We start from the raw sequence: 62,503 nt of genomic DNA, 5'->3' as shown, positions 1-62,503 counted from the left end.
TTTACATTTTCCGATCTTGAAAATCCAAGTGTTAAATAGAATTTCATCTTATTCGGTTATCTTTGACTATTTGCTTTCGGAAATAGTATAGTTTATCCTCTCTCGAATTATTTCATAGAATTATTTGAGTGTTTTATTGAACTTTCGAAAATTTCCTGACAACCAATCAGACAATAGTTGTAAGTAGTTTAACGACATCAAAATATATGTTATTTAATTAGGTAGCCGAAACATTTGTCTTTCAAAATAGTGGTCGCAATGATGCAATGTGAATAAAATTAACGGTTTCTAAAGGCTATCGAGACAGTGTGTCGTCTGTATAATGACTACACTTTTCTTGAAAAGAAATCATTTGCATGTGGACTGGTTGCACAATACGGATGATATACTATAGGATCCTGAGAGGCTATCTTTTTTGTAAGATTTACTATGTCGTGTTTTTGTTATATTGAAAATCTGATAAATGGATAGTTACACTGTGACTATATCTTCCTTGATATTATTTACAATAACGATTAATCTCATCTTTACATTGCAGTAAATAGCAAGATGCCATACAGAAATCAGTTGTTATTCTACAATACGTTGTACAGGTCGCTGTTCAATTCGCCCTACAATAAAAAAAATTTGAGATCCCTCTACCATTTCGAAAACATCTTACTGTAAGAGAATTTCATGTTACAAAATTGCTTTGATCAATCTCCTTTCGGTAACATCTTTTTGTACATTTATGAATGTCAGAGAATGTCATATTCTTGAAATCAACCTGCAAATAGAGTGAGAACATTTGAATACCTGGCCTGCGTCGTTATTGAGGACCGCACCAGGTGCATAATTTAAGAGCATAAAACAAAATATTGTCTTTGATTGGTACTTTCTGGCATAAAAAACTAAAATAGCATCTACTGGTATAAGAAACTTATTGGCATAACAAACTAAAACAGCATCTACTAGTATAAGAAACTTATTGGCCTAACAAACTAAAACAGCATCTACTAGTATAAGAAACTTATTGGCACAACAAACTAAAACAGCAACTTCTAGTATAAGAAACTTATTTTATAAGCGTTAATCCTCAACAAATCGGTATAAATGGTTTTAAATGAACGAAAATCTTATCTTCTTTATTGTTATCGTCCTTGCTCTCCACCTAGTTGGGATTCAATTAATGTTGATGATGAAACACAGTGGTAATACTATAATCAATTAGATTAAAGAAAATCGTATTAAAATATTGAAAATTTTAAAACACAAAAACACAAAAAGAGCACATAAAAATGGCAACTAACACTTGTAAGAATATGTAGACCACTAATCATTTTTTGAAATTTTGTCTGTATGCAATATTGTAATGTCATTGTATATTTTTGTGAAAGAAATAAATGTATTAAACCTCATGTTACCTTTTTTTTTTAAATGTTCTAAATTTTGAAATGTTATGGCTGGTGTTATTACAATCAGAATTTTTAACTTGATTAATCTTGATTGCATATATAGTGGTTTGGTTTAGTGTCGTGGTTTCATCGTAATCTATCAAGCTATTGTTGTAAGATAAGGAAAATTAGAAAACAAGGCACCCATAAAAATGCTGGAGGAAAGAGTGCTCCGAAATAACAAAACCATATACATGTACAAACCAGATTGTTAAATATGCGCATGTTTGCCGTGACGTCTCAAATTTCAATTACCGTACGTAATGTTTTCTTTGATACTTAGAATACTTTTACAGCAGGGATCAGATGTCACGTATATATAGATATTTATTCTAAATGCAGAAACTTGATTAAAAATAAACATTTCACGCCAAGCTTTTTACGGTAAAATTATCAATAATCAAACCAAATTTACGAATTGTTTGTAAAGCTTTCGTGTTGGCTTAATAAGCTTCTTGATAAGGGTTAATGTTATTATTTCGTCTGGATTTCTTCTTTTTCTTTTTCTGCATAGGCATTCTTTGTATATTAATTTACTTTAAGCATCGCACAAGATCGTATCTTCCTTTGCTTTCCCTGATAAATTTGCTGTCTATGAAATCTACTCCAAGTACAACCGACTTAGTACAGCATGTTTTAATATCAGCAAGTTTTAAAGTACTGTGAGCTTCCTTGATATGAATAATGTGTGGTATACGTCAACGAGACAGCAATCTAACGACACAAAGAACCAAGCGACGTCTAGAAGGGAACATATGTAGTCTTCAATAATAGATTGATGTCAATATGATATATTCAGTGTTTACAAAAAAAAAAATTATAAATTAAACAGAAACTATAAAAAAATCAGCAAATTCAAAAAAGTTTTCTAAACCAGTCACAGTATTTTACCCAAACATCCCGAAAGTACGATTAAAGAGACCTGTGAATGTAGTTGTTAATGATGATACCTTGTTAGAATATAAATGAATACTTTAAAAAAAATCCGTCGTTGTAAGCATCTTATCTACTAGCATAATGCTTCTAATATACAAAATGATATTATACTGTAATTCCCATCGTACATTTTATTGTAATCATGTCGTTATTTGAACTAAAACACTGAAAATGGTATACTTCAACTCGGGAAATTTATTACATCTTTCAACAACAAGAGTTGCATACGTACTATACTCACTAAATCAGTTAAAAGTGTTCTTTCTTCTGTTAATTTATTTATTTTTAAAAACAACTGGCCTCTCACAGATACTGTTGATTTCAATTAAATTTTATGTATGTATTATTCAAAATAAAACATTTGAGTAAGACCTAATTGTAAAATTGGGAACGATGTATAATTTATACTACTGATGATGAGAGAAATAAAGGGAGCAGAAAGGCTATGCTACACATACTGCTGAATACTGAGCAACAATATTAAAGCACTGCTGTTTATTTAATGTTTACAAAACTTAGAATTTTTCGGAATACTAAGGATTTTCTACCCAAGGAATAGATTATCTCAGCTGTATTTGGCAAAACTTTTAGGAATTTTGAGTCCTAAATGCTCTTCAACTTCGTTCTTTATTTGGCCTTTTCAACTTTTTTTTTCTAGCGTCACTGATGGGTCTTTTGTAGACGCGTCTGGCGTACACAATTGCAATACTGGTATTTATAATGAGTTTATTTACAACCACTGGGTCGATGCCACTGCTGGTGGAGTTTTTCTGTATGAGGGTATCACCAACCCAGAAGTCAGCTCTTCTGTGTTGACATGAATTATCATTGATATGGTCATTATTATAAATTAACTGTTTACAAAACTTAGAATTTTTCGAAAAACTAAGGTTTTTCTACCCCATGAATAGATTACTTCAGCTGTATTTGGCAAATATTTTAGGAATTTGGGTCTTCAATGCTCTCCAACTTCATACTTTATTTAGCCTTTTCATTTTTTTTTATTCGAGCGTCACTGGTGAGTCTTTTGTAGACAAAACGCGCGTCTGGAGTACAAAATTGCATTCCTGGTATCTATGATAAGTTTATTTGAACATGGGGCATATATCTCCCAGTTGAAACGATATTCCGAAGGTATTGAATGCAAGTGGTAAAGTTGATTGCAATACAGATTATGTGTCCATGCTTCTCTAACAATTATCTGACAACGCTCTGTTCTACTTTCTGTTTTAACTACGAAATACCTTTAGAGATCGCCTTGTGTTGTGATGATACACACCTTCAAAAATTTGAAAGCTAAAATTGGCTGATGTAACAATTACCAGAACAGAACGTAGAACGAAGTTTGTCATATCAAGAGTTGGTTGACCGATATGGCATATTTGTACAGATAGCCAGGGATATGTTCCAATTGTCGTAACAACAATTCCGTCTTCTTTTCCCCTATTGTGTCATCACCGAATTAGAATTATCATCGAATGTTTACTTACATGAGCAACACGACGGATGTCAAATATGGAGCAGGAACTGCTTACCATTCCGGAGAACCTTATATAAACCCAGTTTTTTGCTGGGGTTCTTGTTGCTCAGTTTTCTATTTTGTAGTTTGTAGACTGTTGTTTGTCTTTTCGTGGTGTTTTCCCCATTTTTTCTTTGCTATGACGTTGTCAGTTTTCATTCGATTTTGAGCTTAAGCCTTTGAATGTCCCCTTAAAATCTTCCGCCTATTTTTTATACAGTTAATATATTTATGATCTGAATATAATGATACAGGTACGAAACATAAGAAGATAAATGCATCAAAATACAACTACTATATACTTAAAGTATGCTTTACGGCGTAATGCTGGAATAATTAACAGATTTTATTTGTGTCTTCGTTAAACAGTTAACCTGAAGAACTGAAATCTTCGTATGAATAATTCAATGCAAAACATACTTTTCAGCTTTATCTGAATTAAAATACTAATTGGAAATTAGGACAAAAGACAGAATGTAACCTACGCATCAACAAAATAATCAATGTTTGCAAAGATGCAGGGATTGAGCTGTTATTCACTGGATTTGTTTTGTTTTTTTTTATCTCAAGAAGTTTTAAAGAATACCAGAGGAGAAAATTGTGATTTTACAATAATAACCTAACAAAGCTATTGTCAAATATCGAAGATTATTTTTCATACACTTGGTGGGATAAATTGTTTATCTGTTTGTCATTTTTTTAAGATCTTATATGAATTAGCTATATTAATTACTCACCGACCATTAGATTAGTGCTTCTGTTCCATTTTGTACTTTAAGATTATTGATAAGACAATGGTGTATACAGAACAAAATGAGCTATGGTAACGATACTTTATAAATTTCATGCGTTAAAAGCGCTTTTCTGGGTTTACCTTCATCAGGAACGCTCAAAGCCGAATATTGGAAAGCAAAGGATGTATAAGAAACGATACAGTTGAAGAGCTATATGACCAAAAAAGATAAATAATAGCCAAATGCATCTAGCCTGAAGGAGTTGAAACCTCAGTTTCTTGGTATTTTCTAAATTAATAAACGGACAATTTAAGAAAGGTCTGTTATAAGTTATGACAGTACTAAAGTATTCACAATACTGAGCTGATGATACAATCGGGGACTGATAGTCTATCAACCGCGGTATCAACCCAGTGATGTAAGAAATGAAAGAAAAAAAAAACACTTCCATGCGCCCGAAGCGCTTTTCTCCATTTACCTTCATCAGGAATACCCTCAGGGACCTGATAGTCCACCAGCAGTGGTATCGAGCCAGTGCTGTAAAAAATAAAGACAACGCTTTATAAATTGCATGCATCCAAAGCGCATTTAATTGTCAAATCTAGTAGCAGATGAGAACGGTAACAACGTTTGCTAAATTTTACCACAAATGTCACCTACTTGTTATTTGAATGATTAATATTGATTAGCATTTTAAAACCAATGCCATTATTATTCTTTTTCTTTGTGTTTACTTTACATCAAGTTTCCTCACTTATTTATTATTATATCTAAGACTTATTATGACGGTTCTATTTGATAGCTATAGATCGATATACCAGAATAAGAACTGATTGTCATTAAGTTTGCTCTTTCCATTCGTCTTTGAACTATTTTATATTCTGACATTGCAATTCAATTTTTATATACTTATCAAATACCAACGTTACTGTATTTGTCAAAAGATTCTAAAAATGTTAACCGAATACATAGTTTCTCTAGTAGCACACATTTTGAACTGCTTTCCAAAATCATGTAAAATTTATATATGCATAAAACACTGAAATAGAGACGAAAGCGATATGCACAGTGCACAGGCGCTTGGGCATGGACCCACTTTTTCTTTTCTATTTTTGTGTTTAAAATTTTTAGTAAGATATATTTAATATTTCAAATTATTTCCCTTATTCAACGTTTACTTTCTCTTATACAATACTACAATAACAGAAGTTTATACGGGTGCCGCTCTAGAAGACAGCACCACGTAAACTACCGTTATTGTAAGATTGTATGGATAAAAGCACACATCAAATAAGGGAAATTAGTTCTACGTTTACATCATACGTTGAACTGTTAATCTTGACCAATACTCAACGCTTCCGGTGGGCGCAAGAAAAAGAGTAATTTTATAAGATAAAACCAAAAATATATTAAGCAGGTATATAGGTATGACAGGAAATAAAGAAAAAATGATTAAAGAAAGGTGTACCCATTTGCTTTTCGTTCATCTGGCTTGAACCCATCCGGCTTCCGTGATGGTACCAGTGAAATAATCCCCGCCGGCACAGCTCCAGTCCATCATTTGACTTACTTGGCAAATGAGGGAGTAAACAGAATAGAAAGAGAGTGTTGAAAGCTCCCTCTTGAGGGATACCAATGAGGGAGCCTCAGCTACTGTTGCTTGTAAAGAGTTCCAAGCCGTCACTGTTCTTGGAAAAAGCTGTATTTGAAAGCATTAATCTTGGTTGAGTATTGTCGGAACTTCTTGGTATGTGATGATCTTGTTCTTGCTGGCATTAGTGTTAGGTAATTGTCACATTGTATATCCACAAGTTCATTAATCACTTTATAAAATAAGGTTAGTTGTAGTTTCACCCTTCTGTCTTACAATGATTCCCAGTCAAATTTTTCCAACATGCTACCCACACTACTGGTGTTCCTATAGCGATTTGTGGCGTAAAGGGCTGCACGACGCTGGACCATTTCAACCATTTCACCTGCTCTTTTTGGTAGGAGTTCCATACTGTTGCACAGTAGTCTAAGTTGGATCTGACCATTGCGACATATGCGTTTGTCTTCGTATCACTATAAGATGTTCTTAGGTTGCGTTTTAGAAATCCTAGTATACTGTTTGCTTTTTGGTTACGCTATCGATGTGTTGTTTCCAGGACAGGTCTGATTCTATGTCAACTTGGGGGATACCACTGACCACAGGAGCTTTCTCCGAAGATTCTCCCTCAACGTCGAATGAATTGTTAATAAAATTTACTAAAAATCGACAAAAATGTTATTAAAGAGAAAAAAAATTGTGTATGGCCTAAGCGCTTGTGGCCCTTAGGTTAGAAGAAGAAATTCCATAAAACTTATAGAGTAACAAGCTTCCAAAACAATTGAAGCCACACCCTTTTATTCAACAAATATAAACATATTCATATCCCTAGTTTTGAATTATTATGTACTATTCTGGTCAAGTATGCCAATGACAGACATCAAGTATTATGCAAACTGGGTCAGATACCAATAAGTAAATTATATGCTATTTTTCTGGAGTGTGATAAAATTTCTTTATTTTGCCCAATGTATGAATACACCCGTATTATTACAGCCTTTTGTCATCATAGGCTATTTCCTAGTATCGATAAACCTGAAAATCATAAACGGCATTTTCTTAAATTAAAATATATAAATAGAGGTATTGATTTTATTAACTTATCTAGTATATTCAATGACTCTACCATCCAAAGCCAAATACCTCCATATTTTGATAATATAGAACCACCTATTATTTCGTATTCTTATAAAAAAAACCAGCAGAAGTTTGATTTTTAATTATACGTCAGTTACATCAGACGTCAATATAGAAAATAATGTTCCTTCCACTTGATACTGTGAAACATCTAGTTTTAAATATGTTCCCTATGGTCATGTCCTTACAGGAGACCTCAACATCGTCGAAGACCGTGAGGTCATAACTTTTCTTAAGAAAGGACCGAAATATCGTTCTCCGTCTAAAATAGATTGGAAACAGTGCCGTCAGGTCATTAAAGACGCTCTGTCTGTCTACTGTAAAAATTAGTGTAAACGTGAAAAATCTGATTAAAAATCTCTAGACAGTTATTTGAATAAAATTATGAATACTGTTAATATTCGTATATCTCATTTTGAAAATAATTCTGAAATTAGTAATAGGGTCCATGATATTCCCATTTCTAGAATAAAAAATAAACTCCAAGTACTCGCAAAGCGGTTTGTGTTCGTACCGGCAGACAAAGCAGCAAATAATGTAGTGGTGGTGTGACGCATATACTTCACGGAAGTTCTCCAAAACGAAATTACAAATTCATCTACATTCAGGTCCGTACGCTCCACAGAGAGTCAAATTGTAAACAAGCATATCACTGCCACTACCCAGCTTAAAGCCTCTTCCGAACATTTGAAAGTCCCTACTATGTACTGGTTACCTAAATTGCACAAAAAACCATTTAAATTCCGTTTCATCTCCGCATCTAGTAAGTTTTCTACTACCAATCTATCAGTGCTTCTAACTACATTCCTTACTACTATCAAAGAACTTGTTATTAACTTTTGTAATAAAGCTTATGAAAATAATGGTATTAATTATTTTTGGAGTGTTAAAAATTCTTTAAATAAAATACATGCTTTTGGTGGTCCTTTTAATTCTGTTGACAGTTATGATTTTTCTACTCTCTATACTACACTTCCACACAATCTTATCAAGAAAAAGTTTTCATATTTAATTAAATGGTCTTTTGAAAAATTTCATTACAATTTTATTTGCTGTAACTCGTTTAAAGCCTTTTTCTGTAACGAAAAAGGAAAGTATGCTAGATACACTTACTGGAAATGTGATGATATGTTTGAAGCTTTAAATTTTCTCCTGGACAACATATATGTACGTTTCGGCGATAAAGTGTATCGACAGGTAGTAGGTATTCCTATGGGCACTAACTGCGCCCCTTTAACAGCAGGTTTATTCCTGTATTGCTATGAATCTCAGTTTATGACCAAACTCAGTAAAGACACGTCATTGTTATATTTGGTTGATACATTCAACAATACCTTCCGTTATCTAGATGATATTTTTTCGTTAAATAATCCAGAGTTCTCTAAACATACTACCGAAATTTACCCAAAAGAACTTACTTTAACTAAATCTAACATAAACAGCAGTAGTTGTCCTTTTCTAGATTTGGACATTTCAATCTCTAAAGGAAAACTGCATACTAAAATTTACGACAAAAGAGACGACTTTTCATTCCCTATTGTTAATTTTCCTTTTTTAGACGGCGATGTTCCTTTGGCTCCATCATACGGTGTTTATATATCCCAACTCGTTCGTTATGCCCGTGTGTGTAGTGATGTCATAGATTTTAACGAACGTAATCAATGCATCACTGGTAAATTATTAAGTCAAGGATTTAGTTACCACAAATTACGTAAAACTTTTACTAAATTCTTTCATAGATTCAAAGATTGGATTAGTAAATTTGGCTGTACCTGTAGAAAACTGATTAAAAACGGTAATTCACATCCTAAATTTTACGGTAATATTGTACTTAAAGCGCGGAAATCACTATGTGATCCATGTAAACTCATCGAACCTTTAAACAAACTTATTAGTAAAGGTTATCTTACCAATGTTGTAATTAGATCTTTGAATATAGTTTACATTGGCACTAATATCGATTTTGTCATCAGCAAATTAAAACATAACTAAATTTGTATTCTTTTCAAACGGGATGTATAAAGACACACCCACGTTCATTTTGATCTATAAAGAGGTTAACTCCTAACTATCCTACTGCCTGTTGATACATTTATTTTTTGCATTGCACAAGTCATGTCTTCTTTGACTGTCCATGACGTTAAAATACTAAATCCCTGGGATGTGTTTTAGTTGATTTTAGTCTCTGATGCATGGTTTTTTAATTATTAATTGTTTTAGGCTTTTAACTAGCTGTCAGTAACTGCGAGTACTCTCAAATCGTACTTTCTTGTTTATTTGAACTGTTGATACTAATTGTAATGCTTTTTTGTTATTTAATGTTATTCAGGGTTATATCTGGTCTATATACCAGCTTTGATAAGTGTTTGGTATTACTATAAATTTTCACTTCTTCGTACTATGAACATCAAAATTATTTATTTTGTAAAAATATTTTCTTTCTCTATTTGAACTGTACACGTATACCTAACAACATAATTAATTTCATTTACCTGTGTTTAAAGTAATTGCAAATGGCTTAAATTTTTGTTCAAGCATATTGTTTTTCTTCAATTGTTTAACATTTCACAGCGGTATAACATGTTACTTTTATTATTCTTCCCTTAGTTTATTTATTTTGTATTTACATTGTATCATATATCATATTTATTTGTTCAGTGTATGTTCACTGGTGTTTATATGTCTTTTGATTGAGTTAAGCCATTTCAATTGATATTTTATAGTGTGTCTTTCTATGTTGTGATGTTACACTATTGTTTCAGATAAGGGTGAAGGTTTGGTACCATTAAAACGTTTAAACCCGCTGCAATTGTTTGCACCTGTCCTGTCCGGAATCTGATGTTCAGTGGTTGTCGTTTATTAATGTGGTTCATAAGTGTTTCTCGTTTCTCGTTTTTTGTATAGATTAGACCGTTGGTTTTCCCGTTTGAATGATTTTACACTAGTAATTGTCGGGACCCATTGTAGCTTGCTAATCGGTGTGAGACAAGGCTCCGTGTTGAAGACCGTACTTTGGCCTATAATGGTTTACTTTTATAAATTTTGACTTGGATGGAGAGTTGTCTCATTGGCACTCATACCACATCTTCTTATATCTATTTAGTTGCACAAAAGTACAAGTATTCATGAATGCTGCAAAATAATTAAAATTTCGCCAAACCAATACATACTATTACTTGTCATCGTTGAACTTTCAACACGGAGTAATTGCGCACATGTAACATATACTGTCGTAATTTTCCGATATTCTAATATAACAATACAAATGTATAGACAACAACTATAGAGCACATTAATATATTTGTTAGATAACTTTGCAGGATAAAGTAAAATCACAAAAATACTGATCTCCGAGGAAAATTTAAAAAGGAAAGTCCCTAATCAAATGGCAAAATCAAAAGCTCAAACACATCAAACGAATGGATAACAACTGTCATATTTCTGAAATGATGCATAAATATGTCAAAAAATTGAAATGGGCCGTCTTAAACTTGCAGTGAGGTGAGAGTTTTTGCTCCGTATTGAAGGCCTCACTATGACTTTAAGATTAAGAACATCAATAAAAGCCATGTTCCTTTGCTTTTTGTGTGTTGTTTTTTGTGCATGTGCTGGTTTTGTGTCATGGATGGATACCTCATATCCTTTATTTTTCTATTGCATAGGTATTTCGATGAACAACCTGACCGAAAAAATGAAATGAAATATTACACACGAGTGGAGTTATCAAGAACAAATACCCCATTACATAGAGCGTTTCATTTACTAGTACTCTAATTTTAGTGGGATTAGTGTTGCTACCGACTGGTTAGTTTTCTGTGTAGTGTTTTCTTGACTGCTATAAGTTTCTTTGTCCGTTTTCTTTTGACAATGTTCTTACCTATTCACCTTTGACGAATATGATATTTCTTTCGAATTTCACACCATACAACTTTTTATTGCTTATTATTTCTATTTCTAATCGTCGTATACGGATATGTAAAGTCTGTGCTGAGTGAATGTGTTTATAGTCAACTAGAAACAAAACTAATTAAGGTCAACTGGGAACAAAATCTTTTTAGTTCCTATTGGAAATGACAATATATATTTTATTAAAAGTACACATGATAAATAATCGAACTTAAGTTCCAGTACTGGCATTTCAGTTCATCAGAGTACCATGTACCTTTAACATGCGATACAATTGTAAATTAATGGAAATGTTAGATAATCGTCAATGAAACAGTTATTTTATTACCTAATTATACCAAAAATTACATTTAGAGGTAATTATATAGTCTACAAAAACTAACATTATAGAATACCAAGATTTCCCATCACAATAACTTTCTAATTGGACAAAAATATCATAAACAATAACAACCACTGATGTAGAAGGCATGTGATGTAGATAGACTAGCTTTTTTAATTCTCATCCTCCCGTTCCTCTTTAAAAAAATTCTCAGGACTTAGAATAACAGAAGTTTCAGAGAAAAAACAAACAATTTAATTCTTGTCGTAAAAAGGACTCTTTTGTGTTATTTGTATTGCAGACGACAAAACGTATATCTAAATTAAAACAACGATAACTATCTACACGATTTTTGTTGTAAGATAGAACTGTTATTACTTAAGCTTGCTTTCCAACATGTTTGGAAAAATCAAAATACCATATCAAAGACATAATTACTGTTTTTCATTCACAATAAAATTAGTGGAGGAATTCCTAAAATCCCGGAAACAAGGTCTTTCATGTGACTATGATAATGATACTCATGGTAATAAACTAAGAACGTACTGCAAAGTTAAAATGAATTTTGAATTTTGAATTGTAAAAATAGTTTTATTAAAAACGAACTGACAATGCCAATGGCAAAAAAACAAGTGTCTACAAAACATAACATTGAAAACTATAAAGTCAGAGCAACACAAACCCCGCCGAAAAGGGTGGGTGACCTCATGTGACCGGAAAGGTTAGCATAACGTGACACCCATCGTGTTACTCCTACAAAATACGGTGATAAGATATATCAAGAGATTAGCATCACGTGTTAGCGGATTGGTAATTGACTTTTTTATCTAACCGTTCGTAAACCCTGAACCTTGACCGAATGTGAAATTTTGAAATTGAATTGAAACACGATTTTCTTGACAAAGGATTGACAAGACTGTTACCGGTATAAATAACACAGGCATTGAAAATTAAAAAACACAAAGAACAACACTAAAACAAGGCAAGACCAACACAAACGACTTTTAAACAAAACTAGGGGTGATTTCGTGTGCTCCGGAAGGGTAAGCAGATGCTGCTCCACATGTGGCACCCTTCGTTTTTCTCATGTAAGTACAAACCCGTTGATAAGTCTAATTCGGTAGGTCACATTCGCAAGGAAAAGAGGTTGGGATTGTGTTTACGACAATATTGAAAAGTTTAAATGTAGAGGTTTAAAAACTAATAGAAATATATTCTTTTGTAATTTAAGTGATTTAGTCCCATCTTTTATTGAGATATCTGAACAAGGGAAAAAAAAATTCATTTTGAAAAATAATGATATTAATATTTGTTCTGTTTGTGTAGCCGGAATAAATGATATGTGTGATACGAATAATAGTCATGTTGTTAATAACATTTCTGTGTTGTTAAAGCTGATTGTATATTATCATGTTGATATGATATGAATAACACATCCAAGCAATATAGAACTAAAATATCTTTCTCTTATCATTAAGAAACTGTATTATTGCATGTTTGTTTCTTGTATTTGTATTGGTCTTTTTGTAAATTTCAGCTGATATTCCTGTATTGGAATTTACAACAAAAACTTGTTTGGATTTATTTTATTTTGAAAATACTAAATACAGCTTTGTCTGCTGATATTATATATCCCCTATCGTTTATATGATATTTCGTACAATTTTACATCCTTCCGTAGCAACAATAGATTGGAGGCACAAAATTGTACATAGCCTTTAATATTTTGTAGTTTTAGACTGTGTAACATCGAAGTTTAGATCTGATCCCTATGTCCATGTATTTACAGGGGACCTCAACATCGTTCAAGACCGAGAGGTTATAAACTTTCTGAAAAAAGGACCAAAATATCGTCCACCGTCGAAAATAAATTGAAAAGGGTGTCGTCAGGTCATTAAAATTGCTGCTCTTTCTTCCTATTGTAAAAATTGGTGTAAACGGAAGATATCCAACATAAGGTCACTTGATTCTTTCCTATCTAAATAAATGTCTGAATATTGTGGATATTCGCATATCAAAATTTAAAAATAATTTAGAAATTGATAAAAGGGTAAGTAATAAATACGCCGATTACTAGGATTAAAACAAAATGCATGTGCTCGCAAAGGGCTTTGTTTTTGTAACAGCCGACAAAGCAGCCAACAATATGGTAGTGGTATGAGGTAAATACTACACGGAAGTCTTTAAAAATGAAATTATACATTCATCTACATTCAAGGCCGCGCGCTCTACAGAGAGTGAAATAGTAAATAATCATGTCATTACCACTGCTCACTTTAAGGCCTTCTCAGAAAATTTGAAAGTCCCTACTACGAATTGGCTTCCTAAACTGAATAAAAACCCGTTCAACTTCGATTCATCTCAGCTTCTAGTAAGTGATCTCTGACTAATCTTTCTGTGCTGTTAACTAATTCCATTTTTTCTATGAAGGTTGATTCACTGTATACCGCCATCTTGGATTGAACAATAGTAGTACACAATCAGTCTAGTTCTTTGCCTAAATCTGCAAATTTTGAGACAGATTTGCAATTTATGTGTAAGACTGTTTATTTGTATAAAAAAATAAGTGATTTATTGCATTATCCAGAATGTTTAAACAAATACCAAATATTTGTGTTTTTAGAATCAATTTTTCAACTTAGCAATTTAAGAGAAGATAACTCTTATAGTTAAAATTTTATATTGGAATGATAGTAAAATTTTTATTTTTTACATTTAGCAAGAAAACAAGTTCGGTGACACCATTTTTTCTTTTTAATTTCTTAAAGTATATTATAAAACCTATCTTCTCATATTTTATTTCAAAATTCTGTCTCATTCACAAAAATGTGTTTAATCACGAACAATCTATGCAACTCTTGGCAATTTTGCACGTCTTGTAGCTTGAAAAATAGCATGGTGACCAATACTTTTTATTATATTTTTGAAAAAGCATAGTAAAATCTTCATTTTGGCAAAGTATAAGAAAATTCTATCTGAGGAAATATATACCGATGATACACCTTAAAGACCTTGATATTAATTTTTCTAATAAGTATATGAAAATAGTGTAATTAACTATTTTTGGAGTGTCAAAAATTCTTTCGGTGTTTTGGATAAATCACGTGTATTTAATTGTCTGTTCAATTCGGTTGGCATTGATATTTTGACTCTATACACTACAATATAACACAATCTTATCAAACAGAAAATCTCTTATTTAACTCACTGATCCCTTGAAAAATCTGGTTGTTGATTTTGCTGCAACTCATATAAAGCTTTCGTCTGTAATGGAAAAAAGGAAATATGCTAGATATACTTACTGAAACTGTGATGAAATTATGAAAGCTGTTAATTTTGTTCTTGACAAACTCTATGTACGTTTCGGCAATTAAGTTTATGACTGGTTGTAGGTATTCCTATGTGCACCAATTGCGCCCCTTTAATAGCAGACTTGTTCTTGTACTGTTATGAATCACAGTTTATGGCAAAACTCAGTAAACTCCCGTATAAATTGCATTTAATTGATAGATTCAACAACACTTATCGTTATCTTAATAATATTTTTCGTTAAATAATCAAGAATTTTCTAATTATACTGCCGAAATTTACCTAAAGGAACTCACTTTAGATAAATCAAATGTAAACGGTAATAACTGTCCTTTCCTAGATTTTAGAAACGTACATAAATATTATCAAGGAGAAAATTAACAGCTTCAATCATCTCATCACACCTCCAGTAAGTATATCTAGCATATTTACCTTTCTCGTTATAGAAGAAGGCTTTAAATGAGTTGCAGCAAATATATTTGCATTCAGATTTACCAAACGTCCATTTAATTAAATGGGAAAATGTTTGTTTGATAAGATTGTGTGGAAGTGCAGTGTTAAGAGTTGAAAAGTCAAAACTGTCAACAGAATCAAAAGGACCATCAAAGGCACGTAATTTATCTATTTATAACATCCAAAGAATTTTTGACACTCCAAAAATAGTTAATTCCACTATTTTCATATGTTTTATTACAAAAGTTAATGATAAGTTCTTTGATAGTAGTTAAGGAACTAGTTAAAAGCACTGAAATATTAGTTGTAGAACACTTACTAGAGGCCCAGATGAAACGAGATGTACAGTTATGAGAACTCATTATCCTACATCCTGTCGATACTGTTTACTTATATGTTGGCATTGCACAAGGTCATGCGTTTCTCAGACTCTTTATGACATCTTTACACTAAATCCATATGATATGTTCTGATTGATACTTTAGTATTGAAGAACACGATTTATGTATTAGTTGTAATTGGCTTTGACCTAGCTTTCAGTAACTGTTAGTACTCTTATCTCGGTGCTTTGTGTCTTTGTTTTTATGTTAGAGGTTTTGTGCCTCGTACCGATCTTTTGAGTTAAGCTAATTGCAAAAGATTTTTACAGTTTATTCTTATGTTGTGCTGTTACACCACTGTCCCAGGTTAGGATGAGGTTTGAGCGCTCATAAACATGCTTTACCACACCACGTGCTTTTTGTGCCTGTTCTAAGTCAAGAGCCTGTAGTATAGTGGTTGTTGTCGGTTCATGTCTGTCATATTTGTTTTTTCGTAAATTGTTTTGTTATAAATAATAGATATAAGAAGATGTGGTATGAGTGCCAATGAGACAACTCTCCATCCAAGTCAAAATTATATTAAAAGTAAACCATTATAGGTCAAAGTACGGTCTTCAACACGGAGTCTTGGCTCACACCGAACAGCAAGCTATAAAGGGCCCCAAAAATTACTAGTGTAAAACCATTCAAACGAGAAAACCAACGGTCCAATCTATATAAAAAACGAGAAACGAGAAACACTTATAAACCAAATCAACAAACGACAACTACTGTTCTCGTTTGAATTGTTTTACATTTTTCATGTCGGTGCATTTTATAGCAGACTATACAGTATAGGTTTTTACATTGTTGAAGGCCTTGTGGTGACCTATAATTGACTACTATTACTTCATTTTAACTTTGGCGAATAGTTGTCTCGTTGGCAATCATACCACATCTCCTCGTTTTTATATTAAATATATAACCGCTTTTATAAGATATCTTTTAAGTTAAATCATATAGATAGGAAATTTTTAATAAGGCACAATAGCGACAAAAATTGTCTGTCAGTTTTGTTAAGTATTTGTTTGATTTATAATTTCCTGCAACGGTAGTGTCATTATAAAGTACTGAAATCAAATTAACTTACCAACAATTCGCACAAGAACTTATCAGGATGGGTTATAAATGACGATCCCATGTGTATCAATTCCGGCTAGAAAATATCGCAAATGAGATTTTAAACGCAATATTGAATTTTTTTATTTCTATTACACTTTTAGAATTTCTATAGGGTTCATGTGTGAATTGTTAAGCGCTCTATTACGAGGTAGAAAATGTCTCGCTTATTAGGCAAAGAAATAAATCTTTGAAATATTTGTGCCAAATGTATTGTGTAATTCTTCTGTATACAGAAACATTATCAAGAATAATTGGTTTATGATAACTACATTTATGAAATAACTGTCTTGTGTATAGTAAAATGACAAACGGTAGATGTTTAACAAGATTTCCACCACATTATTGAACGATAAATATTCCAAGAAGAGGCAGAAAAAAACAATTTAGGAGTTTACGATCAGTTAACTCTGATATATTACTGCGTCAGAAAAAAAAGGGCATGGTATCAATGTTATATGTTACTACATTTGAAGCCGACTGTCAAAGACTGCTGGCGCTATCAATATGACTTAATATAATGTTCTGGAAAGACTCATTTTTTAATCAAACAAAATGTGCCAAAGATTAGTGCGATAGATGTCTGTCGAACATAATGAGATTTCGTATGAATATTAAAAAAGAACAAATATGTTGCAATTGCATGTAAACAATCAATGATGTATTACTAAGTTATTGATTGTATTGACTTATATGTTAGAATTTGTTAAATTCATCTTTGATATATCATTTTGATATTTTTTAAATAATTCATAACTAATGTTATGGTTTTTTTCTGTGTGAATAGTTATATTGCTTTACTATGTGATAGGTTGACTACCTTTAAATATGATAGTTGGATCAAATTTGCTCTCGCTTCGACGCATACAGTCAGACTAAAGAAATAATTATTCTGGTAGAGAGCATAAATCGGAGTCCCTCTCCTGGTGCAATATTATAAAAGCATTTGACTTTGCTATATGAAAATAAGGAGATGCGGTATGATTGTCAATGAAGCCATAAGAATTAGTCCAACTTTGTTTAATAATAATGAACGGCCAACGTAGACACGATTACTAGTATCTTGTTTTAGGAAAGGACAAATCAATACTTTATAAAAAGTAACAATCTTGTTAAAACCAAAAGTTCTCTAAAACAAACATCATCAAGATGTTTAATTTTTATACAAATATGTCAGGCTTACACGGGGTATTTGCCAAAAATACAGATTGAGAGGTTAACAAATTTCCAGAGCCGTTAGGCGAGGGATATTTTTTTACCTCGAAACCGGTATTTTTGGCAAATGCCCCTTGTAAGCATGATATAAATGTTTAATTCCACCGAATGCTTTTTGTATCCATCTTGACCTCAGAATTTTTATTGTAATCAGGTATCCTATGGAGTTTCTGCTTGACTGTATAATTTTTGTATGTGTAATGGTATTCAGCTGTTCATCACTGTCCAATTATCCTGTTTCTAAACTAAACTGTAAATAGCCTAGTAGCAAATTTGTATTGTATGACATAATGGATTTTGTGGGACAAATCAAATGACACAACTAATGACAAAGTCGGACCACAATTGTGACATCATCAGTTCAAACAACAAACCGTGTGACAAACTCAAAGGACACAAAATCATAGCATAAAATGTGATTTCAAGATGAAGAATAGCAATGAAAGCTTTAAAAAATGAACAATTTACCTACAATGAACGTGTCTATATGCTGGGGTCCCTCATGAAATTTCTGTTGGATATAAGTACTGCAGACCCAATAGTGACTTCAGGATGAAGAACAACAATAAAAGTTGCATTCCTTTGTTATGTGTTACTCAATACCCTGTATATCAGTAGATTGCGTTATAACATATCGTATTGTCTCTTGTACATTTACTCAATAATAGTTTGTGTTTTCATACATGTATAAGTCGATCATGTTTTCCTACCATGTTTTTTTTTTTTGAGTAAATACATGATGAGAAAAGACAATAAGTCAAGAGGTCTTCGGTAGTCGCGTTATTTTTAGACATGTTTTTCCCGTCTGCCGTGGTATAAATACCCCGGCACATGGAATTCCCTAATGTTGTTTTAATCAAATTTGTTATGCTTGACCTTATGCAATGTCATGTTTTTCAGTAACTACAAGTACTCTTATATCGGTACTTTGTGTCTTTTGTCTTTATTTTAGTTGTTTGTGTTGTACTTTGTGCCTCACTGATGAGTCGCGCCATCTCAAAATGTCTCTTACAATCTGATCTTGTGTTGTTATGCCACATCAATGTCCCAGGTTAGGGGAGGGTTCAGTGCTCACAAACAAGTTTAACCCAGTCACATTATATGTGTGGCTGTCCCAATTTTGGAGCCTGTAATTCATTGGTTGTCGTTGGTTGCTGTCTGTCATATTTTTTGTTCGTTAATTGTTATGTCATAAATCAGGCCGTTGTTTTTTTTTTTTTTCGTTCTGACTATACGGTATGGGATTTGCTCCTTGCTGAAAGCCACTTCATGCATTAAACCATGAAAAGCAAAGAAACATGACAGAAACTTAATATTGTTATCGCCCTTTAAAATGAGACAATTCATTCAAACAAAATTCAATACTGTTTTAATGAAAGACATGAGTGAAAATAAATATTTCGACATTGTATATAAATCACTTCAAAATACAACATGGACACAAAATACACTTTGCATAGTTGTGGCTAAATATTAATTTGATAATATAAATACCTAAACCTAAATACAAGCTAAAACACTCAACAACAAAAATGCAGTAAAATGCTGTGATTTTTTGTGAGAATAAATATATATATTTAATCATCCTTCAAATACAGAATTATCTTATCCCTCCAAACAAAGGTATTGTACATTTGTTTTACATTTGTTTAGAAAAGACGGATCCTTTAGCACCTTTACTTTGCAAATATTTCTCCTCATAGTTCAGTATTTGTCCTTATTTGCCATAACAGGTACTCTAGCTAGTCCTAGATTCAATGTTTCACCCATCTGGCGTGCATACATTCTGGCGTCCTTTGCATATTTGGCACGTATTATTTCATCGGAATAATCAAAGTCATCTCCGGCATCTTCATTCGGGTATTCTCGTAAAGATTTAGACTGAAATAAAAAAAAAACGTAAACAATATAACATTATTTAACCATGCCACTGGGGAAGATGAAATTGCTCGACAGAATAGTAATAGCACGAACACAAAAGATTTATTGTCGACATCTGTTATTTAGTAATGTTATTTTTATAATACCGGTTTTTATATTACATAGAAAAGTTTGCATTGTCGCACATAAATCATGAACAATATTATGTGGGGTAACGTCCATACCCATAAACACATCTAGAGACCAAAAATAGCCAAATTGTTCATGACCATAAGAAATTGTATTTACTAGTATGTAACATCTATATTTATTTTAGAAAAGTAAATGTTGTACGTGAGATAGCCCAAAAACATTTTAAACAAGAAAAGACAGGCAAAATAAATTACATTATTTCTTGAAAGTTGGGCCATTTAACTTGTTTGTCTCCCCGTGGTAGTACCGTCATATGCGTATGCACAGCCATCGTTATAAGTACTGATATTCCATACAATATCGTCTTCGTTTGGCTGTATTTATATATGTAGTTGACCAATTCCAGCATTCTCAGTTGATTAAGTTTTTAATATATTTATCATTTTCTAGATTTTGATTATCAAACTTACCAAATTGATCGCCACACCAGCTATTTGGGTTTGTAGGTCCATTCTCCAGTTCTACAAAATAAAGGAAATTTAAAACTTCATTCTTCTCTCTTGTCTATATATGCGACATGTGTTTTTGCAACGTTGTATAAATAGGACGAGTGTTTTGAGTGATAGCATATATATGTCATATATGATCTCATTTTTGCAGAAGCTTCACATCTTGCTCCAATGTCTTTTTTTATACTTTAGCAGGTGACATGCATTTTCGGTATTTCTGTTCATCCGTCCGTTAGTCCGTCCCGAATAAAGTTAAAGTTTTTGTTTAAAGTAGTTTATCGAGAAATTATGGTCTATCAAATTGAAAGTTAGAACACATATATAAAACCAGGAAATGGATGTGGTATGATTGCCAATGAGACAAGAATCCACGTTTTCCAAATGACATGGATGTAAGCAACAATAGGTCGCTGTAAATAGGGTTTTGAACTAGATTGATTTACTGGACATAAAAAAGAGGAAATGTGATAGTGTGAGCGGGGCATGGTATCCTATGGACACATATTCCTGTTTATGCATTGAAATTTGTCATGCAAATTTATTTTGGCATTGTACAGCTCTTGTTTTAGCTCTGTTCGTGTCATCTAAAAGTTGTTATAATAAATCCACACTAAATATATTTGAAAATTAAGCATCTGATATTATTGTTTTAGAAGGCGATGTTGTTTATCAGCAAATCAAGTACTTTGAACTTCCTTTCAGTATCTGTAATTAGTGTGTATTACTTACACCTGCTGTTTTAAAATCTGTAATACCGATATTAAAGAATTAAGTGGGTTTTTTTCTAGCCCTTCTTTCTTTTTTTTTTGGCGCCTTCACCTGTGTTCTTTTTGTTATCCCATAGTTCAACATTTAAAAAAAAATGTGTATCCCCACCACATCTTAATGTGTCCGATCGAAGTCATAAAAGTCGTCAGCATTTCTCTTAAGTTATACAAATGTATATTTATGTTTATGTCCTTTAAAGAATTCGTTATTGATGGCAGATCTTCAGTTAAATTTACCTACAATTTGTCTCGATTCGGTGATTGATGTATGATATAGGCATTGGTACTATCGTTTAGATTCGGGGATTGATGTAGGATATAGGCATTGGTACTATCGTCTAGATTCGGGGGTTGATGTATGATATAGGCATTGGGACTATCGTTTAAGACCTTATGATAACCCCCTTTTGAGCTGCTGATTTATTATCGCATTCCAGAATATCACCTTTTATTCATATCAAAACTAACTTAATCATGATGTTGAAATTGCTTTATACCACTAAAACATCATAACTCGATCAAAAAATAACATGTTCTGTGTTATTATTGTATTACATTTCGGTATCTCTGATTTGGAATATATCACATGTACTGGTTTTGTAATATATAAGGATAAAAATTGTAACAGTATACACCGCCTTCATTATCATACCTAGCTAAAACAAAGCTGAGAATATTATGTCCCAGAACAAAGCAATAAACAAGAGTTCTTTGAACCATACAAAACACCAATATCAATAACTTAACAATTGCATTTAAAGTCTCTGTCAATTTATTAATATTTTATTGACATTAATATATCGGTAGGTTTTGCCGAGAGCCAATCATGCAAATCGATATAAAACTTTTGTCAAGTTTCTATACATAGACATGGACTTGTATAAAATTCTTTAACCATAATATATTGTTCAAAACAACAAATGATTTCTACATCTATCCATGTTACCCTAACTGATAACTTGTGAAGAAGCACAAAATGCTTTGAGATAAATCAATGAAAAAGTTTTAAGCAATATCCTGCATTTTAAACCCATTTGTCTTTATTGATTTTACCTTTATACATATATGTCAAAACTGGATTATATTTTCCATTTATATAATAAAATAAGATATTGCATAACCGTTAAGAATTAAAATTAATTCACTTTAAAATGCGATTCCATGCACAATCAAACACTTGTGTTTTTTATCGATCTGAAGCCCTTTTCAACTGATCTTTATAGTTTGTTCTTATGCTGTGCTGTTACACCACTGTACCAGGTTAAGGGAGGGTTGGTGCGCACGCAAACATGTTTAACCTGACACATTCTGTATGTGCCTGTCCCAAGTCACTGAATCTGTAATTCAGTGGTTGTCGTTTGTTGCTGTATGTCATATTTGCTTCTCGTTGTTTATTGTTTTGTATATAAATCAGGCCGCTGGTTTTCTTGTTTGAATTGTTTTACATTTGTCATTTTGGGGCCTTGTATGGCTTTTGCGCATCGTTGAAAGCCGTACGGTGACCCACAGTTGCTAACCTTCTACGTCGTTTGGTCTCTGGTGGAGAGTTGTCTCACCGGCAATCATATCAAATCTTCTTATTTTTATACTAGCACGATATCAAACATATTAAAACAGTAAACTAAGATGGTTTGGATTTAAAAAAGAAACAATGAACAAAACCAATACCGTAAAGTCAGCTGGTTAAGGCCCCAACATGACAACATCTTGGAACCAATTCAATTAAAAAAAACTAACGGCATGATTCATGACAACATGTGAAACAATTCAAACAAGAAAACTAACGGCCTGATTTATGACAAAATAATAAACACAAAATAAAACAGATATAACAGACAGCAAATAACGACAACCACTGAAATACGTGCTCCTTAATTGTGACAGGCACATACAGACTGGCGGGGTTAAACATGTTTCAAAGCGCTCAGCACTTCCCCTGACCAGGGACAATAGTCACGGGCACTTATAAGGGTATTTATGGGTTTTTTTCAGAGACAAGTGCCTGTGACAGTGGTGTAACAAAACAACATAAGAACAAACTGTAAAAATCAGTTTGAAATTGTATAAAACAAACTATTGTCCTATGAAACATTGTCCCCCAAGACAAGGCATCATTTCATGATTATGTATCATGATATTTTTTCCCAATCTTTAAAAAGTGTCCAGAGAAGGACAACATTTCATACAATTTTGCCTTATGTAATTTTGTCTCGTTAAAGAGGGGTTATCCAAAGTTAGATTTTGTAAATATTGAGACAATATTCCTTCATGAATGGTTTGTCTTATGAAAGAGAGATTATAACAATTAATATATTGGACAATGATAACATTAAAATGGTGACAGGGAAATAGAAGAATGGTAACTCTTGGTCTTCTTCTTACTGCAGTAAAACCCTTGCCAATGTTGGGCGTCCGTTTGGTTGAGCGGGATGTAAAAGTACGCAGCCACGTCCTGTCATAATTTGGACTCGTGTAGGGAGAGTGCCACGATCTCTGTATACGTTAAGAACCCTTGCAACAACTCTTTGAGGGGTCCGTAGGTGGCCTGTTGCAAGGCAAAATTTCTGTGTATATCCAATATACCATCATTTTCCAGTGGCAGTCTAAATTTCCCCGACCTTCATCCGGACGGCCTCTATTACATTTTGTTTTCATTGTTAATTTGTTCTCGTCCTGAAAATGCATGAAATAATTGCCGCTGGACGTTAAGCAACCAACCAACATTCAATCAGTACTTTTATTTTTATATTTAAACAATGTAATATGGTACAATTAACTCGTTTAACTTTAATAATTTATAAATCCAAAGTAGAAATTAGCTTATGATAAAATATACATTGTATATAGATGTAAGAAAATGTGGCATGAGTGCCAGTGAGACAACTCTCCATCCAAGTCACAATTTGTAAAAAACCATTATAGGTCAAAGTACGGCCTTCAACACGGAGCCTTGGCTCATATCGAACAGCAAGCTATAATGGGCCCCAAAAATGACTAGTGTAAAACCATTCAAACAGGAAAACCAACGGTCCAATCTATATACAAAACGAGAAACGAGAAACACTTATGAACCACATCAACAAACGACAACCACTGAGCATTAGGTTCATGACTTAGGACAGGTGCAAACAAATGCAACGGGTTTAAACGTTTTAATAAGCGCCAACCTTCACCCTACCTGAAATAATAGTGTAACATCACAACAAAGAAAGACACACTATAAAATATCAATTGAAATGGCTTAACTCAATCATAAGACATTAACAAAAACAAGTGAACATACACTGAACGAATAAATTTGATCTATGACACAATGTAAAATGTAAATACAAAATTAATAAAACAAGGGGGTTAGATGTAAAACAATATCAGAAAGACAACCATAAACTTGGACAAAATGCCGCCAAATAAAATAACGTACACAGGTAAATAAAAAAAAAATTGTTGTAAGGTATACATGGAGTACGGAAATATTTTTTACAAAATAAATAATTTTGTTGTTCCTAGTACGAGAACAAAAGAGAAAATTTATCGTCATACTAAACACTTATCTTATCAAAGGTGGTATATTATACAATTATAGCCTTTGTAGGAGGTCGATACAAGGATATATTGACCTGAAAGAAGTATATTGACTGAGGACGAAGTCCGAGGTCGATATACTTCTTTGGGTCGATATATCCTGTATTGACCTCATAAATAGGCTATAATTGTTATATTATTAATTTCCGACCATATTTGTATCAAAATCGTCATTTGATTTTGTTGTAATTCTATAGATATCATATTGTCTCCTAGACAATAACAACAGATTAGTTGTTATTTCATTTACTTTTTTGATGTTTTTTTTTACATGTTATGTATTTGAAGATTTTTTTTCTTCAAATAATCGATAATAGATATTTTTTTATAAAACTTTTAACAATATCATGAAATTCATTACATGACGTCACAAAGTATATCGGTTTTTAGATATTCTAAAAATAACCGTGCAATATGCTTTTTGCTATCCGACGTTTTCTCTCTACCTTCGAAAATATAGTTTAACATGTGACTAACCATGAACGAATCAAATTAGTTAAAATATACGAATTAATAATATATTAAAATATTGTATGTTTGTTTGTTATACAAGATATTTGCCTTCCAAAATATTTTCAATTATAAATAAATGAAATTGTGCATGCTTCATGCTCCAACACAATGTTCCAAAGCTTTCAGAAACACTCTCACAATTTCATGGAGTACGATTCCTCAGGGAAGACATACTATGATTAGGAGATAATATAATGGACAGCATTTTGCCGTGAAATATTGTCGTGGACAGATATTCACAGTGAATATTGTTAGGGACAGTATTTCACAGTGAAAATTGTTTCGAAGAACTTAACAAAATTTCATAAAGAAGAACACTATATCATATTGAATGGACAGTATTACAAAATATTGCCTTCGGACATTGTTTTCTATGGAATTTTATCCAGCCGACATTTTTTTATGGGGGACATTGTTTTATTTTACAATTGTTGGACTCATCAGAAAACAACAAAAAAACAACTATTAGGAATATAAGGAAAAAAAGAAAACAACGTATTGATATAATAGTACTCCCAATTATTGAAAGAACTGACTTGTCAACAAGGGCCGCGCTTGCACATTTTTATGCGAGACAAAGAGGCTGATGCATGAAAAGTATATTTTCATAGGTTGTCAATTTTCATAAATTTTGTGATATTTTTAACAAAAACAAACATTTTTCCAAAATTGATGGCCCGAATATTTCACCAAAATATAATATGCACATCTACATATTATTCACAACAACTGTGCAAAATTTCATTGGCCTCCTACCTATACTTTTGGATTTTTTGCGTTTACAAAAAAAAAAAAAATCTTGTAATTTTTTTTCTCAAAAGACGCCGAAAAATTTGATATTGTTTTAAATAATATCACAATATCACAATTATTTCCTGTATATTTTTATAATATATGTTTAATTCTTAATGTATATATTCATTGTTATCGTCTCTCATAAATCTGAAGAGTTTGGCTTTCCTTATGTATAAAACCATCTATCTTTTATGATTGTATAGTACAGTGGCATATATAGCCACTGGAAAATAGATTGTAAGCAGGGGGTCTTGGAGGCGGCAGCTCCAGAAGCTGAACGATAATAGTAAAATTCTTATTGAAAAAAAAAGTTTTATAATATTATTTGTAAGCACATGCTTACAATGCTACACTGGTGCTACGCCACTGTAGTATATTTGTTTGCATAAGATGAGATGTAAATAGAATATTGGATTGAATTGAGCTATTCCCCCTCTTTCATTTTTTCTGGGTATTTTTAGGGGTAGGGGCAGACCAATTCCCAAGCTATATATACTAGACAAAATTTTAAAACATGCAATGCAAGTATGTGTCTAGCTATAATACTTCCTTGTTACAGCAAACGGTAAATAGTTATTAGGGGAGGGATAGAAGGAGGTGTAACCAACCGAAAGTCGATTCATTGAGAAAAGTCGCAAAATAAATCCTTTAAAAAATTGTCTTGAAATGCAATATTAGAAAATCTGGGCATTTTATAAATGATTATTGATATTTGAGAAATGTTTCTATTCCTGGTGAAAGACTAACCTCAAACTTTTCTCTTTTCTCCATACTGTGCTCGTGAGGTAATGTCCATTCCTCTGGATGCGGGGCAGACCTTTTCACACTAACAGCAGGGACGTTCACGCTGCTCGAAGCATCAGATGAGTCATTCAGTCTTGCATTTGCCATTTTGTCTCTTTTCTTTTTGTCTTTCCGTTGAGCAGCAGGTTAATAGTGGAAAGAAAATCCGACAGTCCCACAAGGCAACTAACTGCTTTACATGCCAATCCGTCGTTAAGTCTTTACAGTCTGGTCGGATTAATAATTTATTGTTTGTTCAACACGTATAATTAACCTAATATACACATTATAAATAATACAATGTAAACCAAATCAAGTCGAACCACGCGACCTATGGGGCTTAGTAACCGAAATGGATAAAACACTTTATGGCCCTTCACTTGAACAAGCCGAAACACAGACTGATTAATTTGAATTTCATTGAATATGAAAAAAGTATTAAATTTATCTATCAATGATTTAGAAAGAAAGAATAAGCAAATTGTTGTATCAAATGTATTTCATATCGATTCTTATCAAACATTTATGGCCATTTAAATCGTTTAACTTTGTATGAAGAATAATTAAGTATGTATAATATACATTCGTTCTATAATTTAAACCTGGCATTCGTACACTACATTTATGGAATGCACATGCATTTGATTCTCCCTCCATATGTTATTGTATTTGTTAAATATTGGGTATCATGATGATCTTAAAATTACAGATATTATGTTAGTTTGAGGATTTGTGTAACTGGTATCAATTACTCTTTGCTCATTCCATTTCATCTCCTTTATTATATAATACTTACATTAACGTATATGTAAGGGATGTGTTAGAGTTACTGCATAGACATGTATTCCCTTTGTATATACAAAAACCCACATCACACCTGTTCCATGTCTCTGAATCCACGACAGACTGATACCATCCATCATTTTCTTCTTAAAGTTGGATTGTGACTACTAGTACCGACAGTTACACTTGATTGCGGTTTCATAGTGAAAGAGATCAGTGTAAAACAATGGACGAAATGATCACTATTTGTATATACAGAAATGTTTGTTGTGAACTAAATATGCTTTCCAGTGTGTTAGCTGTTACGTTAAAGTTAATTTAATTTCACGTTGTTGTACATTCATTAAACTCAGTTTCTTTAGATTTTACAGATACGTCTTATATTCATATACTTATGCATTCCAAACATTTAGTAAAAAAAGGTGTTCTTGGAAGAACGTCAAAGAGACAGTAAACCAGCGACACGAAAAAACATCTAGAGTTCACTATCAATAACAACCTCATTAAAAGGGAAAAAAACATTTGTTATAATAAAACACAACCACTGACGAGGTTCAGGATTATGAATACATAACCCGTCACATGATTCCAGTGTCACATTCAGTCGACAACAGCATATTTCAAAGCAAGGTGCATGACACAATCGGTAATAATGCCATGTTTAAAAAGTAGGCACACTGTTTCTGTGACAGAATTAGCTTGTTATTAGTGTGTTTTGTTGAAGACAGTTTGATAAATCTAGAAGATTTTCTCTTTTTCTGTTTGTTGTTGAACTGCCGTCTCACATATACTGTCTACACTCGATAACTTATTTTATTCGCATTTATTACGGAGCATATCTCTTGTGTTGTGCGGCTGTACAGTGGAATATACCTCTGCGCTTAATGTACATACTATAATAATTCTTTTCAATTTTGGATTTGCAATCGTCCAACCTTGCTTTTAACATTAATTTTCTATTCACACGATTGATTGATATTTTTTGTTCGTTCTTCTTGTACCTTTTTATATTCCACTTGTGGAGTTTAAATGGGGGATGATTGAATTAGCTTAACCCCGCGTCATGTTATTGTCCCTGTCCTAGGTCAAAAGTGTTTTCAATGGTTGTCTTTAGTCACACTGAAGATTTTTGTCATTTAAGAAATTTGGCGTTTTCTTTTTTCTAGACGCGAATAGATGTATTAAGAATTTAAGACACTCCTCTTTTGTTGAAGACTATATGTTGATCTCTAAATGACTTGTAATTTTGTTATGTGTTTGGTCGCTACCCAATCGACATATATATATCCATGTCTGCTTTTACTGATATTTGTGAAGTGATAATTTAATCTTCTCTTTCTCCTAACCTTAATGGAGTTGTTTTCGGATTGAGAAAATACATCTGTTTGTAAAATTGTCTCATTGAAGGCAGGCTCTATCCTATTTCACAACTGATAATGAGAAACGTAACCTTCATGGTCTGGGCAAAACTGTCTGTTTCTGAGATACGTCAACTCAATAGACTGGGCAAGATTTTATGTTACTAACATACTGGTTCAACTGATGAGTCTAATCCTTAAACTGGATGGCTTACATTTCTCTCGATGTGTCAGCTGATATAACTGCTGTACTGTCACTGAATGGTGTTTTTATCAGAGCTGTTGGAAAAGTCTCTATATCATCTTATGTCTATTATATAAACCAAAATCCTTAATATTATAAATATTAATCATTTGAATATCTCTTAATTGCCACTTTTCCAGATCTCATCCCTTTTCATCCATATTCACTGTGATGACACGTCTGCTTGTCTATACACTTCTGAAATAAGCTTCTTCCTCTCTGCTCCTACCACTCCTAAGGTCAATAGAGCTTGCCATACTGCCTGCCTTGCAAAACCCGTGCAACCTACTTTAATAGCCAAGCACCACGTCGTCCGTTCCAGCTGCTGGCAATCCTCCACAAGCTGCTGGTATTTTGACATCTTCCTTTCGTACGTATCATCCATCCTTTCTACCCAATGAACTGTTTTGTTACTTTGTTACTTGTGACCAGAGCACAATATCTTGTTTAAGTGATGTTGCTGCTATTTCGACTAGGAAGCGCATGCGTTGCTGAACGTCTGCAGTCTTCTGCCAATCCGTTGCTGTTGCAAGGATCACAAGGCCTTCTGGTGTGCTGTCTTTGCTCTCTCGGGCCTTCACAAAGTTTACAAAAGGGATGTTCTTCTTGACCTTTCTCTTTTTCCTCTTGATGATATCCAACCTCGATGCGACTGTTTTCAGTACACTATCATGTCTCCCTGTGTACCTACCATCTTTCAGTACCACTGGACATGATCACAACACATGTTGTAGAGTTGCTGGATTATCTTTGCATAATGTACACGTTTGATCTTTAACCGAGCCCCACGTTAAGTGGTTTGAATGACTTTGTGGTACATCATACACTGATCTTAGTAGGAAGCTCAAGCGGTATTCCTTTATACTCCAAACCTCATTCCAGTTCAAAGCCCTGCTTCTAGCACCTTGCTAATTTAACCAACTACCTTGCTGCTTCATGCATAGTGCCTTATATTCCTCTTTTCTTCTTCTGTCATACGAACTTCCTACTGTATCAGATATCTCTTTCCCTTCTTATCTGCTGTATCCCATCTTGATTTTGTTGACATACCAAATCCTTGTCAGCCCACTGCTGAAACACCAACAATGACACTGTCTCTTGCTTGTCTCTGTTTCTTTCATGGTTTCCTCTGCTTTCCACTTACTTCCTGTCCTGATCTTTAACTTTAGCATCTTTGTTTTCCCACGATATCATGACATGCCGTGTTTTTGTGACTCTTTTGTCAACACCCTGAGCGGTAATTGCAGCTAAGTCCCCTTACCATACAAGCCAACGCTGCTGAAACTCCTTGGTACGTCAAGCAATGGTCTGACGCACGCACTGATCTTCCTTTCTAAAACTTCGACTTTGGACACGGGAAATTCATAAACCAATAACGGCCATAATATTCTTGGCAAGAAACCTTGTTAATATATTCAAGCCTTGTATCTTCCTGGCAGGCCACTTTTGTCTGTCTTCGACAGCAAATCTACCAACCATTGTATTTCCTTAGCGTTTCCACTGTCTACTAGCGTAGAATCAAACTCTCCCCCCCCCCCCCCCCCCCCCCACCCCCAAGATTTCACTGGTTCATCCCCAACCGTTGATCTTTTTCCCTGCTAACTCAAAAGTGTCATCTTTAACTTTGCATTTTCTCACAACCAAACTTTTAGATTTACTGGGTTACAATATGCGACTGTCATAAAACTAGGTTTAATCCACCATTATCTACGTAAGGAAATGCCTGTACCAAGTCAGGAATATGACAGTTGTTATCCATTCGGTTGATGTGTTTGAACCTTTGATTTTGCCATTTGATAAAGGACTTTCCGTTTTGAATTTTCCTTGGAGTTCGGTATTTTTGTTATTTTACTTTTTGATGTCACAGTCATGTCATCCATAAATGCTCTCATTGGTGGTTGCCTTATACCTGACGACAATAATGGTCCTCTGTTGGTTTTTTTTCACTGATTTCATGGCTGCTGCAAACAATACTACTGACACTGTACATCTCGTCAATTCTACTTCTAGTCTCTGCCATAATGTGATGAAATATCTTGATCTTGAATCTCATCTCAATATGATCATATTACTCTTGCAGCATTGATCTGATGGTGGTTGGAACATGGAACCTCACAAATACCAAATCTACCAGTTTGTGAGGTATAAATCAGCAAGATCTAATCAAAGTACTGCTGTGTCGCTTTTCTTTTCATTTGCTCTTAAGATCTGTGTTAAAACACTAGTATTTTCAATACATCCGGATACTTCTGGCATGCCTCCTTTCTGAACTAACATATCTATATGTTCATTGCTGAACAGGCATGAAGATCTTCCCCTCGATGTTCAATATGGGGATATTTCTAAACTATCTACTTTCCTGGAGTTCTCTTCCTTTGTATGAAACATCCTTCCGCTTTATATAATGCATATATCATCTTTCTTCTTCTGCAAACTAATCTCAAAGGCTTCCACAATCTTCTGGTCAGCTTGGGGCAGTTCTTATATACACGACAAGGAATACCATTTTGGTACTGTTGCTGATCTTACTTTCTTTTTAACGTCCTGCACTTCTCTGAACTTCAGTTCTGACTCGTCAAATTGTTCTTTTTGTTCATCTGGAGTTGCCAGTTTCTCACATTCTTCCAACTGTACCTCTCTCCTTTCATCACTATTGTCTTTGTATGATGCTCTTCTACTTCTTAATTTGAGTGTTCCAATTTACTAGATCCTCTTACTCCAGATAATCTCTTCATATACTGAAAACGGTTCTCTGTGAATTGTGCTCTTGCCTTTGGTCTTTTCTATCTGTCTCTTCTGTGACTCTCTGCTCTTGTTAGTGTCTACAATTTCCCCCTGGTTTCTTTCCTTAAAGGTTGCAGCGGTAACCTTTCCTCCTCATTAGCGTCTCTTGAACTCTTCTTGAATCTCCTCAGGTATCCTCTCATTTCCTTAATCTTCCTCTGTCTACGGTTTCTCTGACCTGTGTTCTCCCTCTTTTCCCGGATGTTATCAATCCAAATCGGTTCTTTCCTACACTGTGAAAAATCTTTCTATCTAGATTTCCTGCTAATGTTGCTTTTATGATGTTTTCGAGATCTTCATCGAAGGCTTTCCAAATTTGTTGGCCATTTGATCTTTTCTTTCTTGGCTCTAACTCTTCTCTTCTGACTGTTGGTTCTACAAGATTTATCTCACCTGCGTCTTTAAGTTGTTCTACCTCTGTAAGCTGTTCTGTGTGTTCATCCTCAACCTGGGTCATATTGAGGTTATCATCACTTTGTTTTGCATCCTGGATGGTCCCCTCCTCCGTCTGACCAGATCTCTCTTTGTGTTTCTTGTCGGAATGGGATGGCACACATTTCATTCTACTTTGATGGATCTTCAAACCTCTACTATTCTTGCAGACTTTCCAACAAAAACATGTATATCTGTTGCCCATATTCGTTGTCGTTTTTATTACTTTGTTCGTATCCTGAGTATATTCTATAGGCTGTTCATCATCCCTTGCTCTCGCACAGCCTCGGAGGTGTCTTAGTATATATCGGCCCATAGCGTGTAATGCGGGTTCCCCTTCACATGAGATGCACTTCTGTCTGCCAAGCCTAATGCCCCATGTGCCAGTATTTGGCTGCCTCCTGTCCAGGTAGCCTCTGTTCTCTTCACAGTCATCAACCATAATTTCCTGCTACTCACTGGGTTTCCAGAAGATGATGCTTCTACAATTACCCAAATCCACCTTTGAACCCAGTAATAGGATTGTATGTCACTCAGATCTATATCCAGATGTTAGACTTAATACAAATGAATTAAAAGCGTACTTTGTAGAGCAAAGTGACTTTTTTGTGGGAATCTGTCACACTCCCCTAAATGCATCATTACACAAAGTTACCAAGTCAGACACGAATTCATTCTAGAAATCACACATAGACTTATCAAATCTTTTGCGTCATGAAATATGAGTTGTGTGACCTTCTTCGTATAACATATGTTATATATTTCTGTCACGTAGTGTTTTAGCGATATTTTTTAACATTGTCATAAAGCGGGAGGTTTGGCATGCCATGAAACCAGGTTCAACCCACCATTTTTTCTGAAAATGTCCTGTACCAAGTCAGGAATATGGCAGTTGTTATCAAATAGTTCGTTTCTATGTGTGTTGGCGTTTGTTTTTGTTGCACTTCGGTGTTCCTGTTGTTCATTTGTTTTCCTCTTATAGTTGATGTGTTTCCCTCGGTTTTGGTTTGTAACCCGGATTTGTTTTATCTCAATCGATTTATGACTTTTGAACACCGGTATACTACTGTTGCCTTAATATGGTCAATCTCTCCATGATTCGACTTCGTATAAAATTATATGGCTGTAGGTTTATCCGTTTCTGAAATCTGGCTATGGTCGGTCAAGTTTAGATACTGCAAGAAACTCCTCGACTTCGTTGGATTGCAGAAAAACTTATTGATTCCTTTTCCACATTTACTGTTCATTTATGCTGAATTTGTCACATATGTTTCTCGCTGTAATGTTTACAAAGGACGAGTTTACACTCATACGGGGACAAGAATCAAGTTACTTATACTTATATAGTTGTGATTTTTGCAGCTTACCATTAATTGTGTTAGAATAAGTTTTAAAGACAAAGTTTTTATTTCATTTAAAGCCTATATTTAAAGCAATATCTATGTGCACAAGCACCAAAAACTGCTGCAGAAAACCATTGGTCACAACGAAATTCAAACTGGATCTGTAACTTCCTATGATATGAAAGAATACCAATTATCAAATCAATTTATTCAGGCATTACAGAAAAAGGTGAGGAAAACTGATATTTACGAGCAATTTTATGTGTTCTAGAGTCACAATGCTCTACCAGGACGAAACTGAAGCTAGATCTATTACTATTACTATCAGTTAATTCAGGCATTAAAGGAAAAAGTGGGGAATATCAATATTTTCAAGGAATTTTATATGTCCAAGGATCACAAATCTAGTAAAAATTGTTCATCCAGAATAAGACTCAAACTGGATATATACCTCTTGTGATAGGAGTGTATTTAATCTATTCATTTAGACATTACAAGAAAAGGGGCAAACATTAATATTTCCAAAGGAATTTTCTTGGTCAAAGGATTACAACTCTTGCCAAAAATGGCTCATACAGAATGAAACTCAAAGTCAATATGAAGCTTCTTGTAATAAGACTATATAATAAATTTCTAAAAACAATTATTAAAGCATTACAGAAAAAGGGATGTCTAATGACCATAATTTCTCAAAAATCACTCAATAGGAACGAAACTCAAACTGGATCTGCAACTTCTTGTGATATGACCTTCTATTTGATAACATATCAATTAAGTATCCATCTGTTTAACATCCAGTGTCAAATTGATTTCCTATTGAGGTAATGGACATGATAATGTAATAAAAATAAACCCTGCTTTGTACTAGACCGACTCACTGACTCAGATGTCTACCTGCTAGTTCATAAGGTAAGAGTTAGCAGGAAAATGTGCCACTCTACCAGGACACATTATTCTGACTCTGAGCTTACCAGTCTTTGCTCTTACTCCTAAATGCTGCATGCTTAGCAGAGAAGCAGCAAATATCAATTTTCAAGTCTTTGGTTTGACCTGGCTTTGGTTTGAACCCACTACCTCCTGCATTCAAGCCAGGGCGGTTGAAAAAGTTTCCGAAAACTGGTATATAACAAAAAGAGCGAAACCTAATAAAGTTTCAACTACAAATGCAATGTAGTTGATAAATTGAAGGTAAACTTAACCCTGAGGCTTTAGAGTATACTACACATTTATGGTTGGCGTCTTTGTTAGAATAATTTGTATGTATGTTTACTCATTTTTGGCTGCTGGATCCAAATTATTGTCACATTAATTTATCATGTCTTGTTTCGGTTGCTCACCCAATTTGTCAATATAACGGAACTATAAACAACTGTCATACAAGTGGGAGGTTTAGCTAGCAATAAAACCAGGTTTTACCCACCATTTTTTTCGGAAAATGCCTGTACAAAGTCAGGAATAAGGCAGTCTTTTTTCACTTGTTCCTTTGACTGATAGCAATTGATTTGTCAGTTTTTATGGACTTACCCTTTTTGAATTTTCATAGGAGTTCGGTATTTTTGTTATATTTTTTTTTCAAGGTGTTATTTAAAGGAACAGATAAAACAAGTTTCTATATCCGTCCTACAACTTCGTTGCAAGGGGATAGAAGAAAGTTGGTATGGTTAGAGACACAGATGTACATAGATATCATCTTTTACATCCCTCACAGGGTTTATAAAAAAATTATAAGTCAGATAGAGAACAACATACAATTCATGAGATAGTAAAATTTATTAAAAGTCATTGATATGTATTGTAGATATCTCATGTAAAAAATCAACTCATCTTTTAGTAGAAAAAAAAATATACAAAATGGTGATGAATACTATATTTGCATTTTAAAACATTATAATATCAATAAAACAGTCATAGATCTGATGGAATGATTTTAATATGATTGATATTTTTGCTAATAAAGGCTTTTTGTGTACATTATTGCTCTATACTTAACTCTGTATTTTTGAATTTTCATTGTAGCTATACGCTGGTATCTGTACAGTAATGTTGTTTTTCTTAGACAATGAACAGAGAACCAGGCCAAGGGTAACTATATCCAGTGGTGATGATAGACAGTGACTAAATCAATGCTATAAAATAGGCTATGATTACATAATGTTCATTTGAGTCTCAAATACAAAAACCTGAGAAATATATTCTGATATGTACAGTGTTATTTACATCAGTAGAAAATTAATTATGCATTTAACCCTTATGCATTTAGACAGTACTGTACATACTGTGTTACAAATCTTAACAATAATTCATACTAAATAATATACCAATAACCCTGTAACATTAAAACAATATTTTCCCAAACAGACATGTTTTCATTTTGCAAACTGCCTAACCATTTTAACAAAAAGGTTGATTAATTGACTGTTGTTTGCCTAATGTCCAGCGGTTATTTCAAACAGGAATCATTTTTATTACGATCATTATTTTTTTTAACTGAGGGATACTTTAACTTTAGTTAAGGCTTCAGTTATAAAACTTATAAAAAAGAAATCTTTTATAAAACAAGAAAGTACACACCTAAGCATAATGCATTATATACATCTGGCCAAACGACATTTTGATTTCAGCTAATAAGAACATTAAATGTAATATTTACCACCAAAAGCAATCATCAATCAATCTGTTTTGTGTTAAAAAAAGGGCAAATATAATTAAAATGCTAATCATACCTCCCTCCTCTTCTTCAACTGATAGTAAATTAATTTTAAGACAGATCTAACAATAAATTTTAGTCATTCCCTTATATATATAGCTAACAATAAATTTCTGCACCAAAATTATTTTAAATCAGATGATCTCAGATCAAAACAATATCTTTTTTTCATTTCCTTATATATATATACAGCAAACAATATATACAGCAAACAATATAATGTATACTACAACTTACTGTACAATGATTATTTAAAGTACAGTCAACTCTAGTTATCTCAAAATTTATCGGACTGACAAAAAATATTTGATATAGCAGAAATATTGAGACATCAGAATTGAAAATATCTCAAATCTATCTTTTGGGGCAGACATATTATAGGAATTTTTTTCAGAAAAAAAAAGTGAGATAATAAGAGTCAACTGTATTAACTTTGTATAAATATGGCACATTTGTAACAAAACAATCAACTTTGACTCCATGACAAGGGAAAAAAAAGTCAGCTGCAACATCAAACCTGGTATAGGTTAATGTTTGTGTAAATGTGGATTCCTTATTATTTGTGGAATTCCAATTATCAAAGGTAAGGATAAACCAAGAATTTAAATGTTCAATGAAGCACAAATTTTTTCTAAATGCTTGTATACACTTTTGCAAAACCATGAAATCAATTATCTATTATATACAATTTTCCAAATTCCACGAAAATTGGTATCCACTAAAAATAAATGAATTTTGATGGTCAATTAAAATGAAATGTATGAAAAGGAATAGACATAAAAATACATGACTGTAAATGGGACAAAAAAGGTAAAACACTGTATTTTAAAATGGACGACTATAAATGGAATGTTTATAGATATATATTCATATTGCTACAGATTTGTAAACAAAATCTGATATTAATAAGTACAACATGAAAAATATATTTTATATACAAAATTTACATAAAAATTGTGTCTTCCATGAGACTTATAAGCTGCTGCAGTTACTGATTCACAGACTCAGTGAAAGACAGATATTAATTATATGAATATGAAATAGGAAAATGAAATGAATAAATCAAATGTATCAAGAAAGAATTTTATAGAGTTTTGTTAAACAAACCATGTTTCTCTGTAGGACAGTTTTATAATTTAGGAATAGGAAAACATAGGTGTTTATTGCAACTGATCTTTGTGTGACAAATCTGCTATGCTAGTAGGTAACACAAATTTAGGTATAAAATATAATGATCATAAAAATTACCATTTCTTGGCCAGGTATTATACAAAATCTCAAAGAGTTTTTGTATTCCTTAAAAATTGTCTCAAAATATTTTTAGTATATAAATTTATAATAAACTGTTTACACAGAGATATGTCTCACCTGTTGGCATAAAATTCAGACCGTGACCTAGGGGGCAGGGCCTTTAAATAGTCATGAAACTGATATGTTCTGATAGTAATGCAACTTTATTTAAATATCAATGATCTATCACAAGTAATTCCTATCAAACTAACTTAAGCAGAAAACTAAACAATTGTTGATGCCGTCGCCACAGCAGTTATTGTCAAAGGAATCCCTTTGTCTCGCTTTCCGCAACTTTCATCGCAGGCAAGACAAAAAACATATATAAAATCATTTTCAATCTGATATTTTGCCCCCTTACATCTAAAAGGTGCATTTAACAAGTTATAATGATGTGAGATTTATAGTTCTTGAAGAATGTTACTTTCTTTCTTGTGCAAAATCCTGAAGAATAAGCAACTTATAATTAGATACTGTCAAATTATACAGTCATACATTTTTGTCTCGTATGATAAATGTTTATCAGAAAAATATGATAATTTTTTAATAATGCATGAAAACCTTGATTAAAATTAGATTTCAACAATGCACAAATAAATCCCATAAACCATGAAACTAAAAACTTAGATCAAATTATTAACAAAAAAGTATATAAAACTGATTAAAATATTGATACTTTCTGTGAAAAGTCATTTTTGAATGCTTAGTTGTAAATATTTCTCCTTTTAACAAGCACAAACTTTTGCAGTCATTTGGAAACAAACTTTAGAAAGCATATGGAAATGTTGTACATAGATTTTACAAAATAATTGTGTTTCCTCAAAAATTCTTTTTATGGTAATAGAGGCATGCAAAATAACATAATAATCATCAAAATTAATTTACAATGAATACTGAAAAATGACTTTGGTAAAATGTAATTGGTACAGTTTTATCAAGATTTTAAAATCAAGATTGTGGAAATATTTACATGATAATATACATCTGATTACATCTACTGTTAATTGTACACACATCTGAGTAACAAAATATATAACATATACAGCACTTTTTAAGTTCACAAACAGGTACTAAACAATTTATACAGTGTTTTATTTTACAAGTTATACTTCTATAAACACTCCCTTATAATTTAGGAAAAAATAAACGAATATTTCCAAATAATGATGATAAATTTCAGCACTGACCTGTATCAAAACAAAAGAATAAAACAAAAATGCTGGTAGCCGACTTACTAAATTGATCAACCAAATAAATTCTTTATCGAACATTAATTTATTTACAATCTAACTATATAAATTGAGCATATGTGATTTTAAATCTTTGAAGAAGCTTGATCTTTATGATGTTTCATTTGAAGTTTTTTTAGTATAGAAAATAGAATTAAACAGAATTATCAAACCAATATTTGCCACCTTAAACTTATTGACTATAGTTCATTTTCATACTAGTGAGGGTGCTATTATGTACAGAAAATCCATAACTTCCAGAAAAAAAATTGCTTATCGAATTGGTATTCCTGTACTTATTATATATATTACTAATCCAAAGAACAACCATACATTGACATGCAGCCTCTAGTAATTATCAAAATAACTGTTGCACTCAAGATGAATCATAAATATTATATTTTCCAGCTTAAAATTGGAATATTTGTGAATACATTTGAGTCTACTGAAAACAGATTACATTCTAAAAATTGCCACCAATGCCTATTAGTAGGGATGCAAAAGTTTCACTTTAAATGCCTATAAACACAATAATTAAGATATTTTACAAAGAAGATATATTATATATTTCAGTATATTATATTTTTTAACTGTACATAATCTCATACACCTACAATTTTCAAATAAAAAGACAGAATCCTCATCTAAAACATAATTAGTAGTCCTTTGGCCTCCTCCTGTAAACTACTATACATAATGAGAGCACTATAACTGATAATAATACAGCTACACCTACTAAGGAGTATGTGGCTATCTGATAATTCTTCTGCTTGTCATCTGTACTCGATGAATCTGTATTCTTTATGACTGAAAAAAAGAATAAGATTTTATTGGAATGATGATGGATGGCTGCATAACGTCCAGTGGCAGATTAAATGCATAATCAGGACAAGAACATGTTAATTAATTATGTTTATTAACCCTGCTTGTACTAGACTGACACGCTGAGCCCGATTTTGAACATCTTAGTTCACAAGGTAACAGTCCACAGGAAGACATATTACCGTACCCAGACACATTATTCTGACTCCGAGCCAACCAGTCTTTGCTCTTACTCCTTAATGCCGTGTGCTAAGTGGAGAAGCAGCAAATACCAATTTTTAAAGTCTTTGGTTTGATCTGCTGTAGGTTCGAACCCATGACCTCCCGCACTTGAAGCAAACATGCTACCACGAGAACACCGAGGCGGTTCGATTTTATTGTACCATATATATAAGATTTCTTGTCATATTATTCATAACCAGTGAACAACGAATACCCACTTTTTCAAGATTCACCAAAACTTTATCTTTATTTATTATCAATGCTGTGCATAGCTGGTCTAACCAAGAAATTTGTCTACATTAGAAAATTTCTAATTTACACCAAATGTTGTCACATGTTGAATGTCTCAAGATCAACCATTTAGAAGAAAATCTGTTATTCATTACCTTACATTGCCATCACAAATGATATCTTATAAATGATTTCTGAACACAAAAATGAATTCCTCATTTCTTAAATTACAGTTAAATTGCTAACTCATCACTGTTAAACTGCTGACCAAATATGAAGTAATTCCTTCCAGTTGTTTTTAAGAAAAGTGTGACAAAAATATTTGTTGGATGAACAGACAGATCAGGTGATTGCAAAATAGTCCCCCTTCCAGAGTACCGTTAAAAGGCTTGTATAGTCCGCGGTTTTATTCTCCAAAATTGAACCTGCCAGCAGGGGTGCGGACTATAGAGTACAATAAGCAAGAAATAAGAGAAAAAAATTCAATTTCGAGAGGTGGTTTATTTTCGTTCTGCCATGTTTGTTATTGATATTGTAGAGGGCGCTCTTATCATTTTTCAAACTAATAATTTTACCTAATCCATATTAATAAGTTATTATTATTCAATATCAAATCAATATTGATAAATTTAAAAATTAAACGCTTCATAACAAATTTCTCTTTCTTTTCAATGCATTGCTTATAAAATAAACTGGTGTCTGCTTGAATGAAACTTACAAAAAAAGTAAAAAGACAACCGTAAACCAGCTTACGATGTGGTAATTACAAAACGTAATCGGTTATTATACGTTCCGTTTTGGTGTTTCATACTGACTAATATGTTATTTATTAGCTTAAAACCCTTCAAACATTAATGTGATAGATATATTTAACACTATTTTACATCAGGATGGAACTGTTTTACTTTCAAAGTCATATTATATTGATATCTAGTATGTACGGATTTCGACTCTCACCGTTTTTTCTCTTCTTTTACACGTGCTTTTCAAACTTCCTGTTTAAACATAAACAAGTTTCTAAATTGTTTTTTGTGTGATTTAGACTTATTTTAACAATTGTGAAGGCTTTTAGAATCATTTACAAGCAGTTTCAGCTTCTGTTTGTTGATGGAAAATAGGTTTTTTTCAAGAAAATACCGCATACGACCACACACGATTGGAAACTACCGGAGTTTCATTAGACCTTCCCAACAGTTACAAAAAGTTTTTACTAAAAATTTTGTGGGGAGAAGGGGGTGCGGACTATGTATCAGTGCGAACTATACAAGGCAGATTATGGTAGGGGTATAATTAAACTCTTTAAGTATCGACTTACAGTTAGGTCTGTTATAAAGCTGTGGAAAATACTTTCTCCAAAAGCCATAATGATTCTGCCTATAGTTAATCAAATTACGAGACTTATTTCCTATCTCTAAATAGCTGTGATTGAAGTTATTATACTGTAACCAGGTAACATTTTTAAAATGTAGAGCTGTATCAAAAGTCTTTGGTGTAGGATTTCTGAAAAAAAATTTAGATAAAGATTAAAACATTAACAAAAATTTATTCTAATGAAGTTAGAAATCAAAGTATTTATCAAAAACTTTAAACAGAAGACATAACAACAAAATATGAATATTTTTTAATAATACATTGCCTGCAAAGTAGTATAAGAATGGTTAATCTTCTTAACTCTCCTGTTTATAAGGGGGGAAAAAGTAGACAAACAAATTGTTAAATGGCAACGTCATAATCATAAAAATATCAGTGAATGTTAACTTGTAATAATATAGGTTGTTTTATCTTAATCTATTTCAAAAGTAGATTTAACATTAATAAAATTCCTTAAAATCTTGAATATATGAATTGTTTAGTATTTTTAAACTAACTATTCATCATAGATAAAGTAAAAATAATGTCCACATCTAATAAAAAAAATCATGTTAATTAATTAGATCTCTATATCAAAGTTTACTACTTTCTGTAATAATTTTTACTGGTAATTCTAAGTCACAATATTTTGACTCTCATACTACCTTAATTAAGTTAACACATTGACAACATCTTACCCTGATGCAGTAAAGTTTGTCCACATACTAATCATATATTCACTGACATTTCTATCCTGATAATCATACTGCTGTCGTGGGTATACTCCAAACAGTTCCTTGTATGTTGTATTTATGTATGGAAATCCAAACATGTACTGTAACTCCTGTCCATGAGCTATACCTGTAATATCATGGAATTTATAATTTGCATAGCAAAGCATTTAATACTTACAATGTGTACAAGATTATTTCATATTCTTCTTGTACAAATTATGTTGCTTCCATAAGTGAGGAAAAGCTATTCAGGGTGATTTAAAGCTTGACAAATATTGTATAGACATCTGTCTATTGTTGAGGACTGTATGTTGATCGCTAGATCTCATCTCATTGACTTGTATCCCAAATCTACTTTTATTCCTCCTTTTTTTTTTATGAAATTCATTATAAAATAAAGATGTAGCAAAAATATTAATGCATTTTGTAATTTCTGAAACGTTTACTGTCCATAAAAAGGAATGTAAAAAATTAGAAGACTGTGATGCTTTACTATATTATATATGGTGATCTTTCTTTCTTCTTACACCTGACAAATGTATGTGTACATTGCATCTGATCTACAGAGTAATTTTCATTCAAGCTTTGCAGTTCCTTTTAAAACACATATAATAATAAAGTTAATAAAATTCGCAACTAAAACTTTGTTATAGATACCTCTCCATGGTGGTAAATAATCATTCCATGAGTAATAGTTGAAGTTATAAACATATGTTTTATTGTGTTTGGCCTGCCCTTTCACCACTTCATCAAGACCTGTACCAAACATGTAGTCTGTCATCATCTAAAATCACAAAATCAATAAAACATTGCATTAAAAAAACAAGTTATCTCCCTTATATAATGAGTCAGCAAACAAAATATGATTAAACATGCAAAATTTACCTCCAATGCGTAGCTCATGATATATAGAAATAAATGGGGAATGTGTCCATGGGACACAGATGATGCCCCCACTTCCATAAAACATTATAAAGAGACATTACTCAAGAACGATAAAAGCGATGTTAACCAAATTTGTACTTGATCTGAGTTTTGTAGTAACAATCATTGTCTATAAGTTTCATAACATTTGGTTGAGGCAAACTAAAGTTAGAGAATGGAACCGAAAAATTCAGCAATTTTTCCATTTGTAAAGGGGCATAACTCTAGAACGGTAAAAGTCATGCCACCAAATTTTCAAGTTTGATCTGAGATTTGTGGTAATAAGCATTGTGTATAAGTTTGAGGCAAACTAAAGTTAGAGAACGGAAACGAAAAATTCAGCAATTTTTCCATTATAAAGGGGCATTACTCTAGAACGGTAAAAGTGACGCCACAAAAATTCATACTTGATCTGTGTTTAGTGGTAATAAGCATTATGGATAAGTTTCATAACATTTGGTTGAGGCAAACTAAAGTTAGAGGACGGAAACGAGAAATTTAGCAATTTTACCAATTGTAAAGGGGCATAACTCTAGAACGGTAAAAGTGATGCCACCAAATTTCAAACTTGATCTGTGTTTTGTGGTAATAAGCATTGTGTATAAGTTTCATAACATTTGGTTGAGGCAAACTAAAGTTAGAGAACGGAAACCAATTTTGGGACGGACGTACGCTATGGCAGGGGCATAAAAAAATGCCTAAAATTTAACAGGAACACAGTAAGCAGTTATAGTAATGCAAGTTTCTTGCCAGTTTTTTTTTCAAACATCATACTGTTGAAAACTCCTCAAGTCCCCATGTTTCATGCAAATACGTAAAAATGCATGTGTCAAGCCTAAAAACTGTTTTCTTTTTAACATGAAAGCACAAATTTGTTTCTTCTGTATGCATAATTTGTTTTTCTAATCTCTTGCATCCTTTTTCTAAACAACATCTCACATCAAGACCATTTAATGCTCATTATGCTGCTCAAAGTTTTAAAACAATCAGGATATTTTTTAGTTCGATATGATTTTGTTATTTTTTAACACACAAGAAACCATGCATACAATTTTGCTTGATAGGAAAGACACTAATTCAGTGTTTCAGCAGTTAAAGCCCAGAATGATCATTCTAAGTTGCATTTCTTTTATACATCATTAAATATATTCATTATTCATATACATAAATATGTTGATATATTACTGGCGTGACATATCCCGGCTAATCATGCAATATGATTGGTTACCTTGACAGGGATATGAGCCCATATACCCTGTGAACAAAAACTAAGATCATAATAATATAAAACATGTACAGGGAATATGAGCCAATATCCCATGTGAAGATCAAGAATAACATATAATATCAAAATTCTTCATCAACAGATATTACTGTGGAGTAATAAATATTCAATGGATACCAATTTCCATGGATTTTGTAGGTATAGGTAAACCACGAATTTAGATGTTCAAAGAAATGCAAATTATCTATAGGCTTGAATTTAGACTTTGGCAAAACCACGAAATCAAAAATCCACGAATATACAATTTTTCCTCAATCAACGAAAATTGGTACACAAAAAAATAAATGAATCCCCAGTATGACAGATCTGCCATCATTAGGGTTCCTACTTACATCCATTAACATCTGTCTGATCATAGACTTATTTCCTGGCTGTGGCCACCATGTATACTCAAACTCTAAAGCATCTTTTGTGTTGAATAAATCTTCCACATTTCTATCAGTCAGGAATTCATTGATAATGTTACTAAATTTATTACTTTCAATTCCTTCTTCTAAATCTCGTACATTAGCTGTAATGATAGATAGTTTTTTAATGTATTCCTTAATTTTAGTAAAAACAAGCTTTCGAAATTTTCATATTCTATACTATTTATCATATTTTGAAATATGTTGTCATCAACTTGGTGTATATCTAAAAAGAATGTTTGCTATATTGCTATAACTCTTATGAAACAACACTAGGTATTTTTAACAATATATTCATATATTCAGACCATGTATTGTCTGTAAACAATTCAGATTTTTTTCTAAATATATAATTGAAATTTATCCATCTCAACTTAATTTTTTGCAAAGCACCATCAATGGTTGTCTCATGTCATATCTTAATGTTTATGTCATTTGCAGAATTTGATGTTGAAAGCAGATCTTTGAAGTCTAGTTTAGATTTATTCACAACTTCTTCTGAGTTGTGGTGATTCAGAGCTAGACATATGTCTACTGTTGAAGACCCTATTGTATAGACATATGTCTACTGTTGAAGACCCTATTGTATAGACATATGTCTACTGTTGAAGACCCTATTGTATACTGAACTCTATAGATGTATTTTTGTTTTTTTTGTGTTGTTTAATTGCTGTCTCATTGATGTATAAGCACATCTCCTTATATTCGTTGAAAGAGTAAAACTTCATGATAACTGAACATCTCTATCAAATTAACATACAAACTGACAACAGCCTACAAATAAACTCACGTATGAAATATGATCCATCATCCTTATTGAGTCCTGCCATAACTTCAAATAATTTGAATCTTTCTTGACTTCTCATTGACCTTGGAGTTTCAGGAAGGAAAGCCCACATGGCTCCCTGTCCAATGTCCACAACAGGTCCCCATGGATTTCCTACTGATGCAGGCTAAAAAAGAGAAAAAAAAACTAATACTATATTCTGATTACTGTGGATTCATTATTATTCGTGTGATACCATTTTTTGTGAATTTACTTGGGTGAAGGTGAACCAATATTTTAAATGATCAACTAAATTCTAATTTTCTATACGCTTTTACTCAAAATCTGGGGAAATCAAAAATCCACAAAAATACCCCAAAAATATATGAATCCACAGTATACCTTTTCCTGTCTAGTAAAATTTTGTTTTGTGCTGTAAAGTCATAATCATGTGGAAGTTTAATTTGAAACAAGTTTATGGAATTCCACACACCTGACTAGAAAAGTAGACTAAAAATTATTGGTTTAGAAGTCATAATGAGAAATGTTAGTTTTCATAACAAATAGTGTTGCCATATAAAAAGTACCCACTTTAAAATCAGCTGATTAATCTAGACCTGTTTACCTTTATTCAGAGTTTTAATCTTGAAAGGCATTATTTATAAATATATACCTTCAGTCTAACCAATGATGAGGCATTTACAATTTCATCAGCTGTTCTAGATACTTGTAGACAGTTAACCAATCTAGACATGTCTCCAGTAGGACAACCTATTTCCATTGCTAGATCTATAGCATAGGACTTTGCATCATCATTAGACTTAATAATGGCCCATTCACTAAGATCAGATCCACTCTGCATGATAGCTCTCACAAATAATCCTGAAATAAAAAAAAACTCTTTAAAATTATTCTGTAAAATATCCAGATAGATATATCATAATGATAAATAAAAACAACTTTAGGTTTTTAATAGTTCTGAGTAGTTAAGAATGAATGCCTGCTGAAATATATGGAACATATCTGTATTTTCTTTGTTTCATACTTGATCATAAATTAGTTTTAGGGAACTGTAAACAGCAGGTCTAACTGCCTTTTATTTCACATCCTTTTAAATCCATAGGTTTTTTGTAAAATTTTACATAGTAATGTTATTTTCTGAAGTTTTTGCAATTAATTTTTGGAATAAAAATCTGTAAAACTAATAAAATATGAACAATATGTATATACTGTTAGATCTTGGAGACAAGAGGTGAAGTCCGACACAAGCTGCTCCTGTACTTTGTCCAGCAATTGTAACTAAATTAGGATTTCCACGAAATGCTTCAATATTCTCTTTAACAAATTCCAATGCTCTTATTTGATCCCACATTCCATAATTTCCCCATGCATCTCTAGAGTTAGTGCTCAGAAATCCTGAAATAAACATTTTTTTTATCATAAATATATCCCACATTCCATAATTTCCCCATGAATCTCTAGAATTAGTTCTTAGAAATCCTGAAATACAATATAATCATAAACATTTGCTAAATGTTCTTTTCTGATAAATTCAAACCAATGATTATAAATTCTTACTTAATAATTTCCCTTTATATAAAAATAGAAATGGGTGTTATGGTTTTGGTAGGGATCATTAAAATGAAATGTTCACTATTCTTGAGCTTAGGTGAGGAAAATATCCCCGTAGGTAAATTCAATCTTATAAGGAAGATTAGAATACGGGACAGGGAAACATGAAAATGAAATCTGGTCTCTAAATTTGAATTAGACATAGAAAATTTGGTGCCTTGTGCTAGCTGCAAATTATTTTATATGGTAATACTTAGTATTGTTTTACTTTTAGCTGTGTATTGGTAATCTGTAACGCCGTTATTATTGTGTTAATTGCATTTCCTTATAATATTTTTTTATAGTGAATTCTTCTCCGTACCTTTTAATTACCATATCACTGGGATAAAAAAAGGACAGGTTGACTTGAGTATTCAGGTTTAACCTTGTCCTAAGTTGATTTGCCTGCCACATGTTAGAGATCATCTCAATGGTTGTGTTTTATATTTTGTGCTTTTTTGAGGAATTTAGTGTTAATGGAAAATTTTAGAAATCAGTTGATTTTTTTTTAGAACTTATGAGGGTCGTAATGGGGGTACCTTCATGACGAATAACGGTAAAAATTCTTGCCAAATGACGTTAACGGTAATTTTGGCGAATGACGATAAAATGCACACTTTCTTTTAGACGATAAACAAATTGACTGATTTTGACGAATCACGCTAAATTTTTTCCAAAAATTACGGTAACGATAATTATTTGAGACCTCTGACGAATCACGTTAAGGATATTTTGATGATTGACGGTAAAATTTTAACCAATTTGACGCTAACGGTAGCCAAAAATGACCGTTTGACGCCTGACGCTAAAGGGCATTCCTACCCTCACTTATCAACACTCGGTCTTGTTTTACAAATGGTTTAGACACTTGTCTAGTGTTAAGGACAACATGTTTATTTGGTATCTTTAAAATGTCTTTTACTGTGTTATTTTATTGTTATCTCATAGATGTTTACCTATATTTCTTTTATTTATATGAATAATTTCCAAAGTCTACTGGGATGTACATGTGTATATTATTAACTGTTAACAATTGAAATGGTAATATCAATGTTCCTGAAGATTTGATAATATTCAGAAATATTTACCAAGTGGTCCAAGCCTATAATTAAATGTGACAACTACTATCTTTCTCTCTGCCAGAAATACTCCCGGATACTGTTGTGATGCTCCAACAACAAACCCACCACCATGTATAAACACCATAACAGGATACAATGTAGGACTGTTACTGGGAATTTCATCTGTATCCTATAAAACATAAACACTTTAGTTCAATTCTTATACAGTAATATGTTCAAGAATAAACAGTATTCATCTATGCAGAAAAGAAGTGGACATATAAAGGGTAAAAAACGTCCTTAAAAAATTGAAATTGTAGCTTGCTTCCATATTAACAGGAAACTATTTTATATATTCATAATCCTTTAAATTTATATGTTTCTGTAAAGTCTTTCAAATATAAGGCTAAGACTATGTACTGTTACTAATATGGTTGAATTTTTTTTCAACTTAATTATGGCTTCAATCAAAACAATATATAGAATTCAATAATTTATTTCAGAATGATTTTGGCTATATATCTATTATAATAGAGATTAAGAAAGCAAAACAACACAAATACACAAATGATTTTTACTTTACATATGTCCCAAAATAAATATCAAAAATAATATTCCCTTTTAGTGTCAAACAAAACAAACTACTAGTTATTTTTATATTAATAAAAATGTGTGTCTGTATTATTTCCTTTTATTAATTTCTATCTTTTTATCTTTTTATAAAGCAAAATTTTACTTACATGAGGTACAAATATGTTCATGTAAAGACAGTCTTCACTGACATTTTGTTTGGAGAACCCTGGGACAGTTTCTTTGACATGCCACATATGTTGCGGGCAGGCAGGTCTGTAATAACTGGCATCCCAAGTCCCTGACCAACTTGGTTTATCTGGTCTCTGTAAAATATATAGTAACCATGGTAACATTAGTATTTTTCTGTGTCTAAACATTATGATGTATTATAATACAATAAACTAGGTTAAGGAACAACTGTTTTAGCAGATTTAAACATACATCATGTATGTCTCCCCATCATCTATATTATGTTTAGAAGTCACTTTGGGAAAGGAAAGGCACAACAAACTCATTTTATTACTGGAAAGGTATTGCCATGGCAAATAAGAATATATAAGCAGGGCTACCCTGGTCACCACCCCTTTCTACAAAACAATACTTTTTCTCTCTACTTATTCCTTTTTTGCAAACCAAACTAAATTTCAATTTGCAGCGTGGTATTTACTGGTATTCACCCCAGAAAAAAATGCACATCAAAATCCAGGAAAAATTTCATTTTTGTGAAACATAAAATGCATTTAACTTTTATTCATCTACAAATGTAGGTCATTATGCCAGAAATGCCTTAAAACTTTTTTCAGTGAACAAAATAAAATGTGTGGTATAAACGTGGCCAAATTTGTCTATTCCAAAATTAGATGAACCTTCAAGGAAAATCAGTGCAGCTAGGTAGGCTAATAAGATGATGGTTATGTGAGTTAATGAGAGTCATGCATACAGTGGGTAAATTTGTTCCCAAATGAAATTTTTGGCATGGAAGTTGTATTTAGTGGAAAGTGAAGTGAGAAACAACTGTTAGTGCTGTTTTCAGTGAAAGAAATTTGTTTCCTGGTCTCTAAGCAAGAAATTCATTTTAGGCTAAGGTGGCAATTTTTTGCTGTTAAAATTTAATCCCTCCAACAGATTTTTTAACTTAGAAAGTCAGTATTTCATGACTTATGAAATAATGTATCAGTACATGTAATAGCACAAAATTTTGTTGATCTAGCAGCTTATTAAGATTATTAATAATTCAGGTTGGTGCATCTAATTAACCTACTATTGGACATTGCATAAAAAGGGGGATCTTCTTTCATATACATGTACTGCCCACATTCAACATGATAAACATTCTGGAAATTTGCACATGATTAAAAACTGGTTAAAAACAATATTGTTGAATTGATTAGTTAGAGGTGTTGGTCACTATAGACTTAAACAATTCAAAAGACTTTGCTGTGGCGATATCTGGAGGCAGTTTGTTCCAGTCCTTGACAATGTTTACGAAGAAGGACCACTTCCTACAATCTTTGATGGCTGGCTGATATATACAAGTATGTATGATTTCCTGTACAACTGGAGTTTCTAGTTGGTTTATGTAGATATTAACCCTTACCATGCGATGGCTGTAATATTACGGCCATACCCAAAATACCATTATTTGGCTCCAATGGCTCTCCATACTTTTAGAGGTCAATTTTATGAAATTATGATGAATTTCGAAGTTAATGCATGTTCCCTCAATCCTACGCTATTTATTATCATGTTTCTTAGGTTTAATGTTCATTTTGAGCTCAAACAAGAACTATGGAAATTGAAATCGGACAAAACTGGGTTTTTTGAAGGGGTGGGCTTCCCTTAGATGTCTGACACACGAAGTTCAGTGGCCTAAAACTTCCCAAAATAGTGTAAACCTGCGCGCATATAACTACTGATTGTGTTTATTATTGAAATACGCATAGGAAACGACTACTTCCGGTTGTAGGTCCAGCTGAAGTAAAAAATCAGAAAAAATCGGTAAATTATGGATTTTTTGTGCAAATGACCTTCTTTAGACTGCTGTACCCAGATCAGTTTCAATCCGACCTAAGAACTGTTGTGGTTAATGTGTTCACTGGGGTCCACTTCACATGCAGACTACAGTTGAATACATCTATCAGCATCTCTCAGGCTTCCAGGTCAAGAAATAGGACGAAAAATCGTCAAAATTGACGCTTTTTGCACCTGATGACCAACTTTGAGGCAAATTCACGCCCGCTGATCCCCACCTCCTTATCCCAACCACCCCTCCCCGTGATCCCCTGTCTTAGCTTTAATGGTATCAATATGCATCAGCATCAGGGTACAGCTAATTTGCATGTAATTTGCATATTTTTGCAAATAAACGAAAATTTAGACATTTTCTGAAAACAATTCAGCATGGTCTTCTAGTACAAATTTTTGATTTTTGTAATATGAGGCAGGTGTTACCGGCAATAGAGGACAAAGTCGGTATTACAAATTTTATTTTTATTGTAATGTATAGTTGTCATTATTCATTATTGGTTATCTGATATACAAATTTGCGCTGGAAATGGTATGACTTACAACATGGCAGCAGCTGTCAACAGAACAGGAACAGGGCAATGCGCACGCGCAACTGTTAGGAAAAAAGTTAACAATTTTGAGTTCATTATTACTTGATTTTCTTACTATCATTTGGGACTTAGTCCCCATAAAATCATTTCTAAAAACGTATATAACATTCAAAAGATGAAGTATTTATCCTCAGACCTGATTTTATCCCGAACACAACGAAATATGATGACCCTTAATCAAATCACTTACATTGAAACGGAACTCTCTACGCCAGTCTAGATATTGTGTTAGTCTTTTCGCATATGGGACACCAAGGAATACATTAATTCTTCTGTTATCATATCTTGAATAGTGAGAGGGAATGCTGAAACCTCTCACTGAGCCATGGCGAGTACTGACTAAGACCTGATTCTCATGAGAAAATTTTACTAAACAGCACATAAGGATACATATCATGGGCAAAACAGCCCCACGATATCGTATCATTTTGCATTTAACTGTTTTACACCTTCGTTTACATTCCAAAACAGGAAGTCATCATCACGTGACACAGGTGTAAATATAAGGGGGAGGCAATCTCATATTTATATTTTTATCTCGCCCCTCGGCCTGTCCGTGCCCGTTAACTTGTACATAATATATTCCCCTATGAAACTACTGTTCCTTTAGGGACCAAACTTAGCAACAGTCATCATTCAAAAATATAATCCTTCCTGCAGATCAGATCAACATGGCCACATGCCTTAAAACTATAGAAAAAAAATAGAAGAAAATTCAAATGTTGATTAATCATTATCTTGAAAACAGTTATAGATAAGAAAATCTGGGGGAATAAAATGATCTTCCTACTGTCCAATTTGAACAAAAGTGCCATGTGACACCTTACGTAGGAGTTGTTATCCTTATTTGACGATTTTTGTTCACCATTCTTTTGCATTTTTGTTTCTATTATTTTTGACAATTATAACAATTAAAAGAGAGAAACAGAAAAAATATCAGCAAGACAACTACAAATACGTCAGTAATTTAATTTTTAACATGGCCAAAGTCTGTCCCCAGCTCTGCATATAAGAGTTATTGCCCTTCAATGACGAGTTTAATTAACCCATCATGGATTGGTTGCTCAGTTTAACTACTGAATCTTGTTAACTATAATATATCATGTAGATAGAGAGAAACGTGAAACAGCAAACACCATCAGCTGTACAAAATCTACAAAAATTGAATGGACAAACAATTAAATCGTCCTATAACAAGGGACGAGTTTTATCTATTTTTGTGTTTTTGGCTATATTATTGAAAACTTTAACATGTTTAACAGACTGACAGTAAACATTATCAGCTGACAAGATCTACAAATTATTCAACGTGACTGAAGTCCTCATTCGACCCCTTATGAGTTGCTGACTTTGAATAATGATTTTTGACCAACGTTAGAGTGTTTTCCTAATATCTTGAAACTTTGAACAGCAAACATACTAATAACTCAATTTGACTCATTACAGGAGTTGCGACACATAATCACAATATCATTTTTGCATTTTCTTGCCTATTTCTAGTACTTGAAAACCACAATGGATACCCAAAAATAATCAGCAATAAAATGGGTCGAAATTATTGTGAGTCAAAAACACCAAATTCTGTGAAATTGAAAATTTTCCGATTAATTTTGATTTTCGACATCTCAGAACACACATTTTACACCCCTCCCCCTACACACACACACACATTGCAATTTTTGTGAAGACTAAAGTCGTGTGTATATTTTTACTTGAAAACAACGAAAATGGCTTTGAATTTTCAATTTCTTAATCGAACTCTTGTCTAATGGCTAATTTGAAATTGACTTATCTCTGACTTTTGTGATTGAACCCCCCCGTGCCATTATTTTAATGAAAATTTCTCTGTAAACTCTGCATAGAATTCATATGATAGATTTCTGATAAATTAGTAGCAAAAACGAGATAAAATTATCGTGAAACTACTATAATTATATATGGTAAGATGTGGTGCGTTTTTGTTGTGGTTATGTATAGTTTTAATCAAGTATCCGTTTTACATTTTCTCAATGCTGTGCAAAAATGACAGATGAGCAGGTTCCTTGTAGCCTATAGTTCTACAATAAGCTTTATTTAGAGGTGTGATATTATACATTCAACCGCAATTTGAAATATTAATTAGGCTTAGCTTACTTATTCATTCCAGCGCTAAGGAAGATGTTATAAAATCTAAAGCAAGGAATGTTCTTTCCTCTGTACAAAATGTAAATGAAAACACACCTAGACTACTGTTGAAGCAAGTTTGCATTGTACCATACAAGAACAATCTCAATAATATAAAGTAAAAACTGTACATATGATGACATAGGCGGATCCAGGGGGGGCCTGGGGGGGGGGGGGGGCCGCCCCCCCCCCCCTTTGTGGCAAAAATTTGGTTGATTATATAGGGAATCACTGAAGCATGACTGGAGCGGCCCCCCCTTAGGTCAGTCAGCGCCCCCCCCCCCCCTTTATGAAAAGTTCTGGATCCGCCACTGGATGACAAAGAAACTGCTACCAGTCATCAAAGGTCTTGGATACCATCGTATAATATAAAGATCAATAAAAGGAAACAGATTCAAAACCGTGAAATTCATTAACGGTTAATATAATAAATACTATTATTTCTTATGCAACATAAATACTGCAATCTGATTGGTTAATTACCCCGGTGTAAATAACACCCCATCCTTGTTCACCCCGGGATAAATAAATTTTGTCAAAAAATTTAAAATAATAAAATTTTGCCAAAATGAAGAAAAAAAATAAAAAGTCAAAAAAAAAAAAAATAAAAAATAAAAAATGAATAAATTTGAGGACAAAAATTTGTAAAAAAAATTTAAACATTTTTTTTAATTTTTTTTTCCTGAAAATTCGAAAGAACACAAAAAATTTTGAATTTCCCAAAAATAAAGAAAAAAAGTATTTAACAGTGCGCAGCAACATCGACGTTGAAAAAATGTTACACTGGAAATTTTTCATTAGCATTTTTCAATTTTACATCCCGGTTTAAAATTGGGTAAAGGAATTGTTCATAAGAAATAAATTCGTTATCTTGGTGTAATCAGGGGTGTACGGAATTTTACACCGTTGTTGAAAATTCATACACCCATTCGGCTGCCGCGGCCTCAGGGTGTATGAATTTTCAACAACGGTGTAAAATTCTGTACACCCCTGATTACACCAAGATAACTAATATTGTACAGAATAATGCAAGCTCTTCGTAAAACAAACAATCATCCCAACTTTGTAATAAAACTAACAATTTAAGGTTAATACACCAAAGATCAAAACCAACACTCTTAAAAACTCTTAAATGCAATCAGAATAGCCTAATTATGTATAGAACAAATTGACGACAAAATACTTAAAATCCCGCCCATAAATGCTTTATAAAATATAACAAGAGTGCACACGCTGAAATGTCTCGCCTTCTTTACTTATCATTGATATTATGTTGATAGTCCTAAATATAAAGCTTTATTACAACTGTCACATAAACTTAACATTAACCAAGTAAACTAAACATTGACCAATAAACCATGAAAATGAGGTCAAGGTCAGATGAACCATGCTAGACAGGCATGTACAGCTAACAATTATTTCATATAACAAATATAGTTGACCTATTGCTTATAGTTTAAGAAAAACAGATCAAAACACAAAAACTTAAAACTGAGCAATGAACCTTGAAAATGAGGTCAAGGTCAAATAAAACTTGCGTGACTGACATATAGATCATAAAATATTTCCGTATACCAAATATAGTTGAGCTATTGCATATAGTATAAGAAAAAAAGACCAAAACTCAAAAACTTAACTTTGACAACTGAACCATGAAAATGAGGTCAAGGTCAGATGACACCTGCCAGCTAGACATGTACACCTTACAATCATTCCATACACCAAATATAGTAGACCTATTGCATACAGTATAAGAAAAACAGACCAAAACACAAAAACTTGACTATAACCACTGAACCATGAAAATGAGGTCAAGGTCAGATGACACCTGCCAGTTGGACATGTACACCTTACAGTCCTTCCATACACCGAATATACTAGACCTATTGCTTATAGTATCTGAAATATGGACTTGACCACCAAAACTTAACCTTGTTCACTGATCCATGAAATGAGGTCGAGGTCAAGTGAAAACTGTCTGACGGGCATGAGGACCTTGCAAGGTACGCACATATCAAATATAGTTATCCTATTACTTATAATAAGAGAGAATTTAACATTACAAAAAATCTTAACTTTTTTTCAAGTAGTCACTGAACCATGAAAATGAGGTCAAGGACATTGGACATGTGACTGACGGAAACTTCATAACATGAGGCATCCATATACAAAGTATGAAGCAACCAGATCTTCCACCTTCTAAAATATAAAGCTTTTAAGAAGTTAGCTAACACCGCCGCCGCCGCCGCCAGATCACTATCCCTATGTCGAGCTTTCTGCGACAAAAGTCGCAGGCTCGACAAAAACCCAAATATTTGAAAAGTGAAGATATATAAGAATAAAAATATATAGCGGGAAACTACAACCAGTCTAAGAATTGATATATATGAGTTTGGTGAAGAGTAACCCGCGGAATCCTGTGAATAATATACACTTATATTTACTGGCTATGAGGACAGTAGCAAGTTTATTGTCTCCCTGGACACCAGCTCGTTCCTGACTTATAGGCCACTAGGAAAGTATCGACGGCCAGTGGTAGTAAATCAAAATCAATCATACGATTATGCTGCGTTTGAGGCACCTTTCTAAATAATTATTTAAAAGGAACGCTCTGAACCAAAGTCAGGAAAACCAAACATGAAAATAAATAAATATACAAGGGGGACTAAATGAGACGAAAGGTTATAAAAAGAGTAGTTATAACCAACTACGATTAATTCACATGAGCCGGTTGGAACTTAAGTTTTTATTGAAATTATTAAAAAGTCAAATGAAAATTAACTAAAGAAAACGTATAAACGTTTAACATGTTTGTATCGGTGCGCCGAAATGCGGAATATCAAGTTGGTCTATGTCTATAAATTGAAAATCTGTCAAGCTTGTATCTCCGTTATCGACGTTCATACCGTAACTGTATTATTAACCGAATTTAGATATTCGGTGTACTAGTCGAACAAAACATGCTATTCAAAAGGTTAAAGACAATGACAGATAAATTATAGTATTGTTACCTCTTCGATGTGGTATTTCTTTAAATATTGAACTCCATTTATTTGAATACCGTCAATTTAAAATTAGAGATAACATCCTTACCCGAATAAACTTCAATGGAGGATTATTTTGTGACATTAAATGAACTATGGTATTCATCATTTTAGGTACTGTAAATTGAACGTAAGTAATAACGAAAATTGTGTTTTGAGAATTCTTTTATTTTGATACATTATAATCTCCTTGTTATTATGAATATAACAGCTAGAAGACAGCAACACATCTAAACGAGTTGATAAAAAGGGCATCTACAGGTTACCATACGATGAAGATGGACAAACACAAACGCCGTAAGATACGGCCTAAATCGCACCGAGTCTTGAGTTGTAAATACGATGAATATCTGACAACAGCATCAAATTCTCGCTGGATGAAAATATAACAAGTGGCAAGTTAAGGCTTATCTGACACATCAACAAGTCGCGAGATAAAGTTAGACTAACACATCAACAATTGGCGAGGTAAGCCAAAACTGACAAATCTACAAGTTGCGAGGTAAACTGAACTGACACATCAAGAAGTGATGAGTTAAGACTGGTCCACAAACAAAAAGGGAAGGTAAGAGTAGACTGCACATTAACAAGTGACGAGTTAAGTCTAGGCTGACACATCAACAAATGAAATTGAAAAACTGACACATTAACAAATGAGAAGTGACATATCGACAAGTCATGAGGTATGACTAAACTGACTCACCAACAAGTGGAGAGGTAAGACTAGACTGGCACATCAACAAGTTGGTTGGTAAGATTGACAGATCAACTATTGACGAGTTTATACTAAATTGACACATTTACAACTGTCGAGGTAATACTAGATTGACACATCAACAAGTGGCAAGGTAAGACTAGACTGACAAATCAACAAGTGACGAGGTATGACTAGACTGACACATCAACAAATGACGAGGTATGACTAGACTGACACATCAACAAATGACGAGGTATGACTAGACTGACATACAAACGACTGATATATCAACAAATTGACGAGGTAAAAATCCAACAGGAGCCTCGTTCACAAGTATACTTCCGCTTGATGGCGATATTGTTTATATTTTTTTTTTTATTTAAGCTTTAATATAGCCATACATCATTCTTAATGAAAACATACATTATATATTTATAAAAAGAATGTTGGAGTAACGTCGATGCAACAAGACACAACACGTACGAGATTACAAAAATAGACAGATGTTGATTTTTAAAGTATGAGACCTCCAGTTGGACATACATTTTGAATTACTTAATCATTTAATTAAGTTTAAAAGATAATTATGTCAAAAGTATAAGATTGCCTTTGTCTTTGCGTACCCTGATCTAAGTTATATACACAAAAAGACCATTTACTCGCCATTGTGTTTTTGACAATGTTTGATTTTAATAAAGATAACAAGTTAAATGATGTCAAATATATTTCTGTCATGTCTGTGTAGGAGAATTTTCTCATGCCTTTTAAAAAACCTTGATGGAATGGATTTATTCAAAAATCGGTAAGACATTGAATGACTTCCCCATGATGACTGAAGCAAGCAAATGGCTCTTTTATGTCGGGTATAAAACTAATTTCAATACTAAGTACATCTATCAATTAACTGCTGAACTTAAACTCATTAATTTGTCTTATAAACTACTCTCTTCTGCAACTTTAATGATTGTACATTGAGGTGCATGATTAATGTTAAAAGTAATTTACAAAAAATGACGATACTTTATAAGCAAACAAGACAGGAGATGATATCAAACTAACAACCGCTGTATGTGCAGGTTTATTTACTTTCATTTAAATTTATTAGTTTTGTTTTTTTAGGAAATTACATCATGAACACATAGCTTCCAAGGATTAATGTGATGGGCGTGTAGATAATCTTACGCCATAAAATTATATCAAACAGAACAAAACACAGAATTGTTCAAATACCCGAAAGTCATCAAAATGAGTAAAATAATGAAAAATCACAATTTGCAGACTAGAAAAAGAGGTGTGATGAAAGATATTGAAGACTGGATAAATGAAAAACACAAACGTGAAGGAGAGAGTGATTTTGATGACTTTATGAATCGTAGTAGTCATAAGGATTCTAGAATGTCGGGAATACTCCCAGAGAATGTTACAGAGGAACGGTTGCTCAGATCCAGACTATTTGAACTCGGAAATGAACGTTATAAATTTCTTGCACGATTTACATTTGAAAAACAGCAGTTTCAGGATAAGAAAGTCAAGCGAATCAATGCAATGAAAGCACGAGTTATGTCAGCGTCGTCTGCTCCAGGTCGTCTTGGAACATCCGTGTCACGACAGTCGATGATGTCAGAGAAAGGTGACATGAGATTACGTCGCTTTAATGGTGAAGAATTTTTTGATATAGGAGAAAGAGACCTTCCTTCACGCGCAAGAACTGTACATTTTATGCCGTCACAATCAAGAAAACCAGAATGTCGCGTTCTGAAAGCATCAACGCCCATGGGTTATCATACAGGATCAAAACTAACTAAGACAAATAAGTTCAGTAAATTTGGTGGCGCTATACCAGGACTAACTAACGATCCAAGGTATTCTTTTTTGGAAAAGTCATTGTCGCCGGCGTATGTTGAAGGTAAAAACAAAAAATCTGTTCGTGAAATTGTCAAAAGTATCGAGTCTTTACACAAGCTCCCAGGTAATGGAATCAGAAAAGTAGATATGGGTGCGAAAATTCAGACTTTTGTGAAGGAATGCAAACTTTCGTTTTCAGGTGTTGTGAAGCAACAAATGATAGCTCGGCGTTTAACAAAGAAATCTTCTGAAATAACTGTAAAATAAAAAGATTCATATTTAAAGTGAGGTCATATTAGTTCTAATAAAGGCAACTTTGTCCATGAATTCTTGAATTATATGCTAATGAAGAGACAGTTGGTTTTCTCGATTTCCTTACCAGATATCCTCTTTTAATATATTTCAGTATGTTGGTTGAGTGATAAAAGAAGAATGGAAACAAAATGGCAAAGACAACAAACAATAGCAACGTAGAGATGGTTAAATGCTTAATATGAAACACTTTAATAGTGATATAATGTCCTCTAGGAAAGTAACCTAGCCATCTGCATGGTTTTAAGACTTTCGATAAGAGACTGACGTAAACCATCGATGAGAGTTCGCCAATCAGAAAGGCCGTCTGTTATCATAATCCTTTCAAAGTCGTTCACCAGTAATAAAAATAAATGTTAAACGTCTTTGCAAAGAAAAACTTGAAAAATATGTTAGAGCTTTTACTTTTGTTTCCACGGTTTAAGATGTATATTCTAGTAGTCATAGGTTCTTGAATTGATAGCCCAATTTTTTGTATGCAATACGTAGTACTAAAAAAGTGTATTCAAATGCAACAACGATGAGTACAGGACAAGAAGAAATGCTAGAAAATAAAAAAAAAAACAGTCATATTCTTCCCAGTATCAATGTGACTTCTTACTCTGCAAGAAAACGTAAAACATATTTTTTTCTGCGGTGTGTTCTGCATGTTTTCTGTGATGTATTTCACATCGGTCTGTTGTTATAATAGTATAGCAAAACTGATGTCAGCGTTTGAATACCTGGCATTTATGATCATTTGTACACTAAAAATAAGGTATGTCTTTTCTTTTATTGCTGGAAATAAATCGTCTAATTTTTACCAATTTCTTTCAATGTCTATCCAAAAATAAGTGTCCATTGTTGACTCTTGTTGTATTTATGTGGACAGTATCAAAAAAAGTTCTTGAGTTTGTTTATTTTACAATCTTTTCAAAGAATGAAAACAAAATTAATAGTAAAAAATTAAAAAGGTTTTAATTTATGAAACAAAATGCATTTTACTTTTATAAAACTAGTTCCAGTTATACCTTGAAACTTTTCGTCATAACCCTTTGGCAAAAATAGTCGTTGTTACACCATAACATTTATTCTGAGTAGAGACAAGATGTCCAACTGGATTTTTTTAAATTTTCTAATTCGTTTTTTTTTCAACTGAAGAATATAGTAAAATTAACAAACACCTGAATTTCGTTTGATACTGTCTACTGTCCACTCAGCTACTATAGTACGCTGTTTAATTCACAATTTAATTGCCATGTCATTTTTTACTCTGGTAGATAGTTGTTTCGTTATAAATCAGTTCTTAATAACTCTCGTCAAAAGTCAAAGTCACAACAGCAGTCCTGAAATTTGGCCACATCTTTGATTTTCAATAATTTGACATGAATTGTCAGGAAGCTTTACAATCTTTTTCACCATGACCCCCCCCCCCCCAAAAAAAAAAAAAAAAACAAAAAAAAACCAAAAAACCAACAGTATCTACTACAAATAAAAAAAAAGAGGCCCCAAAGAGCACAAATCGCCCAAACCTGTCAAACACTGAAATAATCGGGGGGAAAATGGAAAATTAGTCAAAAATTAACGAATGATTTAAAGGCAGTAACTACTATAAGAAGTCATTAAATGGTTTTGGCCATATGACAATTTTGTAGATCTTGTATAGCAATGTATAGCTGATCATTCTGCTGTTTACATTTCCTACCTATCTATTATATTTTCAAGATAATAGGCAAAAACACGGAAATCATTAAATAAATCGTAATTTAATGGCAATAACTTTAATAACACATCAATCAATTGTTTTGGTCATACGGCGTTTTCGTAGTTCTTGTATAGTTGATCATTTTTGCTGTTCAGTTTCCACCTATCTATAATAGTTTTCAAGGTAAGAAGCAAAAACTCGAAAAGTTGTCATTTTAGGGCAATAACTCCTATAAGGAGTCTTCAAATGATGTTTGTATGACAAGCCGTTTTACTATTTATTCTTACTTCAAGATATCTAATAAACTTTATAAGATATCTCATATAGTTTATAAGATATCTTATATAGTTTATAAGATATCTTATATAGTTTATAAGATATCTTATATAGTTTATAAGATATCTCATATAATTTATATTTTTAAGATATCTCATATAATTTTCTTTATAAGATATCTTATAAATTATATGAGATATCTTATAAACTATATGAGAACTTTTATACAGTATATAAGAAATCTTATATAAAAAATATTTATAAGATATCTTATAAACATTAGAAGATATCTTATAAAGTATATAAGATATCTTCTAAAGTCTTTTAAAGTATATAAGATGTCATATAAAGTTTATAACATATCTTATAAAAATAAATTATATAAGATATCTTATATATTATATGAGATCTTATATATTATATGCGATATCTAGAATTTGGAATAAAAAGTAGAACAGCCTGCCATATGTTTGGCATATTGATCTGTTTGTAGATCTTGCATTGCAGATCATTTTGCTGTTTACAGTTCAATTATCAATAAGGTTTCTAGAAACTCAAAATTAGTAAAAAATAATCATCATTTAAGGGCAATAACTCCTATAAGGAGTCATCCCAGGTATATTAGCATTTTGTATATCATTTTTGCTGTTTGCGGTTTCTAACTATCTATGATAATTTTCATGATGATAGGCAAAAACTAAAACAATTGTCAAAAA

The 62,503-nt window shown here is 32.7% G+C and overlaps 3 protein-coding genes across 5 annotated transcripts; 1 reads left to right on the top strand and 2 right to left on the bottom strand.

The window, feature by feature from the left end:
* Window positions 1-19,382: 19,382 nt before the first annotated feature.
* On the bottom strand, window positions 19,383-27,400 carry LOC127708074 (uncharacterized). Its single transcript, XM_052212872.1, has 3 exons — window positions 26,957-27,400; window positions 20,514-20,564; window positions 19,383-19,911 (listed from the first exon to the last, which is right to left on the bottom strand). The coding sequence occupies exons 1-3, from the start codon at window positions 27,098-27,100 to the stop codon at window positions 19,735-19,737; spliced, it is 372 nt and encodes a 123-aa protein (XP_052068832.1). The 5' UTR covers window positions 27,101-27,400; the 3' UTR covers window positions 19,383-19,734.
* Window positions 27,401-37,668: 10,268 nt separating this feature from the next.
* Window positions 37,669-52,248, bottom strand: LOC127710310 (cholinesterase 1-like). The gene is made up of 11 exons (XM_052216110.1): window positions 51,957-52,248; window positions 49,316-49,471; window positions 48,603-48,765; window positions 47,134-47,319; window positions 46,577-46,785; window positions 45,928-46,090; window positions 45,063-45,241; window positions 43,179-43,305; window positions 42,486-42,648; window positions 41,753-41,937; window positions 37,669-39,969 (listed from the first exon to the last, which is right to left on the bottom strand). Exons 1-11 carry the CDS (start codon window positions 52,191-52,193, stop codon window positions 39,818-39,820), a joined length of 1,920 nt encoding a protein of 639 aa, XP_052072070.1. The 5' UTR covers window positions 52,194-52,248; the 3' UTR covers window positions 37,669-39,817.
* A 4,688-nt stretch (window positions 52,249-56,936) lies between these two features.
* Window positions 56,937-60,629, top strand: LOC127708083 (uncharacterized). Of its 3 annotated transcripts, none has more exons than XM_052212897.1 (2): window positions 56,937-57,103; window positions 58,790-60,629. In XM_052212897.1, the coding sequence occupies exon 2, from the start codon at window positions 58,916-58,918 to the stop codon at window positions 59,780-59,782; it is 867 nt and encodes a 288-aa protein (XP_052068857.1). In that variant the 5' UTR covers window positions 56,937-57,103; window positions 58,790-58,915; the 3' UTR covers window positions 59,783-60,629. The 3 variants fall into 3 exon arrangements, with proteins under 3 accessions (XP_052068857.1, XP_052068855.1, XP_052068856.1); XM_052212895.1 differs by lacking the exon at window positions 56,937-57,103 and adding an exon at window positions 57,124-58,472; XM_052212896.1 differs by lacking the exon at window positions 56,937-57,103 and adding an exon at window positions 57,124-58,533.
* The last annotated feature ends 1,874 nt before the right edge of the window (window positions 60,630-62,503 follow it).

The sequence above is a fragment of the Mytilus californianus genome, unplaced genomic scaffold, assembly GCF_021869535.1.
Source record: "Mytilus californianus isolate M0D057914Y unplaced genomic scaffold, xbMytCali1.0.p SCAF_7, whole genome shotgun sequence".
NCBI lineage: Eukaryota > Metazoa > Mollusca > Bivalvia > Mytilida > Mytilidae > Mytilus > Mytilus californianus.
This window is presented reverse-complemented; position numbering and strand designations above follow the sequence as displayed.

What these genes read in the sequence shown, in the direction of transcription:
- LOC127708074 (XM_052212872.1), bottom strand. Translation starts at nt 27,100, where the DNA reads ATGGCAAATGCAAGACTGAATGACTCATCTGATGCTTCGAGCAGCGTG. An exon ending in AGAAAAGAGAAAAGTTTGAG is followed by an intron (nt 20,565 to 26,956) that starts GTTAGTCTTTCA and finishes TTTATTTTGTAG; the next exon opens with AACTGGAGAATGGACCTACA. An exon ending in CTGGTGTGGCGATCAATTTG is followed by an intron (nt 19,912 to 20,513) that starts GTAAGTTTGATA and finishes TTTTTATTTCAG; the next exon opens with TCTAAATCTTTACGAGAATA.
- LOC127710310 (XM_052216110.1), bottom strand. Translation starts at nt 52,193, where the DNA reads ATGATACGATATCGTGGGGCTGTTTTGCCCATGATATGTATCCTTATG. An exon ending in CATCATTGGTTAGACTGAAG is followed by an intron (nt 46,091 to 46,576) that starts GTATATATTTAT and finishes TCTCTTTTTTAG; the next exon opens with CCTGCATCAGTAGGAAATCC. An exon ending in ACAAACTTTACTGCATCAGG is followed by an intron (nt 41,938 to 42,485) that starts GTAAGATGTTGT and finishes ATTTTTTTTCAG; the next exon opens with AAATCCTACACCAAAGACTT.
- LOC127708083 (XM_052212897.1), top strand. Translation starts at nt 58,916, where the DNA reads ATGAGTAAAATAATGAAAAATCACAATTTGCAGACTAGAAAAAGAGGT.